We start from the raw sequence: 71,705 nt of genomic DNA on the forward strand, positions 1-71,705 counted from the left end.
TAAACAAGCTTTTGGTTTTTTTCCCTGAGTTTAGAAAGTAAGTGATGGTTCCAGCATTAATACTTTTATAGTGCTTGAGAGTGTAAAACATGTTTCTGTGCTGAATGCATGCTTCTATACCAGATGAAGCAGGCTGGGTGTCTAAACTTCCCTAGCTTTCAATCGGCAGTGGAATCTAATGAATGGTACTATGGAACTGGTATTAACGGCGTTCTTGGGTCAGTATGATATATTTAACAAAAATACATTACTTGGCAATTTTGCAGGCAGGAACCCGTACTTTGTAATATTCAACTTCTGGGTTGATTTAGGGTCATATTGCTGCAGTGGATGGACTTGTCTCAGAATATTCTTCTCATTTCTGGTGTATTTTGGTGCACGGGTGTGGACGTTTTTGCTGTTTCTAGCTGAAGCTGTTCTGTTTTATGCATTCTGCAAAATAGCTCAGTGAAAAGAAGAAGGAAGTATAAAATAACAAACGAGACTCTGTGGCAAGGAGTGCAGACTTGTCTCCTTCCTCCTAAGTGAATTAGCCCTTCAGCTAGAGAGTCTCACACTCCATCTCCATAATCCACTCCATCAATTGATATTTCGTAAAGCCTTGCAGAGCATAATCAAGCAAGAACTCTTCAAGCAAGAACTGAAAGCACCATGCTGTCACCACAGCAGAGCAACCACCATCATTTCTGGCTGCTCCTAAAATGAAGGAGCTACAAATTTAAAGCAGAAAGGGGCCAGTTTTATTGCAGGTGAGTTCTGTAGTTATGGAGCAACTAAATAAAAATGGGCATTGCTTCCCTGTCGCCCTGTGCTGAGCACAGCAGCGAGGTGCTCTCCCTTTTATGCTTTTTGGTGATTCCCTGCCCTGCCTTCCTCCTTGCTACGCTGGTTGTAATTTCCATGGCAGGATAATTTTCAAAGTCAAAGTCATCTCTCTGGTTGACCTCAGACTGCCTATATTTGTAATGCTATTAAAAGTTGTCATGAAGAGATGAACGGTCCCTTTTTCCAGGACATAGTATTTATAGCATGCCACAAGCAGGTAACCCATGTAGAGCTAGCCGAGTTGCTGGGGCCCCACTCTCCTGGGCTCGCTGGTGTACTTGGCAATAGTTGCACGTTCTTGGAAAAGCAGAACTGAGAGGCACCCAGTGCCAGGCAAAGTCTTTCCTTGCTGCAACCTCACATTGCCTAGAAAATGCAGCATAGGCTCGTGTGACATTTCCACGACACGAAGTGCACCGCAGGACAGCAGCTCGGGTTACCGCTCTTTAGAAGGAGGCTCTGGAGCTGGGCCACTTGGCGTTCTTTCAGGCATCCCAAAGACTTTCTGGGCAACCCCCTTGCACAGGGAAAACCAGAGGTCTGAGCCGCACCGCCTCAGCAGGGCGGCGCAGATGCGGTTGTTGCCGGATGACCCACCTGCAGCTGGAGGAAGCGATGCGCCTGGTACAGGGCGCGATGGCATAAAGCATCGAGACAACGCGCCTCGGGAGTGAGGGTGCTCGCAGCGCCCTGCCCCTCGCCGGCTGCCGGGACGAGCTCCGGCAGCTCTCCCGGTGGCGGGGCCGTGCCGGAGGCGGGGCGGGAGAGGGCGGGCGCTGCCGCGGCCCTTCCCCCGGCCCTTCCCCGGGCCCGGCCCGCGGCGGCCCGGGGCTCTCCGTGGGGTGGTGCGGAGCCGTGCGGAGCGCAGCGCGGTGCGGGTGCGAGCGGCTCCGGCCGCTGCCAACTTTCCCGGGGCAGGATGGCCGCCAATTTCAACGACATCGTGAAGCAGGGCTACGTGCGCATCCGGAGCAGGCGGCTGGGGGTGAGTGCTGGCACCTCCCGGGCTCGCACCGGCCTCTGGCTCGCCTCCTGTTTTATGTTTGCCCCCTTCCACTCCTTTGTCCTTTTTGTTTTTGCGAACTGGCCTCAGTGAGTGTCTCCGCGGGGGAGACGTGAGACAAAATCTGGGGGGGAGGGGAAGAAGAATAAAGGCACCCAAATGTGTGTGTATATATATATACATTATATATATACGTGTGTGGTATATCTGTATCTTTGTATCTTTATTCCCTTCTCTCACGCTGGAAGATGGGTTCGCTGCCCGCCCGAAGCCTCGGCTGCTTCCACCGGCCGGCTCTGCCCTTCGTACCCAGACAGCCGCCGCCAACTTGGGGCCGGAGCCGAACGGCTGCCGGCGAGGGGAGCGCGGAGGGCTCGGACCGCTGGGGAGGGACCGGGTGGCCGGGAGAGGACGGGGGCTGCGGGTGCCTGTGCCCCCGGGATGGGGTCTGCTGGTGCGGGGCGCCCTAGGCGGCGGTGAGAGCTGAGAGCGGTCGGTGGCTGCAGGGGTCCTGGGAGGGGGCTGCTGCAAATCACGGCTTTAAGGTCTTGTGTGGGACAGATGAAAACCTCGTGGTACCCTCAGGGCTTTGGAGTTCATTGGAGTCGCACAAAATGAAAATCCAAAAAGCCCTCTTTAGCTCGTTATTTATGTTTAAACTTCCTGTAAGGTTGCTCTTTCACTAGCGTGCCGTGTTCCTGGGTTCATTGCAGGTACTCAGTGGGCAGTAGTAGCAGGGCAGTTCCCTGCAGTACCTGGTTTGGCATCTGCCCTCTTAAAGCAGGGGCTGTTCACAGACTGCTGCTGTTGCCTGCTCCCCTTGAGCGAGCTACCAGAGCTGCTCCAGCGTGTTCTGCACCTTCGGCCTTCCTTGGCGAGCCAGCACGGCTAAAGGAGGGAGGCTTTGTGTATATAACATGTTTAAATTGATGTATCTGCCTCCCAGGACAGGAAGAACTCATTTCTTATATTCACTGAGAACTGATGGGCTGGCAATTCTCAGTTGTTCATAGTGTGAGTTTTGCATCAAAAGTTTATTATGGGGAAGAAGGAGAGGGTGCACAGCCATCCGAAAGCTCTTGCTGGCCCATACAGTTATAGTTTCATTCTGTTGCTGTATCCATGCTCAGTGCTTCTCTGCAGCTTTGGTAACTTGCATCTCCCTGAGTTGTTTGGAAACTGGACAGCATTTTAAAGTATTCCAGCAGGCTGTTTTTCTTGTACATGGACTTGCAGGCACAGTATTCTTTAAGAACCACACGATCCTGTGACAGATGGAGATAATGTCATTATGAGGCAACTTGTAGTAAATGTGGCAGAATTAGTGTATTTTAACTATCCTTTCATTACTAAATGTGTGTTAGTATTTAGTTTGCTCCAATGTAAATGAAAAGTAACATTAAACTTTGACACTTTTTTCCATACTGTAGCAGTGAAATCCAGTGGGCATGTAAATAGGGCACATCTCACTCTGAGAAAGGTATAAGATCTGGTGATACCTGTGCCTTTCCTTTACTAAGGCTTTCCAGAACACTTTCAGGGTGGTGGTGGTGAAGTGTCTACTGCCCGCTGAATAGACATGCACTTGACAGGTGAATGCAAAAATAGAGCGAGAAATGGAGAACAACGCTGAGTCCGTGGAGACGGAACAAATATTAAATGTTTTCTTTGGAAAGATGGTTTCTTTATTTGGTCTCATTCCTTCCGGTTCTAAAGGTTCGTGTCATTATCAACGGCCGGAAAGTGTGAAAAGGGTGGTGGAAAGTGCTTTTGTGAGGGAATCCAAGCAGAGTCCCAGAGTTCTCATGGCCACAGATCTGTTAAACTGTGGAGCCCTGAGTTTGTTGCCCTAAGCAGCTCTTTGCACTGGGCGTGGTGTCCCGATGGCTTTCCAGCACTGTGGAGAACGTGATGAGGAAGGTAGCAGCTGCAGTGATCTGGCTGTCACTGCTTTGCATCTGGAGAAGAGGCCTTTGCTGTGCAGGAATGGTGACCTGTTGAGATCTGGCTGCTCTCTTTGTTTGGAAATAGCAGTTTCATCATCAGTAATACTCTACTGTCCTTGTAGCTCTCAGTTTTAGAGTATTGGCCCACAGCTTAAGGATGGATGGTTGAAACGTGGCTGCAGATTTCTTCTGTAACTTTTGTTTCCTATAAGCTGCTTAAAAGTGCATTGCCCTGATTTACATCACCCAAGTAGAAACAGGTAATGTGATTAACCCCAGTTCTTTAAATGCAGGATGAGCTTTTGTTGCTTGCAGCAACATTACAGCTGTCGGCACCCACTTCTCCATATGCAGCCCTAGCTAAATGCTGTCCTTTCCTCTTTGTGTATTTTCCTCCTTGGCAAGGTCTGTATGTGCACGGCTGAGCACCTGGGGCTGCCACCTGGTTTTAGCAAGAGCTTGAATCCAGCCTTACTCAAGGGTGATGTGAGCTTGGCTTCTTCAGAGGTGAAGGAACTATGCAAACAGCTTTCTATATAGCAGCTCTGTTGGGGAGGGCGGTAGGACACCCAGGAGCTGGAGGTGGGAAGGGAAAAAACACTTTAGACCTTAAAATACTAACTTTGAAAGAACTTTCCCATACTGAAAACATTAGGAAGGACCAGCCTACTCCAGCCCCATGTAGGTCTCCTGCTTATCTGAAAAGGATTTCAATACTCCATGTGCGGTGGGATGCAAGTGGGAGTTATTAAAGTGCATTCCAATATTATGGTGGCACAGCTGTAATCAGTGCATTGTCTTTTCAGACCGAATTCAGCTCCTAGGTTTTTCTCTGCAATGCCACGGTAATTCCATCTCCAAGGGAACTAGGAACAGAGCTTGTATCTACAAATTATCTCAAGAAATGACTTTTCTGAGTAACTGGGATGCAGGTGCTCCATTTGGAAAGAAAGGGGTGCAGAGAATCAGCTTTCTCAAAACCAAAGAAAACTGCCAGTTCCAGTGGGTAGCGGACAATTCCACTGTAATTTCAAGATTGAATTTTGTACCTGGACTGTTTTTGCACACTTTAAATATGTAAATTTAATTTAATATTATTTAATAGAATGGTTTCCATAGCAACATTTGTATCACATGTGTTTTCTGCAGAGCCAAATATATTCGGGAGAAAGCACACTCTTCCTGATTCTTTCCATCCTTATAGGGAGAAAATTAATTCCCTCAGCCAATGATTTCCCTCTGTTATGTCATTAGCAGTGACACAGAGGAGGTGGTGTGCTGGGAAACTGCTGACAGTGTATAAAAACACAACCTTCCAGAGTTCCTGAAAACAAAGGAAACCTGCTTTGCTCTGTGAGCAGTGCTTCCATCAGTGACCGCTGGACTTGGGTTTTGGGAAGGAAGGTACTCAGCTGGGCTGAGTGCTTTCGCCTGCAGTCACCTTTCATCTGATTCAGTGCTTTCTATCTACCTGTGAAACAGAGGAGTAATTTTATGGCCTCTTTATTGGAACAGGCTTTTCTTGTGCTTATGATTTTCAGATAGTGTCTTTTCTGAGGTATAGATCTGACCTTTCTGAGGGGGAATATATTATGTTGATATTTCCTCTCTTTAATGAAACAGCTAGTTCGTGTGTTTTCATTTTAAGAATGGGTGGATGTGTGCTGCTTGCAAACGCTTGAGCTTTCATTTGAGATTGGGCTGGCTCAACTGAGTGTTCAAATAATAAGAAATCAAAGCAGATACGAATCTTTGAACTAAAGGGCCTTTGTTACACTGGTGAGCCTGAAGAGCTTTAAAAGGAAAGGGGCAGTTAGTGGCCTTCTTTGAGGTGCAGCCAGCCCACCTTTCCTCATCGGCTGGGAGGCTCCCAGAAGTGTCTGTTGGTTGCAGTCTCACACTTCTGTTGAACTCCTTGTTGTCAAGGCTCAGCTTACCCCTCCTGCATGCACACCTAAATTCAGGTTTGCTGGAAGCCATGTTTTAAGTTGAGCAAACATTGTGGAGTACAGGAGCTGTTCTAAGGGTACTCTTTACTGCCGTAGTCAAGGTGTAAGGGAGAAATGCATGCTGGAGGCTCAAAGAGAAGGCTCTGATGTTTCTGAAACCTGTTCCTCTGGGTAAAGACAGCAGTGTTGGGGGTGCTGGTAGTGTGGCACCAAGAGGTGGTGGCTGCCCTCCTGCATGCGGGGCTTTGAGGACGATGCTGTTCTCCTCGGAAGACCCTGCAGAATTTACAGGCATCTGGCCTGTCCCTGTCTCTTGATGTATGGAAGACTGATGGAGCAAGATGCCATGGGGTTAGCTGTCAGCCCCTGGTTTCTGATATGCCAGTAGGACACTTGGAGTGTCTTGTTGCATTAAGTGATGAAGTACTGTTAGTGTCAGAGGGAAACAATCTCTTCGATGAACGGCATCTGCCTTAAGCTGTCTGCAGCTAAAAGCCAAATAGTGCTGATCAAACAGAAATGCCTCAGAGAACCAGCTGAGATGTGCTGCTGGTGAGATGTCTCTGTTTAGGGGTTGTACATAGTCACAACTATGCAAAGCCTTGAAGAGTCTGGTCTGGCTCTGTGCGATACTTGATTGACTGAAAAACATTGGCTTCAAAAAACATTCACTCTGACTTGCTTGGAAACCAGGTATCTTCTTCACAACAGAAGAAGAGAGGATTTGGCTGTGGTGGCTTGCATGTTGCTGCTTTCTAGGAGGGGTAGAATACCTTTCTGAGCATACCTTAAGATGATACAGATATGACTGTACTCTTTCTCTCAAGCTTTGTCTGCTATGAACACATCTGCCTTGTGTCAATTATTTCTATTTTATCTCATCTCTCAGATAGGTATATCAAAATGTGAGCTTCATTCTGTGTACTGTGATGCTTGACCTGCTGTGGTGCATGGTGGATCAAAGCTCTGCATGTGCAATGTGAGGAGGCTGCTACTGAACAATCTCCCAGGAAAAATCCAACAGCAAGGATAGACAGCATCTTTCAGATTTTTAAGACTTAAAAATAGATGTGGAGCCATCTATGGTAGTTTGTGCTCTCGTGTGCTCTTCCCAGTGTGCAAAATTCCCCATGCTGAAGCAATCTTTAGCTGGTCAATAAAACTCTTAAAACGTCTTTATTCTGGAAGACTTTTGCTATCAGAGGTCCATGCCATAATCTAATATACATCCAGGTTGAAATAAGGAATTAATTATGGTTAAAAAATGTGAATGTACAGTTGTTGCATACTTATTTCTTTCATTTTAAAGCCAAAAGAAGGGTGACAGTTGTGCTTTCTGCTTCAGCAAACTTCTCTTTAGCATTGAAACCTTTTCTGTTCCCTGGTTATTCACAACGTGTTATTTCATGGTGAAGATGCAAGAACTGGAGCTGCAGAACAACTTTAGCTTTTGCAGACATGGATGTAGCTCTTCTCTACAGACATAAAGTAGCCTTCCCAGGCTTCAGTGCATATTTTCAGACGGGAATCAAGTTAAAAACTAAAGATCATATGTATCTAACAGGAGAATAGGGAATGCTGAAATGATTAGCATATGAAAATTGAGGTGACCTCTATTCTAGAAGAGGATGGAGTTTTTTCCTTTATAAAAGGCAGGGTTATTAAAATTAGAAACGTGTAGGACATATGCTGCTCAATTAATATACATGGATTACTGCCTCTGTATGGCAGAGGTACTTAAAAGAAATAGTCCTGGCAATTTGTTAGAAAAGCCTTGCAAAGTGTTTCTCTCTCTAGAACATATACTGTGCTAACTAGATACACGGGATGTTTACAACCCAGGAAAACAATCTGAACACTAAAAATAATGTGTGCTGCTCTCAGAATTGGACATTATTAACAGGCAGCCTGATTTATTTTATTATTGCTATGATTTTATAAGGTATTTCATGCATGTGGAGGTTTGGGAGTCTGCTCCACAAGCTTGTATCACTATCAAGTTATTACAGGCTATTAAAAACACTCCTTTGGGAGGATCCATTGACTTTAATGGAGCTGTGCTAACAGCCAAGTGTCTGTTCCTAAAAATGCAGGTTTCTGCAGAGGTTTCTATGTCTGAATGAAGCTCACAGAAAGGAAAAGAGGGATAAAGTGGATTCTTTTTTACCTGGCAATCTGCTTCTTGTACCTCTGTCTGGCAGAGGAAGCGCTGCTAACAGAGTTTTGCAGAATGCTGTCTCCTGAGGTATCTCCGACTTTGCACTTACAGGGTGAGGCACAGACCAGTTCTTGCAGTTGTATCTGTTTAACAGCACTTCTAATTAAATCCGCAGGCTGCACAGCCTGCTCTGGGGTTGTCTGTAACCCCATCTGCTGGAGGCACCTCCTTGTTATGCAAGGAATGATCAGCCTCATCTGTCTATTAGAGTGGGTCCTCCATGGAAATTTGGGCAGGAGCCAAGAATAAGATCTGAGCACCCAGCATGAGGGTTGGCAGGGTTTTAGAGCTGAAGCCCAAAGTGCAATTGTGATACACCTTGCCCTTGTCCATGGGAGTTCCCTAAGGACATGGAGAGCAGCCATTGACCTCCAGGTTTCAGTCACGGCAAATACTGGGTTGTCCAACATCTGATGTGCTCCTACAGTCCTGCCTCTGAGGTTTCTGTTGTCATCCTCTCATGGGGCTGAATCTTCTGGGATCAGATTTGTAGAATGGAGTTTTAAACTAAGGATTTAGCTACCTTTGTTAAAATGGAGAAACTTTTGCCCATACGTCTAGCAACAAGGTTATTTGAAGAGATAAAGATGAGCCAAGCTCACACCTCTTCCTTCCAACTGCTTCTTTGCAGGGCACTTCCTTGGCTGTGCTGGAGGCACTGTGGGTCAGGGCACTCAGCCTTTCCTCCTTGCTGTCCTTGCCCTTGATGGGACAGCATAGTTTGATTTTTTTTCTGTGCCTCTCCAACTTGGACATGATGAAGTGGTTTCTCTTTACAGGGTTGACCTAATGCAAGTGCTGAATGTTACTGGAAATGTGGCTGGTAAGTAGAGTCTTATTTGGAGTGGAGGGAAGGAGAAAAATCAGAAGCTGTACTTCTGAAAGCTGCTGTGTTAATGCCATCAATCTCGCTGGTACAAGGATCACATTAACATATAGTAAAAAAAGTTTGTGTGGGTGACATTGTTCTGAACACTGTTTAAGACTGATCTGAACCAGCTTAACCCAGTTCAGTAAAGTCCTGATCATAGTGAATTCAGGGAAGTAAAAACTGGTAGGTAACAGTGACTGGGTCTCTTCTGAAAGACGTGACTGCTGGAACTACAGCAGTAGACTCGTTCCCTCTTTAGTATTAACCTTGTTGAGGTCAGAAACTAGATCTGTGCGTGTCAATTTTCTTTGCTTGATGGGTCTGACTAGCCCAAAACCTCTTAATCACATCAGTGTGAAGGAATGTGGTGTAAGTGGTGTCCTCCAATTCAGAACTAGGGCTCTCCTAGCCACCCCCATAGGAGGCATTTGTAGTAGCTTAGTGTTTGGTTTGTGACAGAGAAGGGAGCTGACTTCTTCAGCGCTGTGTAACTAGTTGCTTGTTTCTAGGAAATGCTTGCTGAGGTGATGTGAGCAGTACTCAAATAATCCTGGGTTAATTTAAAAACCCAGTGGAAAGAAAGTCATTCTTAGGGTTTCTGGACTGCCTGCTTCTTTGGTCAGTGCTTTACAGTATTAGACACTCGCCTAAAATTAGGAGGATGTTAATTTCTTGTGTATTTCAGTATTATTGCATGAGAACTTAGGTGTTGGGCAGTGGCCGTATGCTAGATTTAAGTGGGAAAGTTTTGTGTTACAGACCTTTCCTCAATTCCTTTCCACACTTTTGTGCTGTAGACCTTTCCTCAGGAAGTTTAGCATTAGCTCTTACTGCATACTCTTGTTTTAGGGCTAGATGGGAAAACTCGTGATTCATGCTTAGAAATTTTGAAAATTTTTGTGCAAAATTTTGGCCTTGGTCCACTCCAGGCTTTTTTTTTTTTTTTTTAAACATCAGCAGAAATTCTCGATTGTCAAAAGCTGAAAAGAGACGAAGCTTTCAGGTTCTTCTGTTCTTGATTTGAAGTAGACTGGCTTCTGTAGAAACTTCATTGAGAAGATTGGTGTTGAGCGTTTAAAATGACATGTACTTTTGCAAGTTTTGCTTAGCGCTGTTTCTGTGAAACCCTGTGGGAGGAGAGGTAAAATGGGGGAGAGACAATCTGCAGGACTAGAACCATATGGTTAAAAAGATTGGTGCTTCAAGAAGCGTGCCAGAAAGTTAATACGGGAATTTTAGAGTACAAGCTGTGAAAAGTGGAAACAAGAATAATGTAAGGCTGTGGGGGGGAGAGAAAAGGGGGAGAGAAGGAAAAGTTGTCTGCTTGCATCTACATTTGAAGCAGCATTATTAATAAAACTCTTGTGTTCACCTATACAGCTCCTTTCAGTCTGGCAGCATTGAGACAGGGAAAAAATGAACAGATTTCTCGTGTATCAACTTCAGCCTGCAAGGTATTAAGCCCATTGGATAGTCATATTTTTAGACAACTGTTAAATAAGGTGTTGGAACATATTCACAGATATTAACATTTCTTACTGCTTGGAACTTGTCAGTGGCAGCAGCGAGAGGATCCAGGATATTGCTTAGAAAGTTTGAGCTTTAATCCTCCAGCTGATGAGGGGAGGAACACCAGTAAATGTCATTCAAGACCTAATGAAGCTCCATCTGGCTGCTGGCATTGGGTCTATCAGCCCATGCACAAGTCCCCTTTAGATTTCCTCTGGCACAAAGTTGTGGAATTTGAGTCCAAGTCAGGATGTATCTTGAAGGGCTTACCTCTGGAACTGAAGTAAAGGTTCTCAAAGCAAAGAAATTGAGTGGGAGAAAAATGAGCAGTGCTTGTCATTTTGGAGCTGCTCACCTTGTGTGATCCATGTGTTAGAGGACCAGGGTGTTCAGCCCTGTGTTCTGGATGGGTTAAAATCAAGTTTTGCAACAAAAATGGAATTTTGTGTCTTCTCTTAAGGTATCTTAATTTTCACTTTGTGGAAATGGGATGGAGAAGCAAGGATCTAATATCTTTCCCCTGGCCCCCACTTTTCATCAAACCACTTTTCCTATTGCATTTCATTTTAGGGCATCATCTGAGTTTGTTTTGGATATTACTGGGAGCCCAAGCTATGATTCTAAGCTGAGCTGGAAAAGCTGGAGGTTTATGTATCTTAAAAATAGGCAAATCTTATCCTCAGAATTGTGTGCAGAGAAACAAAAGAGAGCTTAATTTGGTTCATAAAAACCCACCACCACAATGCCCCCAAACAAGTCTAAGAACTGTTCCAGTTTCTCTCCAAGAGGCAGAAGATGTGGGATTATGCAGATCATGATTTGGAGTATGAAATTCCTGTTTTGACAGTAGCCCTTTTTAGGAGCAGGAACAGCTTTTCTTGTGCTTTCCAGCATATGTTTTCTGGCAATTTACCTTCCACATTCTTCTTTGGAAGGTGGGCTTAGCTTGTGAAGCAAAACAATGAGATTCCAAATTTGCCTTTTCTCATACACTGAGTTAACTAGTAAACAAGTGGTTCTTACTCATTTGCTCTCTTGTTATAAAGGTGGAGTTTTCATTTTAACGGGTCTAATGCAAACTGACCAGAACACCCTTTTTCTTCTGTTTTTAATTCAGATACTTCCCTCATCTTCTGCCAGTTGTGGGTCCCAGTTCTGCATGTTGACTGTTTGCTCTTCCTTTGCTAGACGAAAGTCTGTACGGTTTCTGCATACAAAAGGGTATGCCAAGAACAATTTAAAAGGCGGTGAAAGAAAAAGAAAACCCAAATGTAAACAGGTGAAATTTAGTCTTTTGTGATTTTGACGCCTTTTCATCATCAATTTGTTACACAGTGTGAAGGTAATTTTCCTGCTGGTGTACATGGGCATTACCCTGAAGTTAGATCCGTGATAAATTACCATTTTTGCAGTGTTTGTGAAGACACTTGAAAGAAAGTAACAGATGCAAGGTCTGCACCTGGGACTGACATCTTAATTTGATGTTTGCGTAGTTTTAGGTATACTGTGGAAGTTGATGGACTGTTCCTATTATCTTCTTGTCTGACTTCATCAGGGACTGTCAGAAATACCAGTGAAAGTTCAAGCTGCTGGAATGAAGAGCGGGATGTTTTGTGGTTTTTCCACCTTTACTGAAAATAATATAGCTTGTTTCAATTCCAAATGGCAATACTGTAAAATCAGTGGCGTTTCTCCTCAGTAACGTTAATGTAGGAGATTAAGTTATCCCTTTACTTACCAAGTAATGTTTATCTGGGGAACTATCAATGCCCTATGGTCAGTAGAGGAAAAATTCCTCTTAATGCTCTCACTAATATCTCCACACTAGTGAGGATGGATGTTAGCTGATTGTACTGAATTAACAGCATACTATTGAGTGGCATACTCTTGGCACGGTGATTATGGTATAATGCAAGTGGCTATTCTTTGTTAAATGAAGTAGTGCACATTAAGGCAGTACTCTGCTAAGCTTTCCTAGGCATATTTTAGGCAGCAGTCACACTTTCTTGAGCATGGAACCTATCTAAATGTGGATGAACTCGTGAACTCTTTCTGTAATGAGTACTACCCAGCTGGGACATGAGCAATTAATAGTAGGCTTTGTCCATTTGAACTAATATGTAGGTTAGTCTGAGCAAATGCAAGAGGACCGCAAGAGCCAGTGGAAAGCTGAAGTCTACCAAGGAAATATTGCCTCTAGAATCCTCATTTTTAATCTGTGTTTCTTAAAGTCTGCGCCCCCCCCCCCCCAACCCCAAAACAAAACTAAACCCAATAAACAAACACAGCACTCCCCTCGCCTCACTTTCACCTTTACCAGAAAAATGACTGAATTTTGTGTTTAAAGGCCAAACTGGTGACAGGTTTAACCTGGTTGGTAGCTTTAAAAGTTGTGACAGAGCAGCAGAGTTCTTGCATACCTAGAATGGAGTCCATCTCCTGATCACAAACCCCATGCGTGCTGCTCTGACTTAGATCCCTTTGTAATTCAGGATACAATGAAGTTTATCACTCTGAAGCCAGTGCACCAAAGTGCTTGAAGAGGGAAATGTGTTTTGATTGCCATGGACTTCTCCCTGCAGCAGCTTTGAACAGAGTGGCAGTCCATTAGAGCCCAGGCAAATGACTTCAATTATTTGCTGCAATCCTGTAAAGGCAATGCTGAAATGCTTGTTACTATGATTTAATGGGCTGTAATTCTGTCACTCTTAACAAAGCACTATATTTTGGTGAAGTCCAGCTTGCAGTGACTCACTTGGTAGCATTATTTGCTCTTTTATGCAGATTCACTTTGATTTTATAACTGATCTGAGCTGCAGAGAGGCTGGGAAATGACCTATGACTACATAGCTTTGATGTCAGGATTGAAAGAAAGATGTGGAAGGAATAAATTTTGTTTACCATGTGTTGCGATGGACTAACCTTGAGACTTACTTGAGGTGTCTGGAGGCATGGGAGGTAGTATTTGTTACACGAAACCTGTGATGCTCTCTGAAGCTTGCAGTTGAATTAATTGGTGAATAGCAAAGAATGATAGCGGGCCAGGAATGGGCAGTTATACCCATCTGGTAGTTATGGGCTTGCAGGGCATTTGTCATCCTTGGCTCTCCAAGCAGCACATAACAAGCATCATTAGCTGAGCTTAACAGGTGGGCAAGTGGCAACAGGTACAGCCCAATTGCTCAAGTCATACACGGAAGATTGAGAAACTAAAGCCCTTCTGCCATGTCTGGCTTTGGCTGGCAGCTTATTGCTGAAGAGCTTACTGAGGTAAAGGACAAATCCATGCACACATTCTGCCCTTCTTCTGTCTCTTGTGTAGTCTTAAAATTAAAAGTCCAGCTCTGAAATACAACCTTACAAATGGTTGTATGTTCTGTGTCGCTGAAGCCTGTTGCTGGGAGTTCGTGAGCAAGTACAGTTCATCTCCAAACATGAAGCAAGTCCCATCAGTGCCTTCTCACAGCCGAGTTGGGAGCATCCCCTTACCATGGCTTTCACAGGTGAGCTTGTGTTCTCCTGTGAGGTGTGAGTAGCTATTATCAAGGGTTAGCACTTGTGTACTCTGCAGCCTCTTTGCATCCCATGTACTGATTAGTGAGCTCTGTGAACTGTTAATGAGCTGTATCAATGCTATTTTCTCTGTATAGCCCATGTAATTAAAGTAACCAGATTAGATCCTTGGTTACAAAAAGAAGAATAATTCCAAACCATAATTCATTGCAGTCATTTGAAGTTGCTCAGCAGTTACCTAATTCTAGCACAGCACTAAATTGTGTTAATTCACTGGACCACGCTAATGGCCTGACCCAGCAGGACAGCAGCACATCCAACTGCACTCTGCAGAGCTCAGCCAGCATGAGCTGGCTGCGCAGAGGCAGTTTTTAGACTGCATTGAAGCCTTTACTATTTTTTTTCTTCCTTTAGTAGTTAAGAGTCCTAGGCTGATTATTCTCCTATCCAGTTTCATGCCTAGAATTAACTGTGCCCATATATAAAGCTTAGCAGATGTTCAAGGAGCCAAATCAGATACTTAGCTTCAGTCTGACTTTTTTCAAGCTGTCGCTAGCAAGAGAGGGTTTCTGCTTCCTGGTAAACGCTTCCTGGCACTTGGAGGCACTCTCCTCTAACGGCCTTAACAGCCCAGAATTATAACCTTTTTGTGTATGGTTTAAAAACCCCAACCTAACAAACCAGCAACCCTATGCTTGAAGGCTGTAAGCCAATATAAGGAAGGGCCTGAAAGTGGAAGGTTGTTTCAGGTAATGCTGTCCTTCTAATGATACTGCATCCAACTAATTTTTTTCAGAGAGAGTAGGCTGGAAGTTGATGTCTTGCTTTTAATGTCCTTTAGGTCCTGAAATTCCAGACAGTCGGTGGAGGTACTAAATAATGGAATTAAGTTCTGTATTGCTCTCCATCACATCAAACAGCCTTGCATCTCCTGTGTAGTTTATTATACAGTGTAATTTATTTACACATCAGTTTATCAACAAGTCTCCTGTGAGTTGCATGTAAGGAGCACCTGCCAATGCAAATTCAAGGCACCATGCACTGAGAAGGGAAAGAAATTACTCCTTTACAGAACCCTGATGATATTCATATGGGATAAGCAAGTCCTAAATCCCAGCCCTGTCATCTTAATGGCATTTTGCATTAGTGGCTATTGCTGCTCTGTCCCAGGTGGCAACCTCCTGAGTGACCTGCATTCAAGAGCTCTTTCACAGCCCCTTGAGGCCCAAATGCTGTTTCAGGTGTCCCCCCAAGTCTGGTGGCTTCTCTGCCCTGCCTGGATGGTACCACAGTGTCCTTCCGAAGCCCTCAGAAGATTGTATATCAGAGAGATTTCACTGGCAATACGCTTCATCATATGTCCAGGATCTGTAATTAAGATGCCTCTGGACTCCCAGCTCCTGAGTGCATCAATGATTTGAAGGGGTATATTGCTTCTAAGCTACTTTATTGACAGTTGCAGTGATTCATTGTAAAAGGCTTTCATGAGCTCCTGGGTGTCACTTTAAAAATTAAAATAAAAGCTAATCTCTTACCAGGCAGGAATGTCTCAGCAAATCCCTTCTTGTCTTTCAGTGAGCCCATTCCATCTTGAAATCTGCCAGCGGTGACTTGTGCCAGCAGCAGCATTCTTGTTGAGTATTTTTCCCCCTTTGACTGAACCAATGACTAATAAATATGTACACACCAGCTACAGGCAAAACCTGTAAAATGCTGCCTCTGTTTCCCTGTCAAAGTCCATTGTCACAGAACATAGTATAGGCATGAAATAAAACAAAGGCTTCATTACTGAATCGTTAGGTAATCTTGGGAGAGCCATTTTACTGTCTCTGCTTAGATTATGTTCCTCACCGCCCTGCTGTGGACAATGTGCCCTGGATCATAGCATGCAGACTTTCAGTTGCTGGAGATATTTTGGCAGCAAGTCTTGTCTGTGGAATGAATCCCATGTAATGATGAAGGACCGAAAAAACCCCAAAAGATGTAGGAAAAAGTTGCCTCCTAACTAGTGTGCCAAATGGGAATACATCTGTAGGCTCAAATCCAGCTGTCTAGTGCTTTAAACTAAGGATTGAGTTCTGAACCTCAACCATTAACAAAAATCCCGCTTGGTTGATGCAATTCCAGTCTTGAGGGAAGGGATAGAAAAAAGAAGTTTTTGAAGAAGAGAGAGTGTTTAAAATGCCTCATTTTAGAGCAGCAGGCACCTGTTTTGACTTGTATTAATAAATGTAAAAGTAAAAGAAGGGCTATAGGTTCATAAAGTTCTGCCAAACAATCTTCTGTGTACTGGCCTTATAGCAAGTTCTGGCCATTGCCGAACCTGTACTTTGTAACTTCATGGAAAAACATGTCAAACCTGAGTGATGTTGTGCATTCTGATCAGGCACAGAGACAAGATTACAGCTTCATTCCCTATTAGCAGCTGTGGATGACTTCTTAGTGTAAAATACTGTTCCTGAAGATGTATACTGAATGAGAAGTGGGGCTTGTCCCTCCACAAATGCGTTTCTCGGGGGAAGGGGAAACCAACTTTGATTTATATAGTCATTATAACCTGATCACAATGAATAATGCAATATTGCTTACTCATAACGCACATTAAATGGGTATTCTGGGAAAGTGAAATTGTCTTGTTGCCAAGTGTCGCAGTATCTGTACAGAAAACGTGGACAACTTAGCTGCTTATTTTCCAAAGCCAGTGAGCCACTCTCCATTTCTATGCACTGTTTAAGTCAAGCTAAACATATTTCAGTACAAGTTAGATAGATTTACAGCTATGTGATTATTTCTAGTAATCCATCTACTTGTAATTGTTTTATACTTATATTGTGTTTTTGTAGACTGAAATAGAGCTGAACACTTGGATGAAGTGGGCAAGGGACAAAGCTGGGCTGGAAAAGTAGAGGAAAGACATAACCTAATGGAAGAAATACATTCAAATTAAGTACTTCCATTTTGTAAGTCATGGAGAGATTGTGGGGTCTTCGCTAGAGCCACAGTTCCATTCTACATGATGTATAGAAGTCATGAAGTCATCATCATACTTGCTTGTACTTAGATGTCTTTACTAGAAAGCGGTCCTCCAGATTTTCCCAAAGAAACAGCTACCTGATGGAGATCTGCTGCTCCAGATGTGTCTGAGGAGTGAATATAGTTCAATGATAAACTGCAATCTGCCTTTGTAGGTAATAATTCATTTTTCCAGATGCAAAGCAAAATTCTAGATCCAGTCTCCTCACAAAATTCCTTCAGCCTAAGAATTCTATTGCAGGGCTCTTGACACCTTTTGAGTCAGAAGTGACACATTAAGGCACTTTTAAAGTAGAAGAGTTAAGATCCACACACTTAGCACAAGCTGGCTAATATCCTATGTGAACAACTCGCAGTTGGAAAGGACCTTGTACCTGCAACTCCAGTCCACTGGGCACTCCCTGGCAAAGTTCAGCAAAACCACTCAATTTTCCACTCGTAACTGAGGTATTTCAGTGGGTGAGCCATCTACCAGCCTTGGATAAAATGACAGCACTTGTTTTCCTATCTCCCTCCTCTTTCTCTCCCCTAAAAAAAGAGCTCAGAAGTACTGTGAGAAATGCCTTGTGCCGTTGTGCTGTGCCTTTGCTAGATTAGGTTTCTAGAGGTTATCAGAGCAACAAAATGCAAGATACCAGCAATAGCCCAGGCTTTCTGGTGCTTGTCCTAAGCTGCATGACTGTACGTTCAGCTACTGCTTTAAAAAAAAGCAAGTTTGTGTTTATTTAACAGGAAGTTCAGTGTCCCCGTAAATGCAGCTCATTGCATTTCTTTGTTTTAGGGCAGAGAGCAGAAAAACACAACACTAATAAAATAGAGCAGCTTTCCCTTAAGGTTCACTTGTTCACAAAGGGGAAATTCGCCAGATGAGACTGTGCTACTGTCTCTGTCCTCAGTATCCTTATTAAATAACTAACAAAAGGGGTGGAATTGTTTGATCCTGAAGTAAAATAGGCTTGCTTTGCTATAATGTAGTAGAAGCCACATATCTTGGTTTTAAAAGATAGCCTGTTTTGACCTCCCTGCTGCAAGATAACAAAAATAGCCTTCCCCTCAGTCTGGAAATAATTGGCTGTTTGCAAATCCCTTTTTAAAGCATTTGCTGAACAAAGGTATTGAGGGTTGGGGTGAAGTTGCTTTAGTCTGAAATGCAGATTATAGTTTCTAAATACAAGTGGTTTTTTTTCTGCATGGAATATTTTATGCTTCATGTCAAAGAATGACATTTGTAGGCATTCAGAAATTTAGCTCTTGGTTATCTTGCCTAATGATCAGCTGGGAGGTGGTGAAGGCTGACAGGTCACCCTCCCCACACCTATTTCCAGGGGCAGTCCAGGGGTTTGGGTCGTCATGTAGGACAGCAAGACTGGTTTCAGCTTCCCTCTCTGCAGGGAGAGTATTCCCAAACCACAGCTGAACCATGGAATCCAGGCAAGTCAGAAGAAATGTTTCCACTGTACTCAGCCAGATGCTGACCAATTCCAGCTGAGGTTAATAGCTCCTTTGCTTCACAGTGTGGAGCATGTGGGCGGCTGAGCAATCCTGCCTGGTTTCGAAGGCATAGCGCCGAAAGGCAGGAATCCAGATACTCAGATTGCATCATTCCTTTGAAGTCACTTCTTTGACTTCATTTGTGGTAATGATTTATATCAGCTGATCTTTAGAGCCAAAAATAGAATTGTTTTGATGTGACCTTGGACATGCATGTTGGATCCCTTATCAGGGTTTTGGATCATCCACTTGATAAACAATCCCATTCTTTCCCTTGAGTTTTACATTGTTACCTACTTGATGGGCTGTTGGAAACTGTTAGAAGCTGAAATTTCCAGGAGAGACCATAGGAAGTAGATGCTAATTTTTGATACTCGAATTAACTTCTGAGTTAGACTTTCTGTAAGATCTCACGGGGAAAGCTTTGTAAATTTTAGGTGTTATGCAAATGACAGCTATTACTGCTCGCTCTCAGCACATCAGATCCTGATTTGCTGTTTGGATTTATCTAATCGCTGTCAGCCCAAGTGTTTGGTGTGGAAGTAATTACAGCAGTACTTTCAACTAATTCCTATTCATGGTGTAGTACTGAAAATGTGGATTTGAGGGGTAAGTTAGCTAAGCATTCATGATGGGATCGGCACCTGAGAGCTTCTGGGGCTGGTTTGTGTTGCTGCTGTCAAAATGTATCAATGTAAACAGTTCCCATACCTTCTTCAAGCTGAAGAAATACTGACAAGTTTCAGACACTTACTAGATCATGGTGGCATCAAAGACCTAATTATTTGCTCTGTATTGTAGCTCATAAAGGGTCTATGATTAGCTCTCTGTCTTAGGCACATCATCTGTGCATTGAGTGTGTTGAAGGGCTTTCAGTGCTCCTAGGCTGATGCTGCCAAATTGGTTATTCATAGAATCATAGAATGGTTTGGGTTGGAGGGGACATTTAAAGGTCACCTAGTCCAGCACCCTTTTTTAGTGCTTTATTGCTAGAGGTTTAGGGTACCATGTAGTTCATGCTCAGTCAAGATGGTGTTGAATGTTCATGTGTGAGAGATATGTGTCATGGGAGCAGAGAAATGGGACTGTGTTACTAATAAGTGCTCCTGATGGCTCCATTTTCTCATTTTCGAAGATGCTAAGCAGGTTTCAATAGAGGGCCTATGTCTTCCTTCTGAATTTATGTAAACTCAGCAGAGACAGTTAACCATCATAACCATAACCATTTAAACATTGATGGGATTCTGAACCGTATATTCAGGCAAAAAATTGTTTGTTGTCTCTTATCAAACAACATACTTTATTCTACTTTAAACTACTATTGTGGCAGACAATCTCTTTTGGGTTGTATTTTGGAGAGATTTTATCAGATGTGATGAGGTTATCTGGGCCCGGCAAACAAGATTCTCAGAAGGTAACAGTAGAAAGTCTCTTCCAGTAGAAGCGGGTGCGTATCTAATGGCTTTTTGGGTGGTAAGCTGTCATTTGGGTTAGTGTCTAATAATTTTTAAAGAATTCAATTCAAACCCTTGCATTAAACAGAACAGGTTGAGAGGCCAATAAGCTGGGAAATTGGAAGGAAATCTTGATAGGCTCAGCTGGTGCCTGGCATCAGAGCAGCCTGTCCATATTCTAAATGCTTCTGCAGCCAAGTGGGCCAGGAGTGTGAGTGCCCACATGTCAGGCAGAATAATAAAGCTGGGGGGAGTAATGTGATTCGCTGAACAGCTTTATGGAAACAGCTGAAAGCTGGCAAACGAAACAGCTATAGTCAACTAACAAACATTTGTGGGTACAGTAATAAAGTCGCTTTTCATGGACATAATTGTTTTGTGCTAAATGCATTGGTTAGAAGCCTATCAAGGGTTCAAAGGATGGAGTTGCCTTGTCTGCTGGTTACCTGTTGGGTGCTGGCTTAGCTGGAGGTGGTGAGATGTTTTGATGGGTCACCGAACACTCCTCTGAATTTGTGCTGTCAGAGCTGTGAACTACTTGATAATGGCTGGTCAGATTGTTTTTCTTTGAAATCACACTAATTTTAGTGACAGTTTTGTTTTATTTCTAACTTACCAGGTGTTACTTTGGAATTACTAAGTAGATGTAGGCTGTGAACAGTTGGCAAGGCTTATAACTCTTTCCTTCTATACTGACAGTATGTTATCTGAGCTGAGAGCTATGGTTTGAATGTAAGAGGATGGTAGAAAGTGCACCACAGTTAAAGAATAGGTGGGAAGATTGTGAGAAATGGTGGCAGAAGTTTGAGAGGAAGTGGCTTAATGCTGTAGATGGAAAGGAGGTTTTTTTATCTCCTGCACAGTTTGCCACAAATTACTTGAATTTAAATTCAACTGGTCTCTGAAAGCAAAAAGCCGGTTGTCAGAATGGTCCTGGGTTCTACAGCTAAATTATCTTTTTTGCTACCCAGTAATCCAGTTCCTTCTCCCTTATGTGTATCCTCGTTTATCCTTGCACATAGAATATCTCTCATCCTTGTGTGATGGAAGATCCATTGCTACCTCTCTGCTCAAGCTTTCTTCATGTCCATCTGAAACATGCAAGACTGGAACCTGTAATAAATCCATGTGGAAAAATCTGTCACTTGTTTTTACAAAGCTGTTCTTAGAAAGCCTTGCATTTGCAAGCATAATTACAGCTCTTTCTTCCTAGCACCTTTCATGCATTCATGTGCTGTCTATAGAATTTAGATTGTGTCGTAATTCAAAAGAAATAGTAAGTATCCATTAGCTTGATTTTATGTTTTGCCTAAGCTACTGAGAGCCATTAATTGTAGCTCCAGAGCAAGAACTGATTTATGAGTTTAATATCTATGTGAATGTTAGTGATATTAAAGTCATTGGAGATGCCAAGTTTACTCTCTTGTGTTTCTAGATTTACCAGAGATGCTGGTTAGTATTCAAAAAAGCTTCAAGCAAAGGGCCAAAGAGGCTGGAGAAGTTCTCAGATGAGCGAGCTGCTTACTTTAGATGCTATCACAAGGTAAGGCACAAGGTTCTTTTTTTTCTCAGTTTTGTTTTATATGTGCAATCAAGAGTAAAATCTGAAGTTGACATGTATTAATTTGCCTGAAAACTGGATTTTTTTTACTATCAAGGTCCTAAACCCACTTGTGTGTTCCTTCATTCAGTGAAGTAGAGGCAAAGTGTTCTTAGCAAACATCTTGCTAAGCTAATGGAAAATGCCTTTATTTTTAAAGAAGATGTCCCTTTTCACAGCCCTTTAAAATCAGATCTGAAATATTTGCAATGACTCTGACTCTTCATAATTACAGTAACAACCACCCAAGGTAACATGTGAATTAAAAAAGCTGGATATGTAGATGTTCTCATTTGACTAGGATATTGCATCTGTAGGAAGACAGTAGACAGCTACTAGAAGCGAAGGCTAATGTGCAAATTTTCCTTGCAACGATGGTGTGAAAACCCCTGCTAAATTCAGAAGTATTAAAAGAATGAAGTTTTCCCCTCTAATCGCTACTCTGGAGTTATGTGCACATTTCATATTCATCTGAGAATTTACATGTGTAATTCTCCTGGGGATGGAGGTGAAAATGAGAAACCTTTTAACTCAGAATCATTGTTGGCAAAAGCTTACTATATTAGAAGATTAGGAATTAAGTGCTTAATTCCTAGGAGTCGGTGGGCACAGCTCAGCTTGAGGCTGATCCACACTTACTCACTTTGACATACATTTAGGAAGAAATCTTAAGGGAATAATAAATGTGAATTCAGACTTGTCTGTTTGCATGCCACGTAATTTGTAATGGATTGCTCATAAAACCTGTGGCTATTTGTAGTAAATCTTGCCCAGAAATAGTTCATTCAGATTTACAGTAAGCAACTTTCAAAAGTAAAGAGAAGTAATTTGTTTTTTTCATTTGATGTGTGTGAGGGCGTATATAAAACAATTTCCAGCTTTGTGTGAAACGGTGCATTTATAGTAATATGGCTCTGTCAATTACTGATGCAAATCTGTATTTATGCCATTGGATTAATGCAATATATTAGCAGCACACACTGTCTTGAAGTTCGCATTAAGTAATGAATATGAAATCCAAGAAGAATCTAATTAGGCTGGACTTTTTCTCTTCTTTCAAGAAGATCTGTGCCTTCACACTTATTTGTGATATGTATAACCTAACGGCAGTTTCCTACGTGTGTCCTGGGTTCAGCTGTAACAGCTATTTTACCCAGAAAGTCCAGATCACTGCAGAGTCAGGCTGGGTATTGGTCCACTAGTGGTGAGCAATTGTACTGTGCATCACTTGTGTTTATTGTTTTCTTTTCCTTTTCCTTTTCCCAGTTTAGTTTTGTATTCTCTTCCATTGTTATTTCCCTTATCATTATTATTATTGGTGGTACCAGTAGTGGTTTGTGTTATACCTTAGTTACTGGACTGTTCTTATCTCAACCCGTGGAGTTAAATTCATTCGATTCTCTTCCCCATCCCTCTGGGAGGAGGGGAGTGAGTGAGTGGCTGTGTGGTTCAGAGTTACCGGCTGGGCTTAAACCATGAGACTGGATCTGGAGACTAATGCACCATAGAAAGTCTTGCTATCTTGGAGGGATTTTCGGTTGTAAGTCAATCTTAGTCTGTAGTTAACAGTTAATTTTAAGCTATTGCTGCTTCTGTAAATTTAGTTTCTGGATTTCTTTGGTAGCTTATGTGACAGGAATAAACAATGGTCAAACTCCCATATCAGTCAATGGGAATTAACTGTTTAGTAGCTGCAAATTCTTGCTTTCTGCTTCTGAAAGCTGTAGCTGTATGTAATCAGAGCTGTAACATTAATAAAGGCACTAAAGCAAACCCTAGTTTTGACTGAGGTTTGAGAAATATCATAGCAGTAAGATGTCTTTCACACATATTTTGTGTGGATTTTATAAGAACTTGGCCAAATCTAGGGGTTCTTTCAAGCAGGATGAAGGCCTAAATCCTCATGTCTTGAGGGGAAGAAATTTTTTACCTTTTGGAGGAGTAAACCACATTTGAATGCATTGTGTCCTCTTGAAAGCAATGGAGTGAACTGATAGATTATTATTTTCTAAGTCTCCTTATGGGACAAGTGACATGCCTTAGGGCCTGAGTCTTACAAGTCTTAGGTGGAATATACCTGAGATGATCCATCTTGCATTGCTTTTTTGGTGTCTTGGACCTGTCGAGCTAGACTACCAGCTCCAATCCCTCAGAGCCCTTCCCCTACAATTCTGTCTGCTTCAGGTCCCTGAAATGTAGACCCAAATTATGGGATACAGTATTGAGGTTTCTGCCAGGAACCTGGAGTCCTCCTGTTAAAATGGACATCTCCCTTCACAGCACAGGAACTGGATGCTGTGGATGTACTTGCTGAGAGCCCCTGGGGTGCAGACAGGCTGGATGGCCTTGTGGGATCTGCCCTAGAAGATCACCATAGGCATTTGTTCTCCACATTTCTCACTCCTCTTCACCACTCTGTAATGAAGCAATGCTAACCAAGTACAGTGTGATCACCCAGGACAGTGGGTTGTCACTTACATAGTGTTGCTGTTTGGTAATGGGGCTCTGCAGTATCCCTGTTTTTCCCCTCTGATGGTAAATGAGGCTGTCCTCTAGTTGTAGTCATCAGCTATACAAGCTGATGGATCCTGTTTAGTTTTAATGAACCTTCCTGAAATGGAAGCTAATGAATATTAAATAGCATTTTCTGGCTAAAATGTGTTAACTTACAAAGAGCACAGGTGGAAAAAAAACAAGTTCCTTTTTTAAGTAAGCTTTGTAAATGTGTGAAATTCTAAGGTGGTGAATGATGCAGCTTCTAACAGTATTAAATATGAGGTGTTGAAAAAGGAGAACATGTCTCTGCTGCTCTGTGCAGCTCTATAGTTGAACTGATTCTTATAAAAAGCATAATTAATTATTAATAAACCCCAACAAACAACTTAATATGGCAGCCTTCAACTCCACTTGTCACCTGGTTTGATATAGAATAGTAATGGGACTTTGGTACCCAAGACATCATCCAGAGGTCCAGGATAGTCATTGCTGTTGTCCTGATATGCATTTGATCAGCCTGAGCAGCTGTTGTAATAACAGCTTGATGGTGTGTGGAGGCTTTTCTGTGAGAATTCCAGTTCTGTCACTCCTGGACAGAAGGCTGCATCTCGCTGCTGCTGACAATGAAGTTAATCCTACAAATGAGAAGCCCAGCCAGTCCTGTTAATATGTCAAGTGTCACTGTGTCATAAGCCGTGCTAATGAATCTAAGGATGAATGCAGTTCAGTCTGACAGATAATACTGTTAGAGGAAAACCTCACTTACAGATTACCAGTGTTTCAGATATACAATTGTTAACTTCCTGCCTAGTTCTGAGATCGTTCTCAAACACTGTTGAAAGCAGCATCAAATCTGGAAAACTGAGGAGCCCCCACTTACCCCATCAGTCTCAGGAAAGGTTTAATTAGTCATAAAACTGTAGAAAAATTCAAATGATGAATGCAGCTAATTTTGCAGTAGCACCTGCCTCCTGCACTGAAGTGTTGAATTGTTTCATTTCGTTGCATTTTTTTCTTTCCTTGATGAATTACAGTGCAAATGTTACTTCAGTTTATTAGTGGAAAAGGGCTGTCCAGAGCATTTGTTGTGCTGGCACCATGATGGTACCAGTCACTGGAGCTGAGCTGCTGTGGTCTGAGACCATACGTCATCTCCTTGGCACCTTTATCGAGCCAAGTTCTCCCCTTTACCCACCTGAAATCTGGGTCACAAGCAGTGTCTCTGGGGTGCGTTGGGGGTGCTTCTGTTATATTGGGGGGGGTCCAGTTTGTTCTCATTTGAATGCCTGATGTATGCGTCCTCTACTGCAGCCCTGCAGCCGGGCTGCATTTTGACATCCTTGCTACTGAAAGTCTAAAACAACAAAGGAAATAAGGACTATATATGTGTGTGTGTGTATATTTATATTATTATTGACCTTTAAATCCTTTCTCATCTTGTTCTCTGTTTTAATAAGTGGAAAAGTTGAAGTGTCCTAAAATACAGGTCGTCTGAGAACAGTCATCTGTAGCTTGTGAAATGAACTGGAAATTTGCATACACAAAGCAAATTGCCCACTTAATTCACGTGGTCGCACAATGGACAGAAAATAATTAGGATCCAGGCTACAAAACCTACACAGAGTTGCCTTTCAGGTACCTGTCTAGTTTTCACTTGTTAAATGTAAATAATAACCACAAACTACCATTATGCTTTAACAAAATAACATTGGAGGAAGAAAGACATTCTTATTTCTTCCAATGACTTTTGACTTTGCAGTGTGCCAGAAGAATCCTTAATATTCCAATACAAAACCAACTAATTGCACACTGCTGACAGGAATATACTGATTCCTTGAGGGGATCTAAGTTTTAATCCGATTGTATTAATCTTGCCTTGAAACAGCAGAAGTAATTTAAACAGTCTTTCTGTCTAGTTATGGAATAATCCATTTGGAAAATTGAATTGTGTAATTTGTAATTGTTTTCCAGGCTTGCTAATGCAAAACTGTATTGGTAACAAATTAAATGTTTAAAGTATGACCACTCTGCTAATAACTATCTGTTAAACATTTATTTAAATGAATACTATCACTTAATATGAATGAAACATTTAGTTTGAGGCTTTAAAAGAATTAAAGTAACTGGTCAGGATATTTTGGTATCTTCACTGTGCTGTCATACAGCGAGGCTCCTTGCAAGTCTGTTGTGCAGGTGCGTGCCTTTCCATTATGGAAGGACATACCTTGTGCATGGGTCCACTGATCCCGTGAGTGAAGGAGCAGTCCCGAGAGTGATGGTAAATACTGGATCTCTAAATCTGGGTGTTGTTCCTGGCTTTAATTTCTTTGTATAAGTCCGTGTGTGCCCTTCTGTAGGTAAACAAGGGAAAACTGGCATATTTTTCCCACTGAAGAAAGGAGATACAGGCATGGTTGTAGATTATATTTATATATTTTTAAGAAATATTTAAAAAACCTATTTAAAATCATAGTGTGTTATGTATGCTTAGTAACTTATGTATATGTATAGGCAAATCTTATAAACAGGACTGGGCTGGAATTGCAGCAGTGGCAGCAGCATTTTCCGTTAAATGTTCCCCTGGTGTGTCCTAGGAAGTGTTCTACCTGTACTCATCATGGGGGGAATTTCCAGGAAACCAAGAAATACAGAACCATGAAGTCCTAAATTAAGATTAAACAGCAAGATTCTTAACAACCACTGAATGTGGCAGTTGTGGAGGTAATAAATACATTCTCTTGTGTTGTATTCTGAAAGGCTATCCACATTTGAGATTTATGGATGAATTCAAACAATAGTTTGAATGCTAAAGACCATTTTTGGTAAACAGTGTGTTTGGCATGTTTTTGAATGGAGTGGGAGAGATGGAAGAATTTTTGCCTGAGTGTAATTGGTCAGGGCGAAGCTCTGTCTGCTGGTACTGCCAGTACGGAAATGACTGATTAGCCCCTGTTCCTGGTTCAGAACTCTCTTACCACACAGCTCTGCAATTATTTTAGGTTTTAATCTGATGAAATGTATTTCGATCACATGGATTGTCATCTTAACGTAAAGGAGGCTTGGAGGTAAAGGGGAGAAGTATGCAAAGGGCCATCTTTAACCCCAAACAAAATCTCATTCTTGTGACTTCTCTGTTAATACTGCTTTAGGTCTGATATTTGTGGTTTATCCATGTTCTTAGAAGTAAATTCATAAATGTGCATTACTTATTAATCTCAGGTAAATAAATCATACATCAATTCAACCCACCATGAACCCACTGTTTTACAAGAGCTTGGCAGAAGGAGCGTTATTTAAAAAAACACATGCAAAAAAAAGAAAACTTAAGCCTCAAATACTTGTAGGTGTTTGGTGTCTGCTCCTGACTCCTCTCCAAAAGCATGGTAGAGGGGATGTTAGCAGCCTGCCACTTCGTCAGTGTGAATTCATTACATATGTGCCAGACAATTTGAACCATCTGTTACACAAGGGTGAGCAACAGGAAGGCTATTCAGGCACCTGGGATAATGATGGCGTTTTGAAGCACCTTGCTGGGTGGGACGGTGGGTCAGAGATCAAGTGATCCGTAGAGAACTTCTCTCTTAGGATCACAGGTGCACTGTTGAGCCTTAGCAGCAGAAATAGCTTGGCCTTGCCAGAAGGGGCTGTTACCACCCTGGAGAACCTCTGAAAGGTGAGGGCAGTTTCAGCAGTGCAGCCCGCAAAGGGAAGAGAGGGCAGCTGCTTACTGAGAGTATATTTGCCAGACATAAAACTTGGATGCCCCAAGGTTGTGCCCAGGACAGAAGGTATGCAAGAGCTGAAGGGCAGAATGCAGGTGACTCTTCTGCATCCTAGCACTTGTGCCACTGACTTCAGAAATAGTCCCAGAGTGTCAGATTTTGTCCATCTGTTAAGCTCCTTGTGTCTGCTAGGTCTGAAACTAGCTGAAACTGCCTGGGAAGAGACTAGAGTATGTGCACAGTAGTGTAGACATTTGGACCTGGGTCAGAGGTCAGAAATGGGGGCTACCCATCTGTCACCCTTCAAAGGGCAGTGCTTTGGTGTCAGCTTGTGCTGCTCGACAGAAGCAAATGCCATCAGGAAGTCTTCAGATGGATGTGGAGACTTTCAGACCATGCTCTGTGAAATGCCATTATACAAGAGCTCTCAAGCAGTCAATGCAGCACAGAATAACCCAGAAGCTGCCAAATGTTGTAGCTAGCATTTCTACAAATATAAATAACTTTTTTTTTTTCCCCCATTTCAGAAGCTAAAACATTATAAAGGATTTGATGATCGGTGAAGTCAATGACACGATGGTATTTGATTTCAGTATTTCTTCAAGGTATTGTCCAAGGGGTGAAATTGCCTGCAATTTTATTTGACCAGGCTATAAGGCAGATGTGGTTTTGGTACACACTGCTTTGCAGTGCAGTCTGTGTGCATTCACACATGGCATGAGATAATTCCTGGAAGCACCTGACTTGCTGTGCTGCAGGCTGTGGACTGATATGTCCTGTATCTTCTCCCAGTACATAGCACTTGGAGATAGGGTGATGAGGAAGGGATGAAGGATAGAGCTTTATAAGCATATTAAACAGAAGTCCTCATATAGTTAAATTGTTCACCCCACCTCTGTACCCCTTTTTCCTTCCTCCCTTTCCTATACACCCACCTTGCAGACCTAAGGAAAAACCAACCCCACTAATGCTCAAGTCAGTAGCACTCTCACATGCTCTCTATCTTCATCCTTCTCTCTTGTGTTGACTTAGGGAGAGTTTGCACTTAGCAAGATGAATTAACTGCTGGTTGATACCCCAGAAAAGCAAAAAAGGCCACTGTGAATACTGCAAAGGCAATAGATGAAGCAAATAATGTTTGAAGTAATCTGCATTGTCTTCTTTGTACCACAGTATAATTAGAAGGAGTACAGTAATAAAAAACAAATGTAGGAGAAGGCATGTTTAAATGAAACCAAATTTTTCTGTTCAGAATGTTGAACTTTGGGATTTCAAGCATGAGCTGATTCTTGTAAAATCTCTACTGGAATATATTACTCTGCATTTGGGATTACAAAGAAGTACTTTACTGCAAGAACTAACTGGCTTTTGAGAAGAATTTATGATAAGAATGAAAAAAACTTGCCATTCTCAGCTCCAAAACAACGATGCCGTTATATTTGTGCCTTTTTCATGTTCAGTTGTTTCTAAAGGGGAGTGCAGGAGTAGCAAGTTTTGCTGTCATGATGTCTAGTCACCCAGCCACCACATTTCTGCGCACCTTGAGTGCTGCACAACTCCCTAATGGTCCACTGAAGTGACTGCAGCAAAAGTGGCTGTTCTCTCTTTGGGGCAGCAGTGAGATTGCTGTGTTGGGCCACAGGATGGAGCTGCTGCGTGTAACGTTTGGAGAAACCTTTCTTGACTGGGAGACCTAAAGAAAGAAAGTTCTGGGTTGCAAGGCATGTCTGTGGCTTCTGACCTATGCTGTGTGCTGGGTGAACCTTGTTGGAGCGACCAGCTGCTTCTGGTGTGAAGCCCTGGACTAGAGAGGGGCTGCAATTATCTGATACTTCGGCAGGAGGAAATCTCAGTCCCTGTGGCTGGGTTCAGAAATGATGCAGTCCTAGAGCTGCATTTTGGATATGACACCTAAGAAACAGTGTGCAAGGCTGGAAGATGCTGGGTGGGCAGGGATGAGACTTGAGTGCAGAGACTGACAAATACAGGGTGTTTCTAGTAGTACAGAAATGAGTGATGGATTCTATGTGCCAAGGATGCAGAGACTGTACAGCTCATGTAGGGAGATTGGGCAGTAGTTGCAGCTTGCAGCAATCTGGGAGGTAAAGTGTGGTCTTAGGGATGCGGGGAGTGATGAAGGTAAGGTGTACAAGGTTGGAGCCATAGTAAAAGAAATAGTGATCAGAAATGTCTTTCCTTTAGTGTAGGCAAGAAAAGCAAATTTTGGTGTAGGCAGGCAAAGAAATGTTTTAATCTTGTCTTTCTCATTTTCCCAGCAGTGTTATGAACATCCTCTCCCATCTGCCCCAGGGGTGCATGGCTTTGAACACAGGCTCATTGGTGATGCTGTTTGGGTGGGTTGGTTGGTTTTAATTTCCCAGCACTCTGCAGGAGCAGGCACCATCCCACGTGGTCAAGTGTCCTTTCCCTCACTCACTGCCATGGAGGATGTCTTCCTGCCTGGGGCTGAGACAACATGTGCTACCCCTCACCATGGGCAACAGTTGACTAGGTCATACTGCTGAGCTTCCTAGCTGCTGGAAGTGCTTTTGTCTCCTCAGTCAGCATGGAAAGGCAGTTTACTATTCCCTGACTAGTATAAGCCTGTCATAATCTCGGCGAGCCTTGTCACAGCATCCTCAGGTTTCATCAGTCTAGAGACAATTACTGGGATATCCAGCAGCGGGAGTGTGACATGCCTGATCTTAAGAAATGAGCTTTCCATTAGGACAAATCCTAGGTAGCTAAATGATTCATTACCAAAATGTATGGCTATGTTCCGCTTCTGCTAACTTTTGTACTTGTAGATACAAAACTTCATTAGCACATTCACTTGCGGAAAATGTAAATGTGCTCAGTATAAATGTCAAGGTAGCTGCTGTCCTGAATGAACATTTCCTTCCTGCATTTGAATCTTTTTTTTTTTTGGTGTATGAGAAAAATATGATAGTTGAACTTGGCAGCTGGCAATTTGTGCTTGACCTGTCATGTGCTGAGCACGGTGGGAATAGGTTATGACAGATTTGTCATGCTTAACAATGAGTTTGTCAGTGCCTTGTTAGCACTGAGGGATGTGCTTCCATCACAGGATTTCCTGGAAGAGTAAAAAGCCGCTCATGCAAAATTAAATCACAATTAGGAAGTTTCGGTTTTGACACTTCTCAAAATCTTGAACCTGGAGGCTATAAAAACCTGAGCTCTAAATTTGGCAGCTAAATTTGGCTGTTTCTGCAAAGCTTTTGCAGAAGGTTTGGCATGTTCCCCAGGAGATATTATTTCCATTATTTCCTTCTGCCTACTGCCCATAAAATGAGTTCCCAGACATCGGATCTGTTATTTGTTTTTATTTTGCCCACCAGCTGCTCTTTGTTCCTTCCATTCACAGCAAGGTTACCTTTTAGGGGGTTTGGCTGTTTGTTCTTTCCTGCTGCCAGAGAATGTGCAATAAATTGACCCCAAGAAAGAGATTTAGGATGAAGGGCCAGAGAGATGGAGGGGGTTGTGCTGGCGATCCCAAGATGCTCCAGAGGAGTGGTTTCTGTTGCTAGACCCTACAACACTGATTACTCTTTATACTTCCTGAGTCCTATCTGTGAGACAGTTGCTGCATTTCTTTGTTTAGAGTTGATGCAGTTTGATATGAGGCTGTTCCACAGAACTACGGAGACCAATGTAGTCAAGGTGTTAGGTTGTACAACTTAGGGAACATTTCTTTTGAATTCCCCCTCTTTATCTCTCTTTGACCCCTACCACGTTAAAGAATCACTCAAATGTTTTCTGATAATAAATATCTGAATATAATTTCCTGATTCCCTCTCTGGGTGTGAGCCTGATATTAAAAGAAATTTAAATAATGAAAAATTCCTCCTCAGTCAAATGTAGGAGTGTTACTTGTGGTTGTGAGGGTGAAAAGTGGATATTAGAAACATGGAGCAACTGTAGTATGTATTTACTAAAGCTGTATGCAGGGTAACAGATACATGTTTATTTTTTTGGCACAAAAGCTGTTTTTCCAATCGCTTTTTGGCAGCCAAGCAACAGAAATCTGTGATTACAAGTCTGTGAATCTTTAATGCTAAAAAGCTTTCTAATAACTAAAACTGTGCTTTTTTAAGTGGACCATTTTAACAAATCCTTAACTTCCCATCAAAAAATAATTTAGAGAGCAGCTTTTCACCATTCTTACAGTTTTGTCCTCCATGATGAAAGCTGTACTGGAATTGGACTTGCCCCTCCAAATGGGTAAATCCTTTAGGTTTTTATCTTCACCTTTCTCTGCTTCTGCTGCATCAGGTTGGTCTTTCTCATATTCTTCACGTAAATATTTCTCAACCTGGAGTGAGCGTTGATTCCATCTGCGTCTTGGCTAAAATCCTGCTCAGATGGTGTTGCACTGAAGCTCATGTACAGACAAGCGAGAACCGGACAATGTGGCTGCTTCATCATCCAGGGGCTTCAAGCTCATTGTCTAAGCATGCTTCTTTGTGCTTTTTGTTAGATATTATTCTTTTGTCTCCTTCTCCAGTCAATAATGGATATGTATCTTTTCAAGCTCCTAATTAAAACTCTAACTTGTGTTTTTCCAGGTCACAGAGCTCAATAATGTGAAGAACATATTACGTATGCCAAAAAGCACAAAGAAGCATGCTGTTGGAATTTATTTTAATGATGACACATCAAAAACCTTTGCTTGTGAGTCAGGTGGGTAAAATGGCAACGCACCTTAGCAAACAGAGCATTAATTGTGAAATTATAAGTGCATTATATACCTACACACATTTTCTGGGCATTTATACAGAACTTGAGGCAGATGAGTGGTGCAAGGTGCTGCAGATGGAGTGTCTTGAAACGCGGATTAATGACATTAGCCTTGGAGAGCCTGACTTGCTGGCATCTGGAGTAGAGAGGGAGCAGAGTGGTAGGTACATAAATGTTGACCTTTTAAATCTTTATTTGCACCATTTTTTAAGTCTTTTGGACTATGCTCGTGAATATCAGAAGTAAAATGGGGCAAAATTGTTTGTTCAGAGCCCTCCTTCCTGTTTTGTGGGGGGTTGTTTTGGTTTGGGGTTTTATTTTTGTTTTCTGGGTGTTCTTAATTGCTACCAGAGATAATAAGTAAGGTAATGAATTATTTTGGAGAAGCACTTTCCTTTCTGAGACAAGTTAGTTGCTCTTGAAAATGGGGACTATCTTTTGTTTGTGTATTCTTGTATGATGTCTGTACAACAGTTTCAGTCTGTGACTGGGGCTCTTTGGCAGCATTGTAAAGCAAATCAATAATAGTAACTGCATGGAAAACCTGAGCCCATGGCTACTTCACTTTCCTATGCAAATGAACAGGTTACGTGCAGAAATGCAATTGCAATGTATTTATTCATGCACACAATTTTAGTATTTGTTTGCAAATATCAGGGTAATGATGGTGCCATTCTCTTCAGTGTCTGAATGCATGCACAAACGTTTGATGCCCTATGAATGCAGCATTGTGACTGCCCTAGACATAAAGTTTATTGGGTTACTGGAAGGATTTGAGTCTTTGTTTTTGAGTTAAAGTGTTCTAAGTGGAAATAAGATCTTGTCTTAGATATCGAAAACAGGAAATTCCTTTAATGAATTGCACATTTAATGGGCAGGGATTTTAGACTAACCTTTTGTTTTTCTCCCAGAGAGATTCAATGTGTATTTGATGCCATCCCCTAATTTAGATGTGCATGGGGAATGTACCTTGCAGATAACATTTGAGAATATCTGTCTTTGGGACATCCAGAATCCCAGAGTAAAACTCGTCTCTTGGCCATTAAGTGCCCTCCGACGCTACGGACGGGACCCCTCTTGGTTCACGTTTGAAGCTGGGAGGTAGGTCTGTGTTCACTACATTGCACTGCTTTCCTCCATGGTGCTCTGGATCACTTCTGCAGGGTGTTGAAAGACATGAGAGCTTATCTTCAGACAGAGGCTAATCTGTACCCTCTGCTAAAAATATATATATTTTATATGTATATATTTACCATATATTTAATTTAGAATTTTTTTTATACATATATAAATACTGTATATTTTAATAATAATTTATATTAATTATATGTTATATATAATGATTTGTATGTTAAAATATGTGGTAAAAATTGAAACAAAAATAAAACCAAATAAAACCCCTCTCTTAATCCCAGGTTGCAGCCTGAAAGGAAGCAGTCGCTAAATAAAAGTGCCTGAGGATGAGGGTGGAGGAGTTGAGGTATCCCAAGGGTTTGCAGGGTGGAGGCTGGCAGCATTGTATATTACTGTATAGGATTGTTCTTCAGTAAAGCTATATATGAGACAGGGAATTGGGCAGACAGGTCTGGGAAGAAGGGGTGAATATCATGTACCCTTTGGGTACAAAGTTATGGGTTCTGTACTGGAAGTGGAATTTGAAGTTGAGAGCAGTGAGTGCCAAGTTGTTTCCCAAAAGCAAACTGTAGTAATGGAGCAAGAACTCATCTTTCTCCATTGAGTGGATTACCAGTTTCCATCTTTTCGACAAATGAATTTGTAAGAAATTTGAATGTAGTTCCTTGTTTTAGAGATGATGTTCTGTATTGCTTCCTGCAGCTCAGTTTTAATGAGCTGAAGTCTTTGGCTGGCTGAATTTGGAGCACTTGTTTATTGAGCTATCAAATCCTGTCTAAAGGGTATGGATGCATTATTTTGGATGAGCACATGAAAGAATTACAGTAGTAAAAGAAACAGATGATACAATTAACTTATCTGGAAGGGGAAGAGTGTTTAAATGTCCGTCTTCCATATTACTACAGAATAACCCCCCTTGGTAGAGGGAAAGGATACATTTTTATTTAGCTGATTATGCATTAACCATGATAGGACAATGCAGTTGGGATGCTGAGGATAGATATTGTTTCAGGTGGAAGACAGAACTCTGCAAAGCTCATTACAGGCAGTGTTAAAAGCCTGCAATGGGAAGACAATCCTACCTGGCACAGATTCGAGATAGAGTCTAAGTATTAAAAATCTGTGTCTTGTGCATGATCTCTCTAGAGCTTAAACACTTAAGATAGATCAGTGGTACTTAGCTGAATCACTGTTTGGTGAGAGCAGTACAAATGTAAGCTAAAATAGCAAGGTTGGACCAGGGCTGCTAAGACCCATAACCAAAGACTTAAGTAAATTTGTTCCATATTTCATCAACCTCTGTTTTCTTACTGCTTGTGCAATAGCACTTCTAGAGCAACGTGGTAAACTTTTGCTTGCTCGTGTAAACTTAAATCTCACGCTTGGATCCCATCTGTTCTTGCTTTGGCAGGATGTGTGACACAGGAGAAGGACTATTCATCTTTCAGACCAGAGATGGGGAAGCAATCTATCAGAAGGTTCACTCGGCTGCTTTAGCCATAGCAGAACAACACGAGCGCTTGCTGCAGAGTGTGAAAAATTCAATGGTACGGCTGCTTGTTATGTTTGTTGCTTCACAGTGGGCACCAACTAACAATATGTGATCTTAAGTTTTGATTCACAGATAGTAAGCAGTCTGATTATTGCTTTTATTAAATTCTGCCTGATTACAGTTAGGGTAATAGATTTTTAAACTGGGACTGCTTTTCAAGAATCGAAACAGGGAACTTAATGCTTGATTTCTTGTGCTTGCAAAGCTATCACTAAGTGTGAATCAATACAGAGATGATAAGCTCCTGTCAGTCCACATTCTCATTAGGTTCCTTTGATTAATCAGCATCATGAGTTTGTTTGGAAGCATTTTTCATCAGTCATCTATTTGCAAGATGTTGTGGCTCATGCTCAGTTTTACATTTACTAATTGATGTCTGCACTCCAAGGATGATTTGGAAGGAGTCATATGGTTCAGATTAAACTAAGTCGGAGGACAAGATGTTTGTCTGGTCTCTCCATGAATGTCTGTTTTCCAGAGTGCTTTTTGTATCTAGAACTTGTTTTACAACCCATATAGAAGTGTAAGATGCAAAGCTAATGTACAGATTGAGAACAGATAGTGTGGGATCTCCAAAAGCATTCTGTCTAAGGAAGGCAGTTTATGGCACTTGCAGCTAATGTGTATCAGGCTCTTATTAACTTCCACATAACCGGGGGAAGTTTAGGTTAGATATAAGGAAGAAGTTCTTTACTGTGAAGGTGGTGAGGCGCTGGAATGGGTTGCCCAAGGAAGCTGTGAATGCTCCATCCCTGGCAGTGTTCAATTCCAGGTTGGACACAGCCTTGGGTGACATTGTCTAGTGTTAGCTCTCTCTGCCCATGGCAGGGGGTTGGAACTAGATGGTCTTAAGGTCCTTTCCAACCCAATCTATTCTATGGTTCTATGATTCTATAGCAAATGAAATGGGAAAGTGAGGAAAGTTCAAGTCTGTTTCTATGTGGGTTGTACAGTGCCTTTACTTTCAATAGGAAAGAAACTAGTTAGTGTTTTATATGTAAATAAAACTATAACTATATATATATAGTTATTTATATATATATGCAGTGTGATATACCAGTGTGCTGCTCTGTTAACTTCTGGCTAGTGTCATTAGAACGTGTTCCCTTCTGTAAAGCCCAAGAGAGAGCACTGTGTCTATGAGGATGAAGTAAGAACTTGGAGCCTTTCATGTGACAGCCTCTGCCCTGTGTCCATTTGGACCACATGCTTTCCAAGTACTTCCAGGTGTACTAGGAAGAGCTTGTCACTTTGCTTGCTTTGTAAAAGCACTAGAACTAGCAGGTAAATGCTGCAGGCAGCAGCACTGGTATTTTTCCCTTTCCCAGTAAAGTATCATCTAACACCGTCTTTGCTACTTTTGGCTTTTGTTTAAAACCAAGAACCTTTTAGTTCTAGTTAACGAAGGGAGCTCGTGTTCAAAAATATCCCAAATTATCTGAGTTGAGACAGATGGGTAGATGATACAAGTACTCAACACCAACTAAATTAAGCAGATTAAAATTAACCTAGGCTAAATCAGCATAACTAGCTAACATTTGTAGCCCACCAGGATCAGAGTAACCTACTGACAGCACAGCTTCATTTTCAAAAACCAGGGATAAGTTCTGTAGGAATAGGGAGTAGGCTTACAGGCAATTTCATATTTATTGGTTTTACATTTGTATAATAGCATCTTTAATAGATGATGTCTGATGTTGTACTGTAAAATTTCCATCTTAGAAGTGCCAGTAGACTCAACAGATGCACAGTTGCTGTAGATTTCAATAGAGAGCAGCTGCACAACCTCTAAAAGCTTTTTCATGAACAGCATCCAACCATAGACCCTACATCTAGTTTTATGGATGCTAGAGTGCTAAGTGGGGGTTAAGAACATATTCCTGGTGAATGGAATGTATTGTAATTTAGTAGCAGAATATAATAAGAGTCCATATGCCCCAAATATTCCCAAGTTTATTGTAGAAACATTGTCTGGTTCCGAAGTAGTAAGACTTGGTGGCTTCTCTGGAGTTCAAGGATAATCAGATTTAGAAGTTTATGCAGAGCATCACTGTATCAGTATAGACTCAGAAGGCTTCGTTGGCTGATGACAAAATATTTGTAAAGTACATCTTTGTTCACACTGAGTGATTTCCTCTGTATTTTTATCCTGCTTTTGAACGCCTCAACAAGGAGTTCATTTGAGATGCCTGCACTTCACGCTTGGCTGTCTTTGTGATTTCTATCTCCAAGAATTATTTACCCTGTGAATTTTCATAGTAGTGAAGCTTGAGCTTTTATTTACAGAAAGGGTAAATAAAAGAAGGTAGAAGATAGGGTGTTGAGAAATGAAGTCTACACTGCATGTCTTCTGTTTGCTCCTGTAATCCTAACTACTGCTACATCAGTGTTATGATTATCCCAGACCAGGGTGAAGATGGTATTAAGCTTCTGAGGGCTTCTGGAGCCTGTGCACAAAAAAAAAAACCACCAGGAAACCTCAGCTGAATATCCCATGCTGCTAGAATGAAATAAAGCTGCCAAGTACTGTTGAGAATGTGGGCTATAATGTGTCTGTCACCTCCCTAGCAGTCACTCTCTTTATGTTACAGTATGTTGGTTCAGTTCGTGATTATAACTGGCTCTGGCTCTTGAATTGCATGTGGAAAATTGACACAGCAGTGGTTCTTCAGCCTGGGAACCTCACCCTGACACTTTCTGTTACTGTGCTGTTGCTTGCTGCCAAGGTCTGAGCATATGCTGACCAGTCAGTGGCGCTTGCATGAGTTGGTTTCATTTAGTTTCCTTTCCTTTTCAGTGAATTCAAAGATCTCTCTGTTTTTTCTTTTAAAGGGAAGAAAGAGCTGGGTTTCTTGATGATGCATGGAGCCTTTCTGGTCATTTGGTAGCTCATCACATCCAGCTGTTTCATTCCTTTCGCTTTTCCATTGCCAGACAATGGAAAGAAAATGTCTATCTGAGTTATATTTTCATGCATATTTGCTGTGCAAACTCACGGGAGCAGTGCTGTGAATTGAATACTATGATTTACACCTGCTCTCAGTTCAGGTTGCTTTAAAAAAGCCGTTACAACTTGACATGTCACTAAGAAGTAATAAGAGCAAACTTCCCGGTTTTGACAGCTAAAGCTCCATGCTCCATAGAAAGCTACTATCAGCTGGTTTACCAGCAGCCTTCCCTGATTTCTTCCCGTCTCAGCAACTCAAGTGTGATCCACCTGATGTGCCTTTGTCCAGGCTGCTACTGTCTTTTGCCGTTTCCACAGAGATCCATAATTAAGAGTAGAAATGCTACTCACTTACTTTTGACATAAGAGGAGAATAGTGAGTATTGGTGTAAGATGGGTAGGAGTCAAAGCAGCAGCAATGTTGGTGCCCTTCAGTTTCCGAAGTTGTTTCTCTTAGTCACCATTCTGTAGTTTTGCTGTAATGAATTTAGCAAATGGTTCTTAAGCAGTTATTGTTCTAATTGATTTGGATTACTTAAATGTGCTTCCCTGGAAAGAAAAAGCCCTCAAAAGCACAGTGCGTGGAAGCTTCTCCAGCTGGGGATCTCAAGATGAAGGCTTACCGAGTACAGGTCGTTCTTTGAAAATAGGATTGTCCAGCGTTAGGTAACCAACCAGACCTAACAGAATCTTTGATCCTCTTTCTTTTCATTCCTTTGGGAGCCATGTTCCCAGCTAACTTGAGAGAACATTGGTGTGCATGTGTTTCTTTTAATGGCTTTTGAGGGGGTTTTGTGTTGCGTGGGTTTTTTTTTGCTGGTTTGGGGTTTTTTTAGCAATACTTCTACCTTTTTTATATATATATTTATTTTTAATGCATTCTTGCCAGCTTGTTAAGGTGGGATCCAAGAAAGAAAAAACCTTCTGGGAACCAGCCCCACCCTATGTTTGACCCAGAGCTGTGCAGAGCCTCAGCAAACTGCCTTGGTGTACACCTCGGTCCGTATCTCATCTGGGTGACAGGAGGTTGCATGGCAACTCCCCAGCTGCTCTCGACATTAGCTTCCTATTTCCCATCCTCAACCCCTTCCTCTGTGGATCTCTCTTAGCCGCCAGAGCTGTGGGTGGCTTTGTGTTGTCCCTCATTGCTTCTCACACTGTTGCTGCTTCTTTGGTTTGAATGTGGCTTAACATAACTTGATCCCTGCCATGTGTGCAGGGAGCTACGTTCACACCGCTCTGGGGATGCTGATCTTTCAGGAGTCAGCATTCTCTTTCTCCCCTGGGCAGAAGAGGGCGAGAGGCTCTGCGTTAGGTGCCCTCCAGTTATCATTAATACAACGAATAGTTTGCTATGTGGAGCTGTGTGCCCCACCTGGTGCTCTGCTCCCAACATGTTGCTCATGCGTGTTCCAGCATATCAATCCTGGCTGCTTTTGACCTGCTTATGGTGCCAGGTACCTCTGCAGCATAAAGCCAGGTCATTAGCAAGTTATTCCTCCTCTTTCTGTTGCTGGAGAGATACAGTAGGTTAATTGCAAGAATGAAATCAATCATCATTAAAGCTGCTTTTGCTTGCAGTCCGAGGTGGTTTGATGAAGTGCTGTGAATTCAGGACATGACATGCTAATTCTTATCTCCAGCTGTGGGGTTTTTAATTCTTCCCCCTGCTGAGTGAGTTCAGGAGGGTCACCCTTGCTGGCCCTTCTCTGTATCTTTATCTAACATTTCTCTAGCTGTGCCTCTTTCTTTCCTCCCAGAATAGTTTTTTGTGCTCCTGACAGTTAAGACTGTTGCTTGAACTGCCTTAGCTTGCTGTCCAACCCGCCAAATGGAACCACCAAAAATGGCATCTACAGGGAAATGCCATCCTTGCAATGCTCTGCTGATTTTTATTCCCAGTAAAAGATCCCTCATTGTTTGTTTCCATGGTGCTGAGTTGTGTGTGGTGACACTGTGAAGGGTGTCAGGGCTCTAGTGAGGGAGCTGTAGAAATACACTGTGTGATGTAGGTGGAACCTTGCGTGCTGCAGTGACTCACACCCAGCTGACACAGAGGTGGGTGTTTTAGGAGCAGAAGTTGATCTGGGTTTCGTTTTGCTTTACCTTCACATCACAGGCACAGTGTCCGCTGTACAAGGAGTAGGTTGAAGGTGGCAGCTCTAAGTAACTTGGAAATGGGTCTATTCAGATACAGCCAGCCCTCGCCTCTTTACTGTGCTTGCTTCGCCTGTTTGGTTTTGCTCTAAAATATACTGATCGTCTGTAAAAAGTTCTTTCACCTCAGGTTTCATGAAATTAAAGTGGTAAAACGTACCCTTTTGCAAAAAGCTGTCTTTATAAATTGGCAAAGTCAAGTGCAGTCTTGGTGTGTTTGAACGGATTTATTCCTGAGCTGTGGGAGGAGAATTTGAACTGCACTGTGCAGCTTTTGGTGAAATTCAAATGTTTTTATTAGCTCTCACATACATCTTATTGAATTAATGGGGAAATAAATGGCTTAAAGTAGTCAGTTCTCGTGTATTTTTGTGTTAAGTATAGTATAAATAACAAGAGGCTGTGATTATGTAAGCAAACGTAGCTGAAGGGCCTGTATGGAGGGGAAAGTGTGAGATGGGGCTTCCAGCAATGCGCTGCAGCCCTCCTCCCAGCATACCTTCAAGCAGTCTAGCTGAAGGATGCAGTTACCTGGAGTTGAACTCCCATGCCATTCAGCTGACACGTTCCTCGGCTGTAGGTGTGGTGAATAGAAAGTGCTTCAAAACTAACAAGAACAACTTGTCCTTACCCATGTGAAACATGCCCAGTCAGGTTCTCGGTGTCCTGAAGCTGTATTTAGCTTTGGGGAGTTGCTTGCGCAGCTGGGAAGACCCTCTGATGGCTTTGCAGCTAAAGGGGAAGCATACCAGCCTTCTTCTACCTTCTGCTGATCCTCGGTTTCTGTTTCAGCTGCTTGAGTTACCGCTCCCTTCAGGGGAAGCAGTGCTAGCCCAGGACCAGGGCAGCACCAAGGTGAGCTTTGGTGTGCAACAACAGCGTGGCATCCTAACCTGAGTGGTGTGTGCCCATGGAGACTAACCCCTGAGCTAGTATCTGCTGCTTGTGCAGGGTGGGAGATGGAGGGAGGGAGAGGCTGTGCTGGCTCTGTCATTAGCAGCCTTGCAGCCCGTAGCTGTGCTATTCTCAGTCTCCTTCACATCAGTTTATTGCTTTGCAGCTTCAGATGAAAATGAGCGAGCGAGCCGTGTCCCTCAGCACCATGGTGCCCTTGCCCCGCAGCGCCTACTGGCAGCACATCACGCGACAGCACAGCACTGGCAAGCTCTATGGTCTGCAAGGTAAGAGGCTGAGGTGGGAAGAGTCAGTGCACAAATCAGATCAGGACATTCGTTGTTGAATCATTTCAGTTATCTGTCCAAGCTCACTGAAGGCTGATGTTCAGTTAAGCAAGTTGCCACTGCTGTCTGGTTGATGGAGGGAAGGGCACATCCCACCTTAAGATGGACAGCTTGGCAGAGGGGTTTATAATCAGGAAGTGACCTTCTTCCCATTGGAGAGGGATCCTTGATTTGACAAGTTTTCTGGCAGTTTTCACAGGATGGCCAGTTACCAAGATTGCCCAGTCCTTTCTGCTACCAAATTCTTTTAATGGCACCTGATTTTTTTTTGGCAGACTTATAATCATTTGACTCCTCTCTCCTTTGGATGGCTGCCTCATAGGAAGAATGACGCAGTCTTCATTATTCATTTTGTGTACATTCAACCAAAACTGCATCCTCAAAACCAGCTGAATTAGGGAAAGCAAAAGGAAATGGCCATGATAAGTAGTTGTAGAAAACTGTTGCTTGAACAGCTGCAGTGCTGCCACCGTGCATTGCAGCATGGCCTGACGACGGGCAGATGTCTTCTCCAGATCCCGTTTGCTGTGTCCACAGGGCAGCACAGCTCAGTCCCCTCACGCCTGAAAACCTCCCCAGGCTGCAGAGAGTCCCTCTGTGGTCACCAAGGGACATCTAGTGGTTACTGGATGCACAGGGGGTATGGAGGGCAAGCAAACCCTGGCTGCAGGAAGGGTGCCTAGTGGGGTTTGCTGCAGCGCTGATGGGAGCCGTCCATGCCCCTGTGTTTCAAGCCTGAACTTCAGTCTCCTGAGAGAGTGAGAGCTGCAGCACCCAGTGTGTGCTGTTGCTGCTCTGAGCTGGCTTCCCCAGAGGCACCCCTAAAGTGGGAGCTGGAGGTGCTCAGTACCTCTGAGGAGCTGGTCCAAAGTCAGCATCTCGTAGTCATGTAGTCAAACAACACCACCCTGTTTGTGTTTCAAAACACACTCCTCCACTCTAAGCTATGTGGAGTGGCTGAGTTAGTGTTTGTATGGAAATTGATGTTGCAGAGTTGTGGAGTCAGGATCAGGGCATTAGAGTAGTCATCAGAAAACAGCCTAAAGACCTCATACAAGTGCATCAGCCCGGAGCATGGGATGGGAGGAGCCAATACCCACCCTAACTTTATTTTTACAACATACGGAATAAAGGCTGAGCTCGATTAGACATTTGGATGAAAAGGATGGACTGAAGTAGTTTCCCTTCATCTTAGGGGCATTAGAAACTGAATCAGCCCAGCAGGGTATGGGTTGATTTCTCTGTCACCCCTGAAGGTCAGGGCTGGTGTGTGCTGCTCCAAGGGGCAGCCCTGCTGTTGGTGCTTATCCTGCTAAAAACCCTCTAGGTAAATCTGTGTTTAGCAGGAAACCTCAGGAGCTGGTGGGGCTTTCTAGTACCAGCATGGAGATACCCTTTACTTAACACCAACTGCTCAGAAACCACTAGGCAGATATTTTAAAACATCCTGGTTTGGAAAACTTTTAGCGTCTCTTTTTTTTTGTGTGCCTTTTTTGTCCTCCTCAGATGCCAGGAGTTTCTCAAGGAATAATGAAAGACATTTATTTTACGTTTTTTAATAAAGCTGGAGATTTTAATAAAGCTCCAGAGCACCGACTATCACAAGCTGTGATTAAAAATTACGAGCTCCGGCAGCCCTGACGAGCGCAGCCATGCTCCATTCTGGTCCTCTGATGTCCAGCAAATGATCAAAGCTGCTTCTTTTTCCTTTTCTCAACACTAGAGGGGGCAGGCAGCACATGAAAAGCCCCAGCTACACCCGGCAAATGTTCCAGGGGGAGGAGGAACAATGAAAGCAGCACTTACATGCCTGTTCACATTTGTTCAATAAATTAGGGCATGGGAAGATGACCTGCTGGTGGCAGCCTGTGGCACACGAGAACAAGGCTGCTTGCAGCACTCTGACACAATCAGTGGATTGGTCTTTTACTGTGCCTTACTGTTGAGTCCTTTATTAAAGCAGCAATTCAGCATTGAGATGACACAAGATAAATAGACTGTATGGGTAAACCCCACTTGTTTTATATTTAGAAAATAGCTTGCTTGTTAAGCTGGAGAAAAAGGATCCCAGGAGCCTGTCGGCATGAGAATGGGGTAAAAGTCTTTGTAAAATAAGTAAGACATACAGCCAACGTTGTAATTAGGAAAGACAGTGAAGTCCTTGTGTTGTTCAGCAGTCAAGGCTACTCCTTCAGTGGTACCCAGAGCACCTCTAATTACATTAGGTTGCCAAAATCTCGATATGCTTCAATTGCTACTGGAAAAAGAAATATAAGATCATTGTTATAGTGAGTCGTAAAATGGAAACGAAGCAGCATTTTGCTGACTCAGTGGTAGAGGCACCTGAAAACCTTGTATTGCCAAAGATTTTTCCATGAAAGTTGTAATTTACGATCTCTGAGTTGGCTCTTATCCTCTTTTCTAATGTATGGGAAAGAGCTGATGCTGATATTGTGAGCTAAAGTGCTTTTTATATGTAAAATGCAAAGTCAGAACTTTTAAAAATTTAATTTGCTTTGTACAACTTTCTAATGTTAAGGAACTGGGAAAGAAAATCTGAGTTGGAGATGTTTCTGAGGTGGAGCGGCAGATTAAGCAGAGATGGGTTTAATTAAAAGGCTGTACTCTTTAGTTCACATAATCCTTTATAAAGCACTGAATTAAGATACCTGTGTCTCACTGAGTGTTGTTTTGGGTTTTTTTTTTTTTGCATCTGACTTGATGAAGATGTTTCTAGCCCAATGAAGCTTCATCGCACAGACACTTTTCCAACCTACAGGTCAGAGCATCGATAAAAGACTGCAAAGAACTTTACAAAGTCGTTGTCTTCTGACAGACTGCCCCAGTGGATGACAGTGATGATGATAAGCAAGAATGGAAACGTGGAAAAGTTCAGTTGGATGAAAAATTCTTGCAATACAAAGGGTTTTTTTTTTAAACTTTGCCAAAAGCTAAAACTATATTGGAAAAAAAACCCAGCAAACCCTCCAGTGTATCTTTTATATCTGACAGCTGGACAGAGAAGAAATCACTCCCTAAATATTTCCAGATGTTTTTGTATGATAGCTATGTTGTAAACTATGTTGTAAATATGAGACTCTTCTGTTGTAGTGTGGTTCTATTTTGTCTATTACAGCTATGTGTTCACTGATGTCAGCTGTGTCATCCTTGTTTGTTGTAATGCTTATCTTTAGTTATTTACATTATTGTTGAACCTAATCCTTGACCTTTGAAATGGTGGCCAGTTTTAAGCAGCTATTGGATACAATTTTTACTGTTTGAAGCCTGGTGAAGACTTGATTGATTTCTTTTAAAAGCACCCTCTCTATCTTCTATTTCCTGTATTTATTTCCATCTCTGTAAATGCTTGAAATAAAAAAGTCCCACTTAATTTGCACAGTGCTTTTTGTCATCACTACCAGCATCTTGAACAGAGTTGTTGTGGAGCCACTACGACACTGGAAGAAAGGAAGGACAGATGGATAGGGATAGTGGTTTGCTGCGGATCCCCCATCCATATCTAAAGCCATATAACCACCTGTTGAGTGTCCTAATGAAACAGAGTAGTAAATTCAACAGGAATCTCACAGTGCCACAAACTATTTTGGGTCAGAAAGCCGATTTTTCTGTTTTGTGACAGCATCTATGTTAGGTACTACTTTAATAGATTGGCACCAGCATCTGAATTTAACAGAAAACAGACTCTTCAAAAATAGCATGGTTGACTACTGTGTGCTTTACCAAATGGTCAGAAAATGTATAACAGCTGTAAATAGGAACACCCGGATGCAAATGAAGCACTGTGCTTAGCGAGGTGTTGTTAAATCATATTGTTAACAAGCTCTGAGTAAGAATGCCTCATCAGATTACAAGTCAGACTGGCTGTAAGCATCTTAGTCCTGCTCACTTAACAAGCTTAAGGACTAGGTTTTATTTTGATTGTGCCAGAGGGGGATATGGTCTCTGCATATTTTTAATGGAAATAAGTATTTGATGCAAATAATGTTAGCAGCTAAGGTTTCAGCAGGTATCTTGGAAGAAAAGTAGAAGAATGCAATAGCTACAGTAAATTTGTAGAGAATGAGCTTCATTTGTTCATGTTTGTAGAGTGAGTCAGCACAGACTCATTTTCTCATATGACAGAGGTAATGTTCTTATGGTTCAAGTGAAAATAGCAAATATCTTGGCTTTTAATTCTGAATATGGAATTTCAGAGCAGACTGGGAGGGCATGCTGTTGATCATGACCCACATGATGACTGAAAGGAGATTTCAAAACTATACTCATAGTTGCAGTGGGCTGTACTCAGAGATGCTCATGTCAGTGTTCAACTCTGGAGGAGGGTATCCAGAGTGGCATGCAGTTCTGGGTCTGCTTCCAGTCATGGTTAATCAGTTGGATGGAGCAATAGGAAGTGTGCCTATTAAAACTGCACATCTATAAAATGGGGAGGAAAGACACAGGAATGCAAATTAGAATACAAAATAAATTTGATAGGGACAAGTGCTTATAAGCAAGGCTAATTGACTTCACAAACACTTAATGGGAAGAGAAGCAAAATAGCAGCCCTTTAGAAAGGGATATAAGGGTTATTATGGATTACAAGTGGAGCATAAGGCAAAAAGGCCACGTTGCTGCAAAACAAGTAAGTGTCATAAAAAAATGTAAAAGCATTAAGTTTTCAAGACTGCTGAAGTAATTCTGCTCTGCTTAAGCCTGGCAAGGCTGGAGTCCTGTGTGGTGGCTGGTCCCAAGCTAATGTGCTTGGCTACAACAGATACCTGTGCCCCACTACAGTGGAATAGTTCAGCTCCTGACTTGCACTGTGCACTGTGTAATGTCTTTACCTTCATTTATAACAGACTTTCTTTCCAGGAGTAAGGAAGAAGACCATGTTTCCAAGCCAATTCAGCTTTTCTGGTTTTAACAGTGTCCTGAGGTAACAGTCGCTCCATTAAGATCTTTTTATTTAACTGGTTTCAGGTTTAGCATCTACATGGCCTTTTAATAAACCTATTATCAATTATTGAAGTAAAACATTGGGAAAATGTAAGATGTTTTATTTCTGCATCCATAAGGGTCATAGTAATGGAACTGGAGATGAGGGAGGCTTTCAAAGAAGCAAACCAATGAGTGTGGTGAAGGTAAATGTGATTCTGGAAATACAGGAAAAAGGAAAAAAAATCACTATACCATCATTGTTTAAGATATACATAGTGCAAAGATAAGATTAATTTATTGTAAATAAGGACTATGTTCACTTTATTTCAAAGCTGAACTGCTAACATAAGTGATTGAAAAGCATGTTATGACTAATAGGTCTTTATCTTTCAGGTTTACTTCTGTAATGGATTCCCTTAAGAGCTGACAGCATCTGTTGTTTTATCATGGATATGACAGTTCAGTAAATGCTTTTATTCACCTTTCACTCATGCAGTGATTGATATGGTAAGACTATCTGTGGTTGAACAGTCCAATTACAAAGAAGACAAAAAAAGCTACTATAGCCTTGGCCTTTAAATGAAGGGTCATTAAATCAACTAGCTCTGATACTATTCTTTCCACTGAAACGCCTGTGAAGAATGGAAAAGAGGCCTAGAAGTAGCTTTGGTTTGAATTACTGTGCATGTATGACACAATATCAAGAAGCTGCTTTGTTTTAATTTGTGGTACTGACAGATTAGGATACTTAATCTTTGCATCATTGCTGACTGCTTTGTTAGCAAGGTCATTAGCTGAAGGAACAGAGGGTTTGCTACTCCTGTAGTTACTGGCTTTATTTATGGTGAGGGCAAGGTCTTTTCAGTTGTTGGGAGCTGGGCTGTTCAGACTGTACAGCAGGCTCTGTACCACACTGATACGATGGTGCCATCATGTGTGTCAGTTGGATGTCCGTGGTATTTGATACACTGGTGAAGACAGATGCTCTGGGGTGGAAACCTTTTGAGTACCTGAGCTGTGCTCTGTCTGAAGAGATTTGCTTCAAAAAATGTGCTGCAAATCCATCTGTAGAGCTGTGGGGCTCAGGGTTCCACAGGATTCAAGGATCAGTGTCTGACAAATCATCGAGATCTATTTTTCTTCAGTCTCTGCCCTACACACAGGCTTTCCCATTAGCAGACTTCACACGGGGTTTTTATTTCTTTGATCTTGTCCTGTATGTAAAACGAGGATAACAATTTTTTGGACTAGTTTCAATTGCTGCACCAAATTCCAGCCTTTTGTATCCTTCAATCTTGTTCTTTCTCAAATGCCCACAGATCTTCCTAGATAACTTTTTCAAAGGCACAAAAGTGTTCTGCAAAGTCATCCCAATGGGCAGGTCTTTGGCTTTGTGTAACCTTTCCCATTCACATGTCTCTCAGTAATGCTGTGCCACTTCTGAAATAGCTGCTCCAAACAGACCGGACAGAAATGCCATACCCCCTGGTCCCCTTTCATCACACAGAAGAACAATGGCCAACCTGCAAGTCACAACAGTGGAGATGGTAAAGTAAATTTAGGGGTAAAGTAAAAATGAGTCAGAAGAGAAGGCTTAGACCTGCTTACCCAACTTTTCAAATCCATGCTAAGAAAAGTTGTTCTGCTTTTTGAGCCAGTATGAACCAGTGAACTGGTAATAGCACAGTGGGTAGATGGAGATGGTCCAGACTGCAGCAGAACTTGGTGGGTAATGGTCTTAAAAGGCTAATCTTGGAATCAGGTACATTAGGGGGAGCAAAATCGTAATTATAAAGATTTCAAGTTATATTTCTTTTCCTTAGATGTTCTTATTACAGGTAACAGAATTCAAATACCATTACCTAAAACAGCATACAGGGCACTGTAAGTAATTGTGCTGCTCAGAGAAAGGATAGCTGACATCCTCTCCATTTCTGTTTTATAGAGGGAGATTGCGTCTCGCAAGGACTTGCCAAAAGTCTCTCCAGACCTCAAGGCATTTTCAACATACTTAAAAACTTTTGGGGTCTTTTTTGATTTTCTTGGAGGGTTTTTTTTTTTATTTTATTTTTTTATTTTTAAATAAAGGAAAACTTACTTTTTTAAACAAAATATTTTTTGCTTCCTCGAGAGAGGGCAGCAGTTTAAGGGAGTTTCAGCATTTGATTTGAGTGAAGCAGCTTTATTTTTCATGCTTGTACTGTAGTTAATATTTATTCTTAAAATTGTTGGTATTTAGTTTTGCTCTCCTGTCTTACACCTTATAGCAGAAAAGCATCATTAATATTTAGGCAGATGAACCACTCTTGAAGTTTGTGACTTGCAGCCAGAATGTCCTTAATTTAAATAATCACATGGATAAAATTAATGCACTCAGAGTTGCGGCCGAGTCCTGTTGCTGAGCAATTCTGGCAAGTGCATAATAATAATTGTGCTGCCTCAGGCACTGAGATCAGGGGTCACAATGTGATATTTCTGTGTATTCATTAACTTCCGCAAGGGCAGATTGATCTTCTGTTTCCATGAACACTAATGAACCGTTTTCTTATTTTTAGGGAATATTCTATCACTACCACTAGCCACGTAGTGTTTAAAGAAAACCTGTTTTCAAACAGAAGGCTCTAATTAGAACTTGGGCCTCGGCTGTATTGATTGCACTGCACTTTCTCAGTGGGTTTACAAATGCCAGAAAATAAACTTGCTAGGAAAAAGTTTATTGGAGCGGCTTTCTCTTTAGTGTTTAGCCTATGGGTTGTTCTATTTCCTGACAAGCCAAAACAGAGGAAATGGGTGCTGAGGTATTTGGGACGGCGGGGATTGTAGATGGGTATTTTCCCAGCTATCTGTCTTTTAAATGCTCTGGAAATCTTCGAAATAAAAGATGTGAGGTGTTCATCTTGCTCTAAACCATCCAAACCAAAGTTATAATCTCTTTAGTGAAAGTAACTCCTGGCCTTCCAGCTGTACGGATGTGAGAATAAGAAATGACCAAAGGTAGCTTAGAGCGTGTTTGGCAGGTCTGCATCCCCCGTGCCGTGATTTGGGTGACATGGTTTAGTGTGAGGTGTCCCTGCCCATGGCAGGGAGCTTGGAACTAGATGATCTTAAGGTCCTTTCCAGCCCTATTCTAGGATTCTATGCTGCATCTCGGCTCGGCCGCCGGGTGCCAGCCTTTCCCAGGGAAAGGGAACACGGGCTCCTCTGTTCGCCTCCCGCTGCCTGCTCCGCGCTCTCCTCTCCTGCCGCACTGGCGTTTACAACCAGTAACGCCGAAACAGCTCATACCGGTTTTTCTTTATCTGTTTTGTGACGCCTTCCACCCTTTCCTCCCTATCAAGCTGATATGGTCTGATATGGTTCCTCCCTTCTTTGCACGTCATCAGAAACAAGGTGAAATGTTTGGGTTATTCTAAACGTGGTGTCTGTGGCTGAACCCTGTAGAAACACAATGGGAGTGTCTGCGTTCAGGAGAACTGTAAGGTCCCCTTGTACAAGCAATAAATGTGTAGGAAAAATGTTTTCTATGCCCCTGGTGCCATTTTTGCACCATATGGACGGGATTGAAGGGGGCAGCACCGCCGCTCACCCTGTGTGCAGAGGAAAGGGATGGGAGGTGTAGCAGGCAAACAACTGGATTTCCACAGATTTCTCCTGCCTCATGTCAATTCCAGAAACCAAAGCCTGTAAATGAGCCCTGAGCCTCTGTTTTCAGCTCCCACCACACCTCACCCAAGGTGTCTAAGGTGGCACATGCGGCACTTCATCCCAGTGATGGAGAGCGACAGGCTCCCAGGCTTCCCTAAAGGAATGTGCTCTGTTTGTTTGCTTGGGTTATTCTTATTACATTATTCTAGCTTCCAAATGTTAGGTCACAGTCACCCAACTGCAGCGGATTGTCATTAAAGCTTCCTGGAAGTAGCCTCCTAGCAAAAGGAGCAGTGTAGTGAGCCAATTCATCGCGGCTTTGCAAAGAAAATAGGAGGTGCAGGGATTTATCCTGTGCTTGCATCGCTGCTACAGGTCACAACCCAAGTGGGGAGGTTTAGATCCTCAGGTGAGGAAACCAGCAATGTCTGGACAGGCTCATATTTTGGCTCAGGTTATTTTTCCACTCCAGTGTGAGATTCCCACTTGATTTTTCCAAAACTTAAAAACGGGAATGACACATACTCAGGCAGGAGTCCCCAGGGAAAATGTGTATTAACAGTCCTGTTACTTTCAGAAACAATACAGCAAGGACCACATAAAACAGGGTGAAGAAGACCTGTGGTCCTATCAGATAAATTAGATTTAAAAGGACACATTAAAAAGAGACTCTAATGACCTGTGCTCATTAAGATGCTTCTGGTATTGTTTTTATGAGAATTGCACCCCAGCCACACTTAAACTCTGGCAACTGCCTGAATTTTGTGTCTCAGTTTTCTAGGTTGACTTTCCTTAACCTCCTGTCCTATACTTTATGTTCTGCTTTGAACTTCACATATCCAGCACACTCCACTGCAGAGACGGGTGCGCTATTTATGTGTAGTATATGAAATCATGCTTGTATGAAATTATAGCTTCTAATCAGATACTGTCTGTATTCTGAGATGACTGGGCAAACTTTACAAAATTACTAAGAAAATAATAAGAGAAATTATGTAATTTATTGTATTGTTTTGACTGAACAAATAGTGCTCAATTTTACACATGGAGATAAACTGTATACAGACCAAATGATACAGAAAACCCTTTGTGCTGAAGGCAGTGCATCCTTTCAGAATATATAGTCCATTAAACTGAAGTAAATAGTTGCATAAATACTTAGGTCTCCATAAATGTGTAATGACTCAGCTGAAAGCCAGACAGTATATTTATAGAGATGCATGATCTCTATTTTTGGCACATTTAGTAAAATGAAAGTGTGCCTACACTGAGCATGAAGAAAATGCATAAATGTTGTTCTGCAGTGTACAAAGGGGGAAAAGTAGCAAAATTAGATTTATAGCTCCTCTGCCAGCTGTGAAATACAAGGAGTTGGAGGGACCTACCCCAGCCAGAGCTGCTTGAGGGCTCTGATGTCCCCTCGTGCCCTTGAGGATCTTGTCCTTTTCTTCATGCATTTGTCTCAAAATGAAGACCAGGCCAGACTTTCAAGTGTCTTTCAAGTCTATTGGGGTAGGCTTAAAGTAAATGTCTGTATTCAGATACCAGAATGCCCCTGGATAGGTAGCAAGGGGAAACAAGAGTAGCTATGATGGAGTGATGTCTACATAAAGCCTCAGCAAAATGACGTCCTTTCTTAAGCCCAATGAAGAGTTGGATTGGAAAAACAAAGTCTGTGGTTTCTCCAGATGCCACCACACCTTGCAACTGAAGCAGCCTACAAAAAAGATGATGTTGCCCAGCCCTGTCTTGTGGATATGAGCTGCAGGAACTCACTTGGTTACATCACACCGTGGTCCACCACTGCTCACAGCCTCCAGCTGTTGGTTCCCTTGCACAGATGCTGCAGCCCACAGTGCAGGTCAAAAGGATTCCAGTGGAGCCTGATCCTTCCCGAGAGAGAAGTAGCAATTGCTCATGGGACTGGAAGGTCACTGAGGTACCAGATTCTCCTTTGGATACAGACTCAGTGGAAATTCTCGAGATAAATCTTCTCCCTCTCTTTTATCCAAAGGCATCATCCATCAGTGGGGAATGGATGTGCGCTCGTGGGTGGTCCCTGTGAGACACAAGTTTCATTCCTGTGGTTGGGAAAGAAGACTGATTTGGTGCAATATCCAGGCAGGGATGCTTTACTAGAAATACTGTCAAGTGACGTACTTTGATCTGGGCTAACTGCACATTCTTACTATTTTCTTCGCTTTCTTCTTGAGACATTTGGAGTTTTTACCAAAGGCATTTTCAGTATCAAACCAAAGGAAAATCCCAGTGCATGCTTTTAAGAAGGTTTGAGTTATTTTCCTTCCTGAAAGCCATGATAGGTCTCTACCACCGGCTATGCTTTTCTCTCCTCCAGCAAGGTAACAAATGCTTGCAAGAGGAAAATGCTTGTGGCAGACCAAGACTGACCTTTTGCTGTGAAACAACATGGATCAATCCAGAGCCAGAGTTCACCTAGAGCAGCAATAGATAAAGTTTCTATTTAGCTTTGTCTGGGGGCAGGGGGACTGTTACTTCAAGCATTTATCCCACGTTATTCAGTTTGCTTACAGAGTGGAACAAAACCAATTGAAAGTTGTTTTTCCTTTGCCACACGTGACTGACAAATCCTTGTGGAAAATTGCTTAAATTGTGTGAGAACAGGATACTTAATTACAGTTTAATTATCTTGGAAGATTTGATGCCGTCTGATTGCTTTTGGTTTATTTCTTTGCTTGCTCTGTGGTCTCTGTTGAAGTTGTCTTCATTTGTAGCAGAACCAGGTGCACAGGTTGAAACTGCACAGTTCACCAGCATGGGAGAATGTATTTCCTCTTCAGTCTCATGCTTACACATATATCTATCCAACTGACCTGCTAGCAAGAAAAGCTCAATCCATGTGTTAACGTGGGCCTGATCCTTACAGCTGATGACTGAGTACCTAAAAAGGACCCAGATGGGTTTTCACGGATCCAGATGTTCTGTTCTATTTCAGTCAGTGTTTTTAAGCGCAGAAATAAGGTTTACTGAAGAACTATGATTTTTGTCATTGAAATCCATCACTTACCCGGCTTGATCTGATACTAAGTGAATTGGATGAGTTTTTCCCATAGGGCAACCTAGGTACTTAAATCTCAGCTTTCCATTGCAACCAGAGTCCTAAGATATTGATATGCTGCTGGATATTAGGAATGCATCAATCCCACACTATATTCATTAGGGTGGTGGGAAAAGGGAAAAAAATGCACTGTGGCTATTTAGATCTTTGTTCTGGCACAGAGAGAGTTTGTTCTTTGCCAGCAGAAAGCTGATTTGCTTAAAACAGCACTTGGGGTTGGGGAATGTTTTGTTTGGGTCTGGCTTTTTGTTAGGTTTATTTAACTTGAATTAGTTCCCAGGCTTTCTTCACTCTGGGACTGCTGGCACAGAGAAGGCCAAAGCAGAGGCAGGAGCAAATAAAGGGGAGAATTTGTCATCAGTGCCCAACTGTGCTGGTTTATGGTGATCACTGAGTTGTGGTGTTAAGCTCTGCCCAAATCAGCAGTGAAACAAAGGGAAGGCAGGCATGAAAATTCCTGGGCAAACGTTGACACCAAAACTCTTTGCATCTGGTTCAGTGTCAAGAGCACTTTGGGATTTGAGTTTTACTCAAGTTTAGGGTTTGTTTTTTTTTTTTTGTAGTTTCACTTTATTTTTGCGAAACAAGGATAGGATTGTTCATTAACTGCCAACCAGCTAGGCTTGTGCGGTCTGATGGCTGGCAAAGACTTCACATCAGATGGGGAGAGTGTGGCTGGAAAAACTTGATGCCTGTAAGAAAACTGGAATTAAGAACCCATTAAGTAAATGCATTTGCAGAAGATTATTTCTCTCTTTTGTGTGTCTTCTCCCCCCTGGGGAATCTCCCTGTGACAGCACATTGTTTTCTTGAGGAGCCATTGTTTAAGTAAGAGCATATAGCAGATTATAGAGGAAAAGGTTGCCTTCAGCACCAGGGTTCTTCCAAGCTCCCTTCTTGAGCTACACAGACCAAAATAAAAGCTGACATTTGAGCAAGTCCAGGTGATGTTTGTGTTATTTGCAATAGTCACCTCTTAATTCAAACTTAAACTGAGAAATGAACAACCGAGCCATGGAAGGCAGCAGGAATCGTTTCCATTGGTATTGCTGGGCTTGGATCAGTCAACCATATATTAGCACTCTTGGGATTGCAGGAACTCAGTGTTGAATGACAGTGGCATTATTACTGCCTGTCACTGCTAATATCAGTGAAAACATTAGGTCTGTAACACATAAAATGACTCAAAAAATCCAAGCCCAATAGAAATGAAGACAGGAAATTTAGGAGAGGAAAGCTTACAATGCTATTTTAGTCTGTTTGGATCTATTAATAAACTGACAACAAATATTTGCGTATTATTTGACTGTTTCTATGCTGGTTAATTTGTTTGATTATGATTAGGGGATTCTGAAGAATAATACTAGCTTTTTTTGCTTTAGTAGAAGGGTCAAGATTGATGCACCTTTAACCATGAAAGGCTGTGAGTGCTTCTTCTGTTTTGGTAAGTGTTCATTTATCCATGCCATAAGCCAAAAATAGAAACCCTGGCGCTCCAAAAGGTATCTGTAGATGTGCTTTCTCCTGCTTGACACAATGTGAGGAGGTTTTACAGTTTTAGAATTCATAATACAATCCCCTGCTTTTGAGGGAAAACTAGATTTATAACATCTTCTAACTGTATTGATTTCCAGCACTGAGCTGGGATGCTATTTCTGTTCCCGAGGGCAGTATCTCACCCAGGCCTATTGCAAATGAGAAAGATGGCAAAAATGGACTCATCAGAAAGCACGAGACGAATCATTCAAAATGTATCTAAGAAAGCTGGACATAATCAAGGACTGAAACTTAAAGCAATATGATAAGCTGGAGACAAGTTGTTTCATGGTAGTGAAATATGAACAAGGTTGTTTGGGGTTTTGTTTTGGTAGCTACTACTGTGGTGGCTCTCCAGCAAAGACACTGTATGTATACTCTGGATGCATCTGTCAGTACCTACCACCTGTGTGCAACCTCTGCTCTTTGACAGCTTGGAGTTATTAGAAGCAGCTGCAGGTTAAATCAGCTTTTGGCTTGGTCTGAGTTGGATCTAGTGGTTTTGCTGAACAAATGCATGTAGGATAGGAAATCTGGCTGCTGCTTCTGTGATCAGAGAAATACTGTGCAAATCAGCAAACAGTTGCTGAGAGATGAAGCCAGGAGCTGAAATGCACAGGCAGTATGTGAGAAATCTGGACCCTGTTGCTGTTGTCCATGCAATTTCTTGCAGATTGCACTGATCCTTCTCCACATTCCTACTGTGGCATCTCCTTCATTCCCCCCTCATAGAGAAAAACCTGATCCAAAGCACTTTCTAATGAGCATCATTAGGAAGGAATCATTTAGTAGTATGGTGTTTGTTTGTTTTGGCTTCAAGAAAACTTGAACCATCATTGTGTCATAATATATTCTCTGGCATTTTATTTTCACCACTTTTGCAGCTTGTGAACGAGGCAATGAGCAGTTTCTCGTCAAAAAGCCCAAAGAATGTTCTCTCTGACACAGTGCACCAAAGTGTGCATTTTCATAGTGGTTCAGTAAAAACATCTTGATGAGAAATAGAGCTCCCCTCCTTCCAGATGTAGCAGTTTGTTATCAGATTGACATGCTTTCATTTTTCCCTTGTGAAAAGCCAGAGTCAAAGAAGTGGGAGAGTTGCTCAAACAGATAATTGCTCTGGCTTTCCCATACAGGCAAGTGTGAGCTTTCTTCCTGCTGAATGGAGCAGAACATACTTTTTGACACTGCAACACATTTGAACTCGGCTTGTTTTAGTTCTTTGTGCAAGGGAACATTTATTTTAAAACTCCCCTGATGCCCTCAAAAAGGGAATCATCAGCTGGAGCTGGAAGTAGTTTTTTGTCTAAGAAGTGCCAAACTCTGCTTAGGGTAAAGAGAAATGGGATAAAAGCAGGTAAACTACATAGTGTTAACTGTTAAATGGCTATTTCCTTAGGCAGGTGAGCCAGCTATGTCTGAGCTTCAGGATTTTTTGGTGAACTCCACTCTCAGTGTCTGCCATAGGGAGGGAGCACTGTTATCCCAGTTTGCAGAGCAAAATCTCAGTCCTAGGAGATCAGGCCCTGAAAAGGCATTCCTATGCCTTGCAGTTCCCAACTTTTACCTGTCAGAATGGAGCTTCTATCCCTGTCTAACAAAGTGGGAACTTCCCAGAGAACAAGTCAGTCTCAGAGGTGGGCAGCTGGCCAGTGTGGCCACGCATCTATTTCAAATGCCAACTACACCGGCAACTTGAACTGATTGTTTTAACATAAAGAATGAATCAGTTACATCAGGGTCAATGAAGGCAAGGAGGTTGGGTTTCTTACCCTGATGGTACTTAGTGGAATTCTTCAGCAGCATTATTACAGTGTCTCTTGTTTTCCCACTGTGTGCTGGCCATTTCCACAAATCAGATTACATTCAAGAATCAGAAGTTCTGGCTAGATTTTATCTTGTCTCTTATTGGCACCTCGCAGGGTCCTGTTAAAATGCCATTTTAAGCCCTCCTTCAGCAATTAATCAGCTGAGTATGTAATGAACACCTATGGAAGTATCCAAAGCATATAATGAGGTAAAAAATACACATAGGTATCAGGATGGCCATTTCCACCAAAAATAGTCATTTTCAGCAGTCCTTCCAGTTTTTCCCCATGCCACAAGCATTTTCTACAGAACACAGTGATATGTACACTGTATTTAAAAGAGATTCTACATCACAAAGCAATGTGTAGGTGTCCACTGTCAGAATGAAGGAAAAAAGTATGTATGATGTACTGATACCAATCCAGAGATTCAAACTTCCATGGAATTAGATGCTTTTGTCACCTTAGTAAGCTGTGGCCTTAATAGCCCCTTGGAGAATGCTGGCTTCATAATTACTTTGTTTTACAAAATTACACTGAATTTTGAAGAACCTAACCCATTGAAGTTGTTCGCATTATAAATACGGCAGATTAGGGTGCAATTTAAGCGGTACAGAACTAGCTCAAGGGAGCATCCCAGACCTTCATTTCATTCAGCTGTTACTGATGTGTCGAGAAGAAAGAGTTGATTGCTGATTTATATGCCTTGTCTTTCATTATGCTGCTTTTCTGCCGTGCAGGGGGTCACAACAGAGTCTATTAACAACAACCAAGGCAGAACCAGCTGATGTTCTTACAATCACATCAGATTCTCTACAAAATTGCTGCTAGTTGCTTTTTCTCTATTGTTGTCTCCAAAGTTTGCAGTCTGCTTTCTCAGCCGTGACTAGAATTTTAATGGCCTTGCAATTTGTTGTCTATTAGAGGGGTTTTATTAGTATTAATAGGGTCTATTTTTCTGGCTGTCTGTTTCACTATATTTAATTTCAAAATGTTTCTGAAGTATAGGCTAAAGGGGTGCTCCCAAGGCAGCATTTGCTGAAAGTTCATTTTACAGCCATTAATATATGCCTCCACCAACCCTCATATCGGGTTATGCAGCAAAGGCTCTAGGAGCCAGCTACTAAGGACACATCTGATTGACTCCCAGTTTGGGAGAGATATTTTAGACAGATTTTGGCACTCTTTTACACCGAACTAAAAGATTTTTCGGAGCAGAGCACCTTGCTGGTCAAACAGGCTGACTGTAATCTGCATTTGAGTTCACACTGCCGTCATGCTTTCAGATATCATTAACTTCTTACAGACTTCAAGAAGAGCAGAGGTTTTCTGCAGAGGGAAAGGCTGAGATATGAACCCACCTTTTACTTGACACCTGAGTGATCCGTGTAAGCAAAGGTATGGGCTGTGGAGCTCCCACCTGATAATTCACCCACAGGACACAGACCCCTGGGAAGCTGGTCCCTACTATTTACGGGGTGTATAAAACTATTTGTTCAGCCTTGCTTGCCCTCTCTCCAGAAGATGATTTAATGAATGGAGATACGGTGCTGTATCCCATCTGGCTGCCAGCTACCACAAGAAAGGCAGTTTTCCTGTTGCTTTAATTAAATAACCATTTTCTTTTGAGCCCAGAGTGCTTTCATTGTCTTCATCAGTGGCTGCCAGGCTGGCAGAATTACAGCTGCCACTCTTCTCTGAGCAATATAAATCCGTGGAAAGCAGGCCGCAGCAAAGACATGACAGAAATGTGTAATTCTTGCAATGTATCTTTTAATCTGATATGTACGAAGAAGAAAAAGAGAGCTCTGTCATGACACATCAGTTTCACCAGGTACATCTTTTATACAGAAATGTGCAGAAGTTCATGATATCAAAACAGCTCCATTCCCCAAGACACTGATGCAGCTGCTGGGCTTGGGCACTGCTCCCGCTGGTTCCTGGCACCTGGAGAATTTCAAGTGAAACTTATCCTTGTCCTCCCTCTTCCTGGCATTGCTTGTGTATCACACGCTGGTGTAAACAGGCGCCTTCATTAGTTTTACCTCAGAGCCCAAATTCTCCCTTTCTTAAACAACAGTTTCTTATCTCTGTAACGTTTGAAACCAGAGCCTGACATATGAACTTTTCACCCTAGGTCTGGATGGACTCGCTTGGATTAAAGCAAAGCCCTGGTCTGCAGAGTATATGGCATGAACCAGAGCAAAACACAACTGCATTTGGATGTCTTTGATATTCTCTGGTGGAAAGCCTTAGTTGCTATCTCTGTGTTTGGGATATTTGTCTTCTGCTGTATTTCTCTTAGTTAGCAAAGAATGTTTTTTTTTTGGCAGCAGCAAGGCAACATAAGAAATCATCTTTTACAATTTACACGTAAGGTGGAAAGCTTTATTTTCTTCCTGCCTTCTTTCACCAGCCCACAGCAAACATTTATCTTCTGATTCCTTTAATAGGATGTGACTGGCGATATCACACTTTGAAAGGCTGCGATTTAATGGGTGTATTTTATTCCCCCTTCCCCAACACACACACATTTTGCAGAGACTAATCTTTTAAAATGCAGTGCAACCCCCTGGTGATCAGGATTTCAGCCAGAGCCTTCTCTAGTGCGCTTGCTTAGTTGTGACTTTGCACAAGTCCATCGTGAATAAGCATCTTCTGCTTTGGGCTTCCTCAAGACCATTCACAATTCCCTGGTCCTGTGATAACGGCAGGCACTGTAACACAGGTTGTAGTGACAGATTGTAGTGCCAGGGTCTAAGTTGCAGAGAATTCACTGTACTGCCTTAACGTGTGCACTGAAATCCACTGAAACAGGAACATTGAGTTCTTCATCCTGTTTTACTATCAGCAAGTTTAAAAGTCCACAGCAACATATTGATAACTTAAATATCTATTTCCTTCCCTCACAGTGTAGATCGAAGATGGAATTCATTCCATCTGGGAAACACCCTAAGGAAATTCTGAGCTGCCAGCTGAAGTGGTGCTGTATATACAACATCTCTGATGTTTCCTGATGAGAGTTTTTAGTCGCCTCCATCTGATTCAGGGAAAATAGGAATACACGGGATTTTCTTTCCTGAATTAATGGTGCAGGTATCCATTTTTTGCATTTTTTTTCATTGTTTTAAATGAATGGGTTTGGCACTAAACAAATTCTGTGCAGTTAATTTCAGGTGGGTTTTACAAGCCGGCATTGCCCTGTCTGAAAATAGTCCATCCCTGCAGAGAGGGTTTCTTTAGAGCTAGTGCTTCACAAGGGGAAGGCTGCCATATCCCTTCCAGGGCTGCAGGGGACATCACTGTGCTCCAGTGGCCTTCCTTCAGTCTGTCCTGCACAACTGCCCCAAGCAATGTCTCAGTGCCTGCTCTTTGCTACCGAGAGTGATGTTCCTCGGTCGAAAGAGGAGCCAGCATGCGATGAGGGCATGAGCATCTTAATCCTGCTCACTCCCAGAGACAGGCTGAAGCTCCATAGCGTATGAGGTGAATGAGCAAGTGTGGGTACTGATGGCAGTGTAACCACAATAACACAGGGCAGCATGTGGGTGAATGAACAGCCCATGTGCTAACATCACTGCTGTGCATGGAGCCCAGCACACTGTTCTCTAGTGGTGCAGGAGGCACAGATGTAATGCCTTAGGTGATGTAAAGCAGAGATGAAACCTGAAAACTGTTGATACTGAGAATAGTCCAGTGCTGGCAGAGGCTTTCTGCCCATGTCATGGGGCTCTGAGGTGTCCTCAGCTGCCTCTTCAGGGCTCACCAAGGGCATTCAGAAAGCAAGCTGTGGTCACTGTGTTTACAATCACACCCCACACACCCCCTCTGGAAATCGCTCAGTAATTACCCTCATAAGGAAAGGATTCATCTGTCTTGGCTTCTGCATCACAAGCCCACTGCGTGTGATACCAAACACCCTTACTTCTGCTTTATATTTGGCATGTAGAAAGGCCTCATGTTTTTGAAAAACACCCCTTAAAATTCAGGAACAGAGCATGTGCAGTAGAACAAATTGTAAACAGATCATGATGGTGAATGTGCAAACCTGTGCAGCCATTGGTGCGCACAGCTTTTGGATATGAAACTGTTGAGTGGGTCATACAGTCAACAAAAGAGCACATGCAAGTTCCTGTTCTGTTTCATAAGGAAATGGAAAGGCATATACTTGCATGAAACCTTTGAAATCTTGCCTACACGTGTCTAATTGCATAAAAAGAAAAGAGCAATGTTACCACTTAGCTCAGGTATGAAGATTGAGTTCAGTCAGCTGAGAGCATCAAGGAAATGAAATGAGAAAAGTCTAGAGCCTTACCTTTGAAAAGCAGTGGAAAATGGTGCTGATTTCTTTTTGGGATTAGGTTCTTTTCTCTAAGAATAAATGAAAACATCCTTCTGGTGATGTCCTGAACAACAGGGTTTATTGCCAGCTTTCCTGCTATTAAAATCTGATTGTGTGTGTCCCTGTAGAGCAGGGCAGCCTACAAGCTGGCCTGAATTCTCTTCTCAGTTAAACTGTGTGCTGCCTGCAGGGAACTGGGAGCATGAGTAGCCCATTCTTAAGTATGTATCTTTTACTAAATTGTGAGAAACCTCACGACTGACATCTGAGGGAGGACCTCATCTCTTGAGTGGTGAGAGTCCTGCCAGCACCTTGTATGTGGACTGTTGGTCGCTGGTGGCTAAGTGCACCTTGCTGCCAGCATCCCTGGAGGGTGTGGGAGGGAGGTAGCATCCCTGTGGGCAGCATCTCTGCAGGCAGTGTGATTGCAGGAGGTGATGGGCAGTTTGCAGCAGTAGGGTGTTAATGTGTGCATAAGTTATTCCTAGTGCTCCTCCTGAGTGATGGGATCCCCCATCTGGGACAGTGGAGTAGAAACTGGAGGAAAAGCCTGGTTTCTGAAGGCTGCCCTGTGAAGCTGAGCACCTTGTGCCACTTCAGCCTCTAGAGAAAGAATGATCTTTACAAAAATAAAAGTTTTTTTGTTTTTTGTTGGGCTAAGGAGCCATTTTAAAGACAGAAGGAGGAACAGAGCACCCTGGGCAGTACGGTTTCTACTGGATGGTGGATCCAGTCTCTCTGCCTCTTTTCAGGGGTCAGAGCAAAGCAGCACACAAGCCCCCCAGTATTTGCACACCACACAGAGAGGTGATGGCATTCTGGTGTTCCCTTTCTCAAACTCCTTAGCAGCATCTCTGTAAGTTAGTTCAAGTACCCTGGGTGCCAACCAGCTCTGTTTCTGTTGACTGTGTTTTCCTATATCATTGGTATAAGGACTATTTAAACCTCCTCCAGGTGTGAGCCATCCCTCAGACCTGTTTTGTATTATAAAGTCCTTGCAAAGAAACCCCAACAAAACAAATAAAAGACCTGAAAAAAAGAGATTTTGTTTTGAGCACAAAAGGCAATTCTCCATGTTATTGTAATAATGCAATTTTCCTGGTTAATATTAACAGTTAAATTAATACTGAATTAATCAACTCACTAAACAATATGGAACAAGAGTGTGTAAATACCACACTGGAAATTTAATATATTTAAATTAAAATGCTACTGGTCTCTGCTGTAAACATAGTATGCACTTTGGTTTTGTACATGGTCAAACATGGATTGAGGCAATTTAGCCAAAGGAAGTGATAAGCAAAATAAGCCATGGCTACCCCATGGAAAACTACAGAGTGCCAATAAATTAATAAAATGTGCTTGCTAGATCAAATACTCCTAACTCTCTTTGCTCTGCAGTGAAACCGTGAGATCCAAGCAGAAGGTGTGCTGAGATACTGTGCTCTCCGAATCGGTAAATTGCTGAGTACCTAAAATCATCAGCAGCTTCAATTATTCTTGGTAGCAGGATGTATCTGTGTTTAAATAGATGTTAAGGATGTGACTGTAAACAGGAAATGGAAAATATATAGAAAGAAGCCATGCTGGAACAGAAAAATGAAAGCAGCTGATTTCAACCTAATGTGAGACAACTGCTTAAAACTGTGAAACCGAGTTTTAAAACATAAAATGGAAGCATCACACAAAGAACTGTTCTTGCTGCTGGCAGTACTAAGGCTGGCAGGAGAGCTGGTTACAGGTAAATGGCTGAAGCACAACAAATACATATAGGGATGCTGTACTTCAGTAGACTATGTATTATGTACATACGCAGTATGCCTTCGCATGAGGAGTAAATGATGCAGTATGGCAGTATGTGATACCGACAGTTTTCAAATGATCTTTTCCCCAATATTTATGTATATTGGCAGCAGAATGAGTAAAAAAAACCCCAGATCTAAATTCCCATTATGGTTAATGAATGTTTAAAATATATGATAAAATGCATATTGAAAATCACAATACTTCTCTTACCCTTATTGACTAAACTGGAGGAGTGAGGTATGTAGTTTAGTTATGTGGTATCTAAGCTTGAAAACTGTTCAAGGTCCCACATCCCTCCTCTGCAGTGATGAACACCCTCAACTGCAACTCCAATCACAGCCCAGCTCCTTGCTCAGGCACAAGTTAGCTCTTCCAGGGGCAAAAGCAATGGAAAAGGAGTACAGGAAAAGGCATAGAAACCATGAGAAATACATACTCGGTTATCCTGACCTTTGCTCAAGCTGCAGATAGACCCAATTTCCCTCTTGCTTTGCACACCCTCCATCATGCAGCCTGCCCTAGGAAGGCTGGGCAGTCTCTGTCATGGCACTGAAGATTTTCCCACTGTTTATGGGATATACTAGCACATGCAGGGAACTCTGCCATGTGTGGTTACCTTTGGGCCCCCCGCAAACCCAAGTGCTTCAGTAGTGCTTGAAGCTTGTGCTAATGACCTGTCTGCTGATGTAAGAAACACCCATCTTGCACTGTTACACATGGCACAGGGTGACAGACCAGTTCATGTATAGCGTGGAGCTGTTGTATTACTGACTGTGCAGAAGCAAGTCTGACTGAGATCAGCACTGAGGCATCCCTCACCTTGGAGGTGGAATCAGGTCTGCTGCCTGAGAGCTGTCCATGGGGAGGTGCAGGCTCAAATGAAGACATAGCTGGGGTGACAGCATTTTTGTTTTCCTGTTGATGGAAGATTTTCTGGGATTCCTCCCTCTCATTTTGCATCTGCTGTTAGTTAAATGCACATATAACAGCAGATATTCCTTCAGGATGAGTTCAAGATACCTTCTGTGCCTTCAAATATTTGATTTGTCATTTTCAGGTTGTTTTGATTCTAACTCACAGCAAAAATAGGGAAAAGATTCAGAAACTTTGAGCAAGAATCGTGGAGAACACTCCTGAGGCTTGACCTCTGAACTGTGTAAGAGCATCAGTGAGCTGTTCTATTTAGTAATTATGTTGGCACAGTACTTACCATGTACTCTCCACTTGTTTTCCATTAGTAATTTTGTTATGATACCATTCAGATACTACTGCAAAGTTTTCTAGAGTTTAGAGAACAATATCATCAACATTAATAAGAAAAATACATCAGACTGCTCTGCTAACACATGCAAATATTTATCTAATACATAAGATGCACAGTTGATTGCCCAGATATTCCTCCTGTTGCTATTCCCTTTTCTTCAAGCTCTAACAAAGCATAGCAGATGGTTAAATTTACTGTATCATCTCCGAGTAAGAAAGAAGGTGCTGACTCTTCCATTATGCACAGAGAACCGCATGTGACCCAAAGGACTGCGGCAAGAACAGAGCCAAATAAGAGCACCATTCATTACAATGATCTTTGTTATTCCCACAAGTATGATTTTGCTCTTTCTTCCTTTGAGTTTGCAGACTTGGGCTTCATGGTAACCCATTCCTTTCGTGTAGGAACAGTCTGGGTAGGATGGTCACTTGTACTTCTGGTACACGCACCAGTTTTGGTGAAGTGCCTTGAAGACCTCATGATTTGCCTGTAACAAATCCATCCTAAATTTCCCTGTGACATTTTGGAAGTGGTGATCACCTCAGTTGCTCTCAGAAAGTGCCTCCTGCTCCTGTTTCTTGTAAGAAAGAAATGGTGGTATTAGTGAGGTGGGTGATGGAGAATGACTATGGAGGGTTGGCAAGTAGCAAAACTGCCCTGGCTGTCCTAAGAAATGGGCTCCACATCCCTTAGCATTGGCGGACAGATTTGACTAAGAAATGAAATACAGTTTTGAGGTAATAGAGAGGCTGTTTTCTTTTTCTAGCTGCTTTTGTAAATTGAGCACTGTCAGGATATTTTGTAGAAACTGTATTTTCTTAAGAGAGCTATCAAATATGAAATGTTTAGAAACAAGAAATTACATGGAAGATGATAAAAACAGTAAAAGCTTGAGAATACTGAAATGCTCTCCCTCATCTTAAGAAAAAAAATAAAAATAAAAAGGTTTCTTTCACCTTTTTTTTGTCTCACATTTTGGGCCAGAGCTTCCATAGAAGCACCACAAATCAATGCTCTCATTTGCTGCAGCTGAGGCCTTTATTGCCCCTCTTCACCTGGGAACCCCACCCATGCACCCACCCACTGGCCCAAGAGCCACATTTAGGGCAGATCGTTTCTGCCTGCTGTAGGTAGCTTTTTGCTCAGTCTTTTTTGCCTCTGGATCCTGCTTGCTGATGGCTCTCCACACTGCTCTTAGACCTGCAGATACCTCTGTGCTTGTGAGGATTCTGCCACCTTGTCCCTTTGAGCTCCACCGTGTCACCCTCTGCAGAGCTGCTTTTGGACGATCAGCCGTCTGTGTGAGCTGAAGATGTTGAGGTACTCTTTGTGTTTATGGGGCTTACTGCACCTGATTGCTTTGCAGCTTTGGGGTTGTTTAATCTTTGCAAAATACCTTTAGGGAAGTGGTAAACTGTTTTTTTTTTTAAATGTAGAGTTGAATCAATTTATCTTTAGCCCAGATGTGTATATATTGCCTCCCAAATCCATTCTGGATTCCTTAATGTCAGCTGATTTTAACTGTGTGGCCTAACTTAGCACTGGAAGTCTGGAGGACAGCAGATGTTTGAGCATAAGATTCTTTCATTCTGAGTTTATGGCTGGTTTTGCTCTGGAAGAGATCCTGGAGGTTACCATGTACACCAGGAAGAGGAAAATGCTGCTGTGCTAACCTCATTTATCCTCTGAGCCACTAGAAAAATACTTTTGGCATAGAAATAATACAAACTCTTGTGGAGAAACAGGACAGAAAATCTTTAAGTATTAAATTAATAACTACTAACAGTGCTGCATGCTGCATCCTGCCTGAAGGAAGTGATAGTTGAGTACAAGCTCTTCCTTTCTGTGCATCAAACCATGGGCTTGCCAGTCATTTGCAAGAGCAGACTCATAGGACACAGTAAGAAATAAACCCCATTCAAGGAATATAATGTGTTAATATAAACAATAATGAGTTAAACATTACGATATTGATATTTTTTTTTAACGAGGGCAGCATCCAAGTTCCCACAGTTAAGTGCTACAAAGCAATTGGATTTTGCTGTGTTGGCTACAGTGTAAAATCCAAGTTAATTTTGCTTTGTGTAATGCTTCCCACCCAGAAGTCACACATGTAGTCACAAACACTCGGAAGCAGCTGTATAGGTGTATGAGAACAGTCCTAGACCAGAAACCCAACTCCATATCCAGTTTGGAGTGTGCTCCCAGCTCTGTGCTGGGCTGTGTCGAGCCCAGGGTGAGTGCTCAGCTCCTGGGTTGCATCTGCTGAATGACTTTGAAGCACCTCACGGCTTGGGAGGGCTGGAGGAGTAGTGCTTGTTGATACCAGGTGCCCGAATCTATGAGGCTGCTTTTAAGAAGAAGAGAAATGAGGTTGTGAGGTATTTCAAGGGAAAATAAACCTAGAGAGTAGATATTCTCCCTGTATTTCATGAAAGCAAATTAAATCCTGGTAACGCTCACAGATGTCTGGGGGGGGACAAAAATGAGAAATTAATTATATTGGTTTGCCAGTTCTTCGCAAGTATTCTTAGATGGATAACAATACATACAGATGAGAACAATCGAGGGGTGTGGTGGAAAGTATCCTGCCTCCAAAGATGAATGGAGAAACTTCAGTACAGGAATCCAGTTTCCTTGTCCCCCAGTTTATGCAGGCTTCAACCTCAGATGGAATGCCTGTTTGGCAGAGAAACGCAGTGTCTGTCCTTGCTGTCTGGGTGCTGCTCACCCAAAAAGTCCTGGGGGAGGAAGATCGCTGCAATCCCCAGGGTGGCCTTAGGAATCTCTGCTGAATCCCAGCAGGGCTGCTCATCTGAGTGAGCTTTGCTGCAATTACCAAAGGTGCACTGAAACTTTTCCACTATGAAATTCCTTGCAAATCGGAGGCATGTTTAACACATTATTGCTAAACTTAAGAAACCTGCAGGGAGGCTGATGCGCTTTTGATGGCTTGTTGTTTGGAAATTGAATTGTCCTGCTGGAGCTGTTACCCATCTGTTGCTTTTCCTTTCTCTTTCATCCTTGGTATTATTTTTCAAAGACTGATAATTAATTTCAGGAGCATTTCTTAGTTAAATAATTGTAAGTTGATAATCAGAAACTGAAGTTAATATTGAAACACACAAGATTGATGTGGTGGAAAGATTCATCAGGAAGACTCCATGTGCTAGAGTCAGTAGGGAGACCTCAATTTGCAGTACTCGAGGATCTACACCCCTGTTCAATGCGAAGACAACTATATCCAATGCAGCACTAAGGGTAGCTTGGCAGTGCTGCACAAAGGGCTGAAAAAATAATAGATTGTAAATAAACTTGTGTAGCCTTTGTTCTTATTGGAGAATGACTTTAAGCTCATTACACTTGAAGCAAGTTCAGGAAGGTTTTTCTGTTTGTTCTTAGATTTATTACAAGTAAAGTTCAGTCATATTTGTTATTAGACACTGATGGAAGTGGTTTGTGGCAGGAGTCATGGTTCAAGAATAATTATATATCACAGGAAGATATCTTTTCGGGGTTAGGTAAGCTCTTTCTTCTGGCTTTGCTGTTGTAAGTGGGCATTACTAATCAGGATGAATTGCGCTGAGAAATAGCACATCAGAAGGATGGATCGGCGCAGAGCTGAACAGCAGAGAGCCAGAGCCCTTGGTGCACTGAGGTGTGCATGTGACAGGGGCACTGTGTTACACACAGAGGCTGTGGCTGAGGGTGACTATCCCTGCACACAGACATCTGCCTCTGGAGTAATGAAAATGACTCGGTGATTCTCTGGAGTAATGAAAATGCCATTTGCAGAATAGTAAAAAATGCCTCCTATTATCCTGATAACAAATGTGTCTGGGAAGATTAAATAAGTGTTTGAATGATCAAGGCCAGGTTGGACGAAGCCTTGGGTGGGATGGTTTAGTGTGAGGTGTCCCTGCCCATGGCAGGGGTGGGGGGAGAACTAGATGATCTTAAGGTCCTTTCCAGCTGTAACTATACTATGATTCTATGATCAGCATGCTTTAATGCATACATAAGCGCAGGCCTTCAGCCTGTGCCTAACACTGAAGCAGATGGTTGGGAAGGCAGGCAGCAATACCATCTTTATAGGCAGGCAATAGGCCTGAAAGTTTTAGTTCACCAGTTGCACTCTGTAGACAAAACTTCATGAACAGGTCAGGGCTAAATCGGCTGAAATCTGCTCCTTAGTAGAATTTAAGCACAGTTATTTGTACTATGGCGGAAAGATGCCATTACTTACCAGTTGGTTTCAGTCTCTCTCTCTCTCTTTCTCTCTCTGTGTCTCTGCAGGTCATATTTCTTCCTTGCTTTTTTATCTGATTGCTGTTCTGTCAGTGAGATGATTCCCAGCATACCTTGGGGTGCGTTCCTCAGTCTGGATGTTCATTATCTGTAAACGCCCCAAGCCCCATATATTTATTTTCTGTAGACTTTGATCTGGAAACAAACCAATAAACTCTGCGGCTTGTTGTGGCTGTGCAACAATCTGACTTATTTATTAATTTACTTGTTCTGAGATTTTTCATTGCTATCTGTTGCAGTTCAAAGGGGTCTTCTCTGTTTCCTTTCCAACAGTTCTCCCCAAAAGCTGAAATTGTATTTTCCCAGATCCAGGTCATCTTTCATGTCATTCACCTTCCTTCAGCTTTTCCCCAACACTAAATAACACAAACCCAAACTGACCTAACTCCAAGCAAACCCAAATATCTCAATAGGCATAAATTATTACAGCTTTACAAAAGTCATTTTGGTCTGCTCCTGATCTCAAACCTTATTAAAAGAATGTTGAATAATATGAAAACACTTCTTAGCAGCTGGCAGAAATAGTAGGAAGGAAAATGTCCTTTTAGCCGTTTGTGTCTGTCCTTAGGATTTATCTTTGCTGTAGGTTTAAAGTATTCTTCCCTATGCTTTACCCAAACTCATCTACCATCGCAAGCCAGGGCTGTTTTATGGGTGTATAAACTATACTCCTTCTCCTTTGCATTGTGGATGAAGATCAATCTCACTTTGCAAAGATTTGTGATAGTCATCTGGTCACCAGCAAATCTGGGCAGTTTACTGCCCTGGCTCTGAGCTAAGCCATTATTCCAAATGCAGGTGCTGCGCAAGGTGGCCTAGGCACACCAAGATGGGAAGGGTTTGAGGAGATCTTGAGCAGCCTGGATGGCTGGGTGCCTTGGGAAGCTGCTGGACATGTCCCAGGGGACTTGGGTGAGCAAGAAAGAGGGGGAACTGCAGCCAAGTGCTGGGGAGGGGTTCACCATGGCAATTGCTGCCTGGGGGCTGTGTATTTACTGTGATCTCTGATGGATTTAGTCAGGGCAGTTTGAAGGAAGAAGTGAAAGTTTCTTATGGCCTCCCTGAGGAAGGAGAAAGGCAAGAGGCAAACTCTGTAATTTGTTGCACCTTATTTGAAGCCAGCTCACATATACAGCTCTTCAGGTCATGGTGCCAGTTAGCTTTAAATGAGAAATACTGACTTAAAGTATGTAGCACTTTCCTCACCAGAGTGGAATAGTGTAAATTTTTGGTTGCAGACCACTCTTACCATGACACCTACATGCACTGCACTTAAGTTTCCAAACTGCCAAATGTGTGCCTCTCTCCAGGAAATCACTTGGGTACAATTTTAAGGACTTGAGGAGAATCAAAGCAGACCATATCTTAATGCACAGGCCATCATTTCAGTGAGGGCAATGCTTCTGCAGATCAAGGGCACTGACAGCCCTGAAACGGTCTTAATGTTTGGCTCTTCCAAGGGATATTGTTGATAAAATGCTTTTTGGTAATGACCAAGTAGTGATGTGAAAGTGCCTTCAAAGGAGGGGCTGTGGATAGCTACTTTTGCACTTGTAATCTGACTCAGAAATAAGTGTCTTCCTAGTGCTGGATTCCCAGTAATTATTACGGATAACTACAACACAAAGATGGTACTAACTTCAGATACATGCATTGCAGTTTAAAAGGAATACGTGTGCTCTACGCTGCCTTTGGTGGTGGCTCCGGAAGGATTTTGGTAAACATTGCTGTTTCTTTCATCAGAAGAGAATGTTAAAAGAAAATTAAGTCTCTTCACCGCTTTCTAATCATCTCCCAGATATATTTTCTCTTACTTCAGGCTGTTTAAGTGCACACGGTAACAGAATAATTTTAAAGTACTTGAAATGCTTCATTGTTACACATTGAATAATGCAGAACAGCATAACAACATAGATTCTTTCAAAGCTGGATAGTGAATGTTGCCTGGAATGCAAAAAGAACCACCCTGCAGCCTTCAAATGAAGTAAACCTGAAGCATTTTTCTTTATTTTTGAAACAGCGAAATATTTTTGAAGGAGTGAGGACTCTTCTTAACTTTCAGCTCTTTCTATGCTTCAAGGTCCAATCAGCTTTGGGAATATGACTGCAGTGTGAGAAAAATCATGCTTTTCAAGCAAATTTTAGAGACCTGAGGGTGTTACACATGGGGATGCAAACTGCAGCGCCCTGGTGCAGCTGCGGAGGAATGGGTGAGAGCTGGCCAAGCTGGTGAGAGTTTGCAAGAGAGTGGATGGGGTGTTGAGCATAGTAGTTGAGGATGTGCAGCCCCCAGGCCTGCAAGCATGCTCTGCCCTGAGGATCTCTGGCTTGCTATGCCCCAGAGCTTTCAGGAAAGATTTTGCTATGAAGGCAAATGAGCTGAGGTGGGGGGCTGGTCCCATGATTTGGCCAACTGAGTACCTGGGACCAGTGTAAGGGTTTGACCAGATGCTTTGTCCTGAGTTCTGCATGTTTTCTCCCTCTACTTTGATCAGTTATCCTTAATAAAACTGGATTATATATAGCTTGTACCTGAGGTTGGAAGCACGCATCAGCTGCAAAGCCTGGATCAGGATCTGTGATGCCTCAGAGTTCACATTTGTGGCGGTTGAGGATTCTGATAAGGTGCCTTGTCACATGAAGACTCACTTCCTACCCATTTCCACAAAGCCTAAAAGCCATCTGGATTGGATTTACTGGCTTAAAGAGTAGGTAAAAAAATTCTCTTGATTCCCTCTTCCTTCTGCCTTCTATATGAATGAGAGTTTGAGCTGCAAGATGCATCATACTGCAGAGTGCTTCAACAACCTGCTTGCTTTAATTCTGTCCACACACTGGAAGAGTTGAGGCTATTGCAGGGTTTTCACAGATCATAAGAAGCCTGTACTCAACCCACCCCTGCTCCTTACACAAGGTAAGGCACCCACGTGACCAAGCTGGGGTTTGCACAACCTATTTGCACTGGAACAGCAAAATAACTCCCTGTAATGTGAAAACTGGGAAAGCATTAACAAACAAATATTGACAGATGACTGAGTAAAGTGCATTTATAAGATGTTTTTCTCTTTAGAATCCTTTGAGGTATGCAATATTGATAGTAGTACTGCGTGTTGTGATTAATACTAAATGCTTTTAAGAAGTGGTTACGGAAAAGGAAAGAGTAAGGTGGAATGGGAAGGGTATGATAATATTGAGTGGCAGGACTAGAGGTAAGCAGTGTTGCACAGGTATATGTTTAGAAATCCATAGCTGTGGACACATTTCACAGCTATGGAAGTGCAACCTAGAGAATATGCTAGACCCAGTCCTGCCACAGGGGTGACTAAACACAAGGATCACAGATTTCTGCTATAAAGATAGCAAAAGATGGTCACTACGAAACCTGGATTTAACAAAGACCTTTATCCAAGAAGAGATAACACATGCTTTCTTAATGGCTTTTTAATGACTGAATTGCAAATTATCCCTAAGTGTGTGGGGTTTTTTTTGCATTTTATGGAAGATATCTACCCACAATTATCTTCCCACTCAGACCTACA

The 71,705-nt window shown here is 42.3% G+C and overlaps 1 protein-coding gene across 5 annotated transcripts; it reads left to right on the forward strand.

Moving 5' to 3' along the window:
• Positions 1-1,579: 1,579 nt before the first annotated feature.
• DOK5 (docking protein 5) lies at positions 1,580-44,800 on the forward strand. 5 transcript variants are annotated; one of them, XM_065691664.1, is made up of 9 exons: positions 1,580-1,810; positions 21,248-21,355; positions 32,217-32,331; positions 32,429-32,548; positions 33,300-33,489; positions 34,934-35,069; positions 40,971-41,033; positions 41,239-41,359; positions 44,147-44,800. In XM_065691664.1, the coding sequence occupies exons 1-9, from the start codon at positions 1,745-1,747 to the stop codon at positions 44,212-44,214; spliced, it is 987 nt and encodes a 328-aa protein (XP_065547736.1). In that variant the 5' UTR covers positions 1,580-1,744; the 3' UTR covers positions 44,215-44,800. The 5 variants fall into 5 exon arrangements, with proteins under 5 accessions (XP_065547736.1, XP_065547735.1, XP_065547737.1 ...); XM_065691663.1 differs by having other exon boundaries at positions 44,199-44,800; XM_065691665.1 differs by having other exon boundaries at positions 33,339-33,489; positions 44,199-44,800.
• Positions 44,801-71,705: the final 26,905 nt, after the last annotated feature.

Source organism: Lathamus discolor, chromosome 11 (genome assembly GCF_037157495.1).
Source record: "Lathamus discolor isolate bLatDis1 chromosome 11, bLatDis1.hap1, whole genome shotgun sequence".
Taxonomy (NCBI): domain Eukaryota; kingdom Metazoa; phylum Chordata; class Aves; order Psittaciformes; family Psittacidae; genus Lathamus; species Lathamus discolor.

What these genes read in the sequence shown, in the direction of transcription:
- DOK5 (XM_065691663.1), top strand. Translation starts at nt 1,745, where the DNA reads ATGGCCGCCAATTTCAACGACATCGTGAAGCAGGGCTACGTGCGCATC. An exon ending in ACTTTAGATGCTATCACAAG is followed by an intron (nt 21,356 to 32,216) that starts GTAAGGCACAAG and finishes GTGTTTTTCCAG; the next exon opens with GTCACAGAGCTCAATAATGT. An exon ending in CAAGCTCTATGGTCTGCAAG is followed by an intron (nt 41,360 to 44,198) that starts GTAAGAGGCTGA and finishes TCCAACCTACAG; the next exon opens with GTCAGAGCATCGATAAAAGA.